The 72,089-nt window shown below is 37.9% G+C and overlaps 1 protein-coding gene across 1 annotated transcript; it reads right to left on the bottom strand.

The window, feature by feature from the left end:
- Window positions 1–11,598: 11,598 nt before the first annotated feature.
- Window positions 11,599–62,739, bottom strand: GALM (galactose mutarotase). The gene is made up of 7 exons (XM_003758339.4): window positions 62,261–62,739; window positions 55,889–56,043; window positions 50,563–50,769; window positions 45,615–45,696; window positions 13,928–14,069; window positions 12,820–12,994; window positions 11,599–12,589 (listed from the first exon to the last, which is right to left on the bottom strand). The coding sequence occupies exons 1-7, from the start codon at window positions 62,448–62,450 to the stop codon at window positions 12,512–12,514; spliced, it is 1,029 nt and encodes a 342-aa protein (XP_003758387.1). The 5' UTR covers window positions 62,451–62,739; the 3' UTR covers window positions 11,599–12,511.
- Between the last annotated feature and the right edge of the window lie 9,350 nt (window positions 62,740–72,089).

Below are 72,089 nucleotides of genomic sequence, written 5' to 3'. Positions count from 1 at the left end.
TCAAGGAGCTGTTGCATGCTCAGCAGCTAAAGTCCAATAAAACCAACTCGGGAGATGATCTAAACAGATTGAGAATGACCGATAGGCTTCAAATCTTCAGTGAGTTAAGGGGATGTCTACCCCAACTTCCCCTCACAGAATGAGAAGATGAGAACAATTTGTTGCCATGACCATGAAGGCCACACTGTGAAGCACTGGAGCTCAGTCAGACATGGAGGATGCCAGGGGTCATCCACTGTATCTTAGGCCATTGCTAGCCCTCTTGACTTTTGTCTTATCATTGAACTTCAATGATTCTGGAAGACAAGAGTGAAGCTTGATGACTTTGTGCAACTCTGTGCCTACTATATTCCAGACCCTGTGCTAGATGTTAGGGACATAAGTACAAAGAATGAAACAATCTCCACTCAAAAGGAGCTTACATTTTAATGGATGAGACAAGTACCTATAGAAATGCATAAAGCAGAAATACAAATAAATACACATTTTCGTTTTTTAAAATTAAATACAAAAAAGAAATAGAAAACAAAAAAAAATTGTGATGTGCACAGCAGAACATAAGAGGATTCAGAATGACATAAATTTCCATTTCAAGAAAGCCTTTATAATATTACATTGTATTTACAACTGTCCATCTTTTTTTTTGCTTCCTCCTTTGTGAAATATGTGTTCTCTGATGTGTACTTTTTATTCTTTTTCCCCTTTCCTCCCCCTAAGAAGGCTATAAATAAGCATGAATATATTCACATATATATATATACACACACATACCTATGTACACATGCATATGCATAAGTACTTATAATCATATACATATATGTCCCATACATTCATATACATCTAATTAACACCGCACTATGCTTGTTGTCTGTTTCTCTGAAGGTAGTTAATATCATTCTTTATATATTATATATTAAATGCTAAATTTAAAAAAACTGCAAAATGAAAAAAATGGCTATTAGAAAAACTATAAAATTGACATAGTATTCTAACATGTTCAATTAATACTTTAAAAATCTTTTCTATAAAAGTTCATTGTAAGGTTGGACTCAAAGTACTAGTAATTAAAATTAATTTATTTAATGAAAAAAATCCTCCTTAAATCCGTCTTTCCATATTTTTCTAAATTTACCAACACATTTCCTACACTACAGCAATATTCCAAGCTCATATTCTCTAGTTATTTTAAATAGTCTAAAACAATATTAATATAGCTGACATATGGGATGGTTCCCTATTTTTCTCTTTTGATTAATCAAATCTCTTTTTTAAAAAGCCTTTGCTTTTAATTGGCAGCTATTGCTGCCAAGAGATTACATCTCTTGTGCTCTTCAGGTCTTATGTTTCTTGCCCAAGACTTCTTAATCCTTAGTAAAGTATTGTAGCCTCTTTCTAGGGGCATCGTTTATCTTCAGGTGAATTACCAATATTAAGAGTTGACAAGTCTTGGGGCCTCTTTTTATGTGGGTTACATTATCTAGGAAGACAACAAACATCTCTTAAATGTCAGGTGGACAAATTACTGCCTCCATAATCCTTGACTGGGAATCAAATACTATTCCTCTTTTCTGAACTTGACTGGATGATCTCTCACCTGATGAGCCATGCTTTTCTCCTACTAATTAGAGAAGATGGAATGAGATCATCCATGAGCTCCTCCTAATCTTCTATCATTTAAAGAGGTCAATCAGGGCATTCACCTCACCATTTGCCACCCAGCTGCACTACTGTACTTCATGATCTCCAAATATTTATCATTCTGTGAGAAAAAATCAACTTATAACCTCACATCTCATCACCCCTACCCCTGAGACACTCTCTTCTAATTGGAGAAGGTAGAGCTCAGATATCTGGGAGTTTTCCCCCAGACCTTCTGTTTCAAAAAGGTATCCAAGAACATTCACTCACTTCATCATCTCCCACTTGGTTGCTCTCCTGGACTTCATGATCTCCAGAAAAATCATCATCCTGAAAGATGAAATCAATTCTACAAGCCATATTTATTCAGTTCATTGTTAACCCTGGCTATAGGACTTCATCATATACCTTTTATCCTCTTTAAGCTTTTTTTTTTAAAAAAAAATGTGTTGTCTTTCTTCATTAAATTGTAAGCTTCTTGAGGATAGGGATTGTCATGTCTGCCTTTGTATTCCCAATATAAGCCAGTACCTGGCTTATAATAGGCACCCTTAACTCTGATGGCATCAATAGGTCCCTATGATCATTTGTATAAGGATGAACATCTTTTTCTTCCTCAGAAGATCTATTGCCATCCTCCTTGAAAAAGAGTCTCATGTTGTTTAATAAGCTTTAAAAATTTTATTTTTATTCCAGTTTTGAATTCTTTCCCTAATCCCCTCCCTCACCCATTGACAAGGCATAAAACACACTACTACTCATTCATATACAGTCATGCAAAACATTTATTTTAATGTTAGCCATAATGGAGGGAAACAAGAAAAATAAGTTGAAAGTAACTGTGTTTCAATTAGCACTCTAAGTTCATCAATTCTTTCTCTGGAGGTAGAAAGCATTTTCTTTTATGAATTCTTTGGTGTTGCTGTGGATAATTGTACTGATCAGAGTAGCTAAGTCTTTCCAAGTTTCGTTGTTTTTTTAATTTTTAAATTTATTTTTTTTATTATAGCTTTTTAGTTACAAAACATATGCAGGGGTAATTTTTTAACATTGCAAAACCTTCTGTTCCAATTTTTCCCTTCACCCCCTCCCCTAGATGGCAGGTAGTCCAATACATGTTAAATATGTTAAAGTATATGTTAAATACAATAAATGTATACATATTTATACAGTTATCTTGCTGCACAAGAAAAATCGGATCTAGAAAGAATGTAAAAGTAACCTGAGAAGAAAAACAAAAATGCAAGTAAACAGTAACAGAAAGAGTGGAAGTGCTATGTTGTGGTCCACGCTCATTTCCCAGTGTTCTCTTTTGGGGTGTAGCTGATTCTCTTCTTTATTGAACAATTGGATCCCAATTCATTGTCATTGTAATATTGCTGTCACTATGTCTAATGTTCCAGGTCTACTCACTTCACTTTGCTTCAGTTCATGCAGTCCTACCAAGTTCTTCTGAAACCATTTTCATCCTTTCTTGCAGCCCAACTGTATTCCATCACATTCATAAGTCATAATTTGTTCAGCCATATTGCTGGGTATCCTCTCAGTTTCCAGTTCTTTGCACCATAAAAAAATGACTATAAATACTGTTATACATTAGGTCCTTCCTATTTTTCTTTGTCCTCTTTGGGACAAAATAAAGCGATATTGCTAAGTCAACAGATATGCACATTTTTATAGCCCTTTGGGCACAGTTCCAAATTATTCTTCAGAATAGTTGGACTACTTCACCACTGCATGAACAGCATATTAAGTGTCTATTTCTCTATATCCCCTCAGCATTTGTCATTTTCCTTTTCTTCAGGCTTAGCCAATCTGAGAGGAGTGAAGTGGTACTTAAGAGTTGTTTTAATTTGCATTTCCCTGATTATTAGTAATTTAGAATCCTTTTTCAAATAACTATTGATAGATTTAATTTCTTCTGAAAACTGCTTGTTTCTCTCCTTTGACCATTTATCAATCGGGAATGAAACTCCTGCTGCTTAGCTCTAAGTGCTTAATGGTACTTCTTTCCTTTCTCTCTTTCACTGCCTCTTCAGATCTTTTTCCTTCTTTGTTGAAACCCTTTTTTTCATTTTCTTAAAGGACACTTCACTGTCCCTTATGACCTTTAAGAGGGGACACAATCTTTTCTTCCAGAACGAAGACCGTCTAGCAGTTTGACAATGACAATTATCAGTCTGTCAGGCAGAAGGGACAAACATTCTATAAGTTACCTTGCCCCTCCAAAGGGGGTGCCCACTGTTTCTTGTGCTGAGTCAGTCCACTTCTAAATAGCTATAAGAATTGGGGAAGTTTTCCCTTCTATTGAGACAAAATATGCTTCTTTTCTGCAACTTCAATCCACTGCTCCTAATTTTATCCTCTGGGACTCAGCAGAACAAGTCAGTCCTTTGCCACATAAAATCTCTTCAAATATTTAAAGTCAGATACCACATTCCTCTTAAGCCTTCTTTTCTTCAGACTAAATATTCCCATTTTCTTCAACTAATTTTAATGGAGGGAGAAAGTAAATTTTCATGTCCAGGGGATACTACTAAAGCAAATCAAATCAAGAAGCATTTATTAAAGACCTAGTATATGCTGGACACTGTGCTAAGCACTGAAGATGCAAGAAAGGCAGAAACAAAAACCAGTCCCTTCTTTCAAAGAGCTCACAGTCTAATGGGAGAGACAATATATAAACAACTATGTAAAAATGAAATATAGACAGGATAAACTTGAGGTAAGCAAAAGAGAGAAGGTACAAAAAAAGTAAAATGGGGAGGGGGGTGGATTTTAGCTAAGATTTGAAGGAGTTCAGAGTAGCCAAGAGATAGAGATGAGGGAAGAGTTTTTCAGGAAGGGGGACAGTTAGTGAAAATGTAGTGTTGATCCTGTGTATAGGAAGCCAGTGCTCCTGGATCCAGAATGCTTCAGAGGGAATACCAAGGTAGAAGAAGACTAGAAAGGTAGTGATGAAAATCTATCCCCAGCTCTTTGATATTCAGCAAGTTACTTGGGAGGCTTTCTCTGGAGAAAGCCTTAGTTTTGCAACCTAGGGTCCTCCCAGAACCAGGTAGGAAGGAGCACTGATTATCTTGACTTTAATTGGGTAAGTGGATTTTTATCACAGTTCTGCATCCTGGATTGGGTCTCTGGCAGGATTGTTAGCTGAATTCTTTACATTGACAAAATCATCATGACTTCACAATTACTGTATCCAATCAAAAAGTCAAGATATGATACCAACCCCTCCCCCCCAGATTATTTTTCCCTTATAAAAAGAAAATTTTTTCCTTATAAAAGAGAAATATTTTTCTCTATCTATGCTCCTTTTCCTTACTAAAAATCTAAATTTAATTCACTATTAGTAGTGTAATAGAATTTTTGTTTCTTGATTTGGAGATATCTCACCACATTGGCTCATAACCCTAATATACTTTTCTACCCCCAAGGTAGAATAAGGCAGGTTGTAAAAGGCTTTGAATATTAAATGAGGGATTTTATATTTCAATGGCCAGACAATAACAATTTTTCTGTTAACACATAAATTCATGAATAGGAAATAGATGAGTGAATTTCTTTGCTTAGCTTTTGACACAAAATTGTGTAAGAAGCCAGGATTTTGGGGAGAGGCAGTCACCAATCAAGAAGGGGAGCTCCAGGGTGAAAGTTTCTCCAGAAAAGAGTTATAGTTAAAAAAAAATACTTTGAAGTCAGATGACTTGTCATTTATTATGTAACTCTGTAACCTTGGCCAAATTGTTTAATCTCTGTGTCTGTCTTTTTTTGTCAAATTTATGGACTAATTGTCTAGTTCTAAATCTATTATTCTATTTTAATCTGGAACAAAGAGCTAAAATTTAGCCTCAGACACAGAGAGGACGTTTTGTTTTTTAAGGGCAATCTTTATCTACTGGTATTCTACTTAATTTTTGTTAAGTGAGGCATTAGCTCATAGCTCATAGCTATGATTAAAAGAGCTTTCAAGCTGCCCTTAGCCAGGAGAGGCTTGCTAGTTACTACACCTCGGCAGGCTGGCCAGCAGGTGGCCCTGAAGAGATGAAACCTAGAAGTTTGTAGGTGGGATAAATACCTAGCAGCAAACTGAGATCAGAAAAGTGCTACATCCAGTAGTGAGCAGAGACATCAATAAGGACTCAACACTCAGTCAATCAACAAACATTAAGACCTAATTTGAGTCAGGATCCAGCAAGTACATCTTTATTTGAAAGGAACTTAACAGTCTAACCAAAAGACAAACGGTACCTTTCTAAGTATGTACAGAATACATAATAAGAGAATAGATGTATATACAAATATAAAATTGTTTTGGAGAGAAGACAGTAGCAGTTGGGGGTGAGAGATAATAAAGAAAGACTTCATGTATATGGTGGTACTTAAGCTACAGCTTGAAGAAAAGGATTCTGTGAGGTAGCAATAAGGAAGGACTTTCAAGAAAAGGGGAAGAGGGGATTTAAATGCACGGTGGTGATTGTCCTTTGTTCTCAAGGGGGACCAAAATGACATCACTATGTTGAGTCCAGCTATAGGGTGTCCAGTTCTGCCATAGGTCAGGCACAAATGGTCCATATGAAAACTTCTCATATTTGTTCTGGGCTAATTCAATTCTGCTTTGCTCACGGAGCACAGCACCTTCTCTGATGAGGGCACACCATGTTGGGTGATCTTGTGCCAGAGTCTCCCACGTCAGTTCCAAAGAGAGAACTTGAGGGTGTTGTTATATTGCTTTTTTTCTGACCACCATATGTGAGCACCTGCCTAGTGTAAGTTCCCCATAAAATAGTATTTTTGGCATGGGTATCTCTGGCATTCAGAGTTGCAGTCCCTTGGATTTGCGGCAGTAGAGTCTGAATGCTTGGCACTTTAGTTCATGAAAGGAAGTCAATGTCTGGTATCTTATCCTGCCATGTGATCTTCAGACAATTCAAATGGAAACAATTCAGTTTCCTGGCATGGCACATTAATATACTGTCCAGGTTTCTGGGTACTTTGGGTCAGGAATAGCAGATAAACCAGTTTGTCTGGATCTCAGACTGTAAGAATGGGGGACTAGTGTTCAATGTGGCTAAAAAACTAGGTTGGGATTATGTTGTATAGGACTTTGAAAGGTAAATAAGCAAATTTAGATTTAATCTTACAGGCGAAAAGGAATCACCGAAGTTGATTGAGCAGGCAAATGACAGTAATCTGCATTTAAGGAAAGTAACTTTGGTAATAGTGTGTAGAATGATCTGGACGAGTGAGATACCTGAAGTGGGGAGACCAACCCAGAGGAGATTGCAAAGGAGAGGTGGAAATCAAGTAGAAAGAAGACATGAGAGATTGGGTAGAAATGGTAAGTTTTGACAACTAATTAGATATGTGTGTGTGTGTGTGTGAAAATCTAGTCATTAAACCTTAAACACAAATCGCTCAAGCTCTCACTGATTGGCCAACAATAATTCCCAGATTAAGTCCCACTTGATCACCTCAGAAGGAATGTGGATAGCATTTGTTTCAGTTTGGGGCAGACACCCTGAGAATTCTTCTCCTCCCAGATAGATAGGGTTCTTGTTTTTTTGGTTTTTCATTAGGTAAAAGAGGCCATTCTCTGCCTCATCAGTCCAAACTGAGAGGCTTAAAAAGGCCAAGGTCTCCCACTGCATCCAGGACCATCTCCAGTCATCCTGATCTATATTTTTAGCACTGGATCCAGGTGATTTGGGAGGAGAAAGTGAGCCCTCCCTCATTTAAATCCAATTCACTGGCATGTGATGGTATCATCTCCCTAATCTCAGGGTGGTCTTTGAGAACAAAAGACAAAATTACAATAACAGATACATGGAATGAGGAAGAGAGAGATATCAAGGAAAATGATGTTATTATGAACCTGGAACTCAGCATAGATAGTGGTGTTCTTAACTGAATCTAGAAGAAGAGGTTGAAAACAAAGAATGAATTTAATTTTGGGTATTTTGAATTTGAGGACACCCAGTTTAAAAGTTTAATAGGAAATTTGAAATGCAGAAACAAAGCTCAGGAAAGAAAGTGGGACTGGATATGTACATATATGAATCAGGTGTATAGAATTAATAGTTAAGTATCTGAGAGCCGATGAGACAGAAAAGAGGGAGTAAAAGAGGAGGAGGAAATGTGATGTAGATGATGATATAGCAAAGAAGAAAGAGTAAGATAGGTAGGAAGAAATTCAAGAAATAGAAGTCACAAAAACCTAGAAAAGAGTATCAACAAGAAGGGTACATTCGATAGTACCAAATGCAGCAGTCAGGTAAAAAAGGCTGAGTATTCAGGTTCAGCAATTAAAGAGATCACCAGTGCTTTGGAGACAGCAATTTCAATTGTGTGATGAGGACAGAAGCCAGATAGCAAAGAGCTGAGCAGTGAATGATAGGAAAATGAAGGAAAGGAGCCCAGTTCTTCCTTACATTTGATTAACAAAAAGAGGCGAGAGGAAGAAAAGTTGAGAAAAGAGTAGGATGTAGGAAAGTCAATAGGTCTAAAAGCTGAGAGAATGAATGGTCAGTAGGTCTAGGGTCATCCCATAAAGCATGTCTAGAGCTGAGCTTACCTGCCCAGTTACATCCAATGACATGTGTGACTGAGTGGGAAAGACTCTTGCCTTTGACAGACAAAGCAATCCCTTGATTGATTCCTTTGTCCTCCTGATGGAGATAGTGGTAGTAAAGTGTATAGATAGCTAGCTGGCGACAGAATGCCAGGTCTTAAAGTGACTCAGGAAGAGTTACTTATGTGAGTTCAAATCCAGCCTCACCTGCTTACTATGTGACCCTGGGCAGGTTACTTAACCCTATTTGTCTCAGTTTCCTCCTCTGTAAAATGAGCTGTGAAAGGAAATGGCAAAGCACTCTAGTGTTTCATTCCAAACTGGGTCACGTAGAGTCAGACAAGACTGAAGCAACAGAACAAAATACATAATTTACTTAATACATACTTAATATATAAATTACTGAAAACCTTTCTAAAAAGAACTCTTATCCTTTTCAGAAAGACTCTAGACATAAGCTGTACTTTAGCTTTAGGGGATTTTACCCATGGGTTTAGAGTAAGGAGGTAAAAAAGTAAACAAGAAAAGCTTGATTTCTCTCTTTAGATATGATACTAAAAAAAATATTCATGATGCTGAAGTTTTGCTTCACTAAAACCATTTGTGTATGTGCCTTAATGTTCTGTTCAACAGGCAATATGGTAAGATATCACTTCCTTAAAAAGAACACCTACATGGCTCTACAATGTCATCAATTCAAGCTTGTGCAACTCCTGACTTTCTCCTTCCAAAAGTTTACTTCGGATGTCCACTCAAATGCTGGAGGCTTTTCTCCCTTTCTGCTGCAATCACAAGAGTACCAGTAGAGCACTGTGGCTGTTCATCCATCATCTCTTGCTATCATCATAAGACCAGCCCATCTTCTTTCTGGAATATAATCTTTGATGACATCTTTTTTAAAAAATTATTCCTTATTGATTGTAGTCTACTCACTCACACCCACCATATGCCTTTCCATTGCCCTCTGAGGGATAGTCACGTTTAGTTTTTCAGAGGCAATGGTGTCCTAGGTCTCACACAACAACAAAGGCAAATTGAAAAGATGGACCTTTGCTGTTCCATATAACTTGGACTAGAAGTGAGAGAAGTTGGTCAGTAAGTGTTTTGCAGTTTCCCCAAAGCATTCCAGCTTGTTCTCCTTTTCAATCCTGGGCCCAGCTTATTGTCCATCTGTATTGTCTGTCCCAGATACACATACAGACAAACTCTGCAGGATGTCTCCTCTAATGCATGTTGAAATATGGACAATGGAAATTCTTTATCCATTTGATCTTTTCTGTGTGGATGGACAGGTCAACTCTCAAACTTTGAATGATCACAGATCTTTTTCTGGAGGCTTAGGAAGATCTTGGGGATTGATGCACAATACAATGTCATCCACAAACAGGAGTATCTGAAGGACCTTACCAACTGGGAATCCCTCCTCAACATGGACTCTAGATTTGCAGTTTGGAGTGTTTTTTTTTTTTTTCCAAAAAAATCATGCAACGTGGTTATATTTGAATATTACTAAATTAAAACCTTTCTTCTATTAGTAGCTACTTTAGCTACCTGAATTCTGGACAGTTAAAACTAATTCATGTTTCAGCAAATTATATAGATATGCTCAACTCGAGCATTCTATACTGATGGAAGAATTGAGAAAATACTCAGGGACAAGTGAGCCAAAGATTGAATTTGCATTGTGATAAATATTCACATATTTTTAGAGGAAAAGCTAATTTGTTCTAGGGTCCATACTAACTCCACTGCATCAGCCTCAAACTCATGGAAGAGCAAGTTGGGGCTAAAATCTGGGCTTAGCTCAATAGTCAACCTATCACCTGTTTGAGTGGTAACTGGACATGATGTTGTAATATTCAGTAGCTAAAAGCATTTTGTGTGGGTGGGAATGTTCTTCTAAGAGAGTTAAAATCCCACCATGCTACAGAGAAACCCCTATCCTGCCCAGTTTGGGCAGAGGGTGAGTATCCTGACTTCTAGTGGTGGGGTGCTGGTATTTATGTCACAACAGCTATTTGGTGGCAGCTGGGTTTTGAAAGCCGAGTCCTGAGTTGCACCTGTTCCTTATAGGTTCCTTATTTGGGTCAGAAGACAAAGTGTTTTTTCCCAGTGCTATTTGAGAATATTCCCTTTTGCTTGATTTCTATTTTGAGGTTCCAGTACATAAGAAATCTTCACTCAACATATGCTCCCAGTGGTCAGCTTTCTAGCATTTCATCAGTTGACATAAAAGTTTAAGTGGTCTTAAAACATTGGTAGGGAAAATCACCGTAGCCAAAACTTCTGTCTTTGTGGAAAGTATTGGTGAAGTCCCTAAATACTAAGTATTATCTTATTGGAATATTATCTACTTGAAAGACTATCTACTATTCCACTTAATAATTCCCAAATTTCTTCCCTTTAAGAACTCTTGTGTACTCCTGCAAATATTCATGATAGTAGTTTCTTAGAGAAAAGGAAAAATCATAACTGAATTTGCAAGTCTCCAAATGAGCAATGAAGTGAGTAGATTGTCACTTAGATTAGGGTCTGATAATTTTTATAATATTGGAACTCGGGGATCATAGATGGTAGTGTAATAAAAAGCAGGAGGTGAGAATTAATTGATAACAGGCAGGATATTGAAGTAAGGTGAAAATGGGTGAGAATCTCTTCTGCCACCATCTGGGAGCAAGGTTTGGGGAGACAATACACAACTCTTGTGTCTGGTTTGTTTTCTATAAAGAGGAATGGCATTTTTTTTTTTTTTTAATCTTTTGCCAAGACCCTAGAATAGAGAACAAAACGGGGTTATACCCTGAGCCTTAGGCACATTGTTTGCATTTCATAGTTTGGTTCTTAATCATATGCTGTCTTACAATTATATATTTTTAGACAAGGACAATATAGGAATTTGTTTTTCTCTACTATGCATATATATTAAGAAGCTTTTTTTTTTTTTTCCCTTTTCTTTATTCAATGTAGGAGGCTGGGAGGGAAAGAAAAAAAAATGCCTGTTAAAAAAAAATAGATGAAAAAATTTCTCATTTCTTTAAGTGTGTTAGTCTAGCCTCCCCCAAAAGATAATATCTCCTTTAAGGCAGACTCTACATCTTCTAGATCATCTCATCATCCAGTTTCTAGTCCAGTTACTGAAAACATTATACACAGAACTGAATTTTAAGAGAGGACTATTTTCTAATTTCAACAGAACAGGTGATAGAAAGTGAATATAGGGAGACTGTGATTCACTGAAGCATATTCTAATAGGATTTCTTTTCTTTAGAAAAACACTGGCACTTGGACAGGGATGGGAGGACCGAAACCAACCACATGCTTTTGACTTGGCTAATTCTTCCTAGGACAATGATCCACTGACTGAAAAAAATGAATCCGTTCCTTTTCAATGTGCAGAATTTTATTTTATTCAGAATGAGCAAGAGTGTATAATAAAATCATTTGATATTTCTATCATACTAAAGATCATTAACACAATGCAAATACTGGCAATTCTGTTGTTTTAGAAAATAAGGTTTCTGGCAGCCAGACTTATAAGAAGTAACTAAAATCTTAGTCTACTTCCAACAGGTCATCTCTATTAAGTTGTTAGTTTAGTGTAATTCCCTCATGCTGAAGTAGCCTACAGAGGACTACAATTTCAACTTTTGCTGGAGTTTAGTGGTTGATGGTAAACCAATTACTTCTACCATATTAAAGGTAAATAATAAAAAGTACATGTATATGTCCTTTGCTCAGATCTCTCTGCTAGTTTTTACAAAGGGCAAGTAAAAAAAAAAGGAAACCATAGCCAGAAAAGGAGTCAGAAACTTTTCACTTAGAATTCCACAATAGGCTTTGGGAGAGAAGGAAAAAAGAGAGGGAAAAGACAGGGAGAACAAAGACATATAAAGACAAGATTTAAAGCTTGATGGGCTACCAACAATAATAGCCTTAGCTCTCTTTGGCCCTCAGAGTACTAATATCCCTACTTACTTATTCCTAATGTAGGGGAAGAGATTTGGATTACAGTGAATGGTGTTCCTTATTTCTTGCTACTTTCATTAGCACAGGGAACAGAGCTGACTTTTAAGCATAGCCTGAAGTTAGTCATTTTAGAAGATCACCAGTATTTAAGAATTTGACTCATTAATCTAGCAACGAGCACTTTGATTACTTCAATCCAGCTGATTACTTTTATATCCTTGAAATATACACTTCCCATTTTATGAAGGGGAAGCCTAGGGCCTTGGTCACCAAAGAGGCATTAGATGGATTTCCACTGTTCATGGTCTTCATCCAGTAGGGTTGATGTGAACTTCCTTAAGCCACAGAAAAACTGAACCATGTAGTGTGGTTGTATTCTTCCCCTGGAGAGAGGAGTATCCGAGGAAAGTGGGACTGTGTAAAAAAAAGAGACCAGTTAGACACCCAGACCCATGGGGTACAGCAGTAATGATAATACTCTCTTGGATCAGAATGGCAATTTCATTAGTATAGAGTAAATTCCCTATACTAACGCAGGTCAGTAGTTGCTCTGCAACTTAATAATTGTATAAAGCAAAATAAAAAAAAGTTATAAAATCAAAATGACAGAGCTGTAAAGGAGCCAACTATGGACTTGACTGTACCTTATTGACTGCATCTGGCCAGTTCTGAGTCTCAAGGCAAAAAGCTGAATGTTTGGGGTACACAGCACCCCCCTTTCCCTTCAGTGTTCCATCTAGGAAATTGGCTGTATAAAACTGAACCCCAGGCTGGGTTGTGTATAATTCTAGCTTCCGTCCACTGGGGGGATGATAGACCCTGGAGAGGAAAAAAATTAAAAAAAAAAAAAATACATATATTAAAAAAATACATTAATACACACACACACATATATAAATATCATGTTTTAGATTAGTAAAAGGGGGGGAAGTCAATTTACTGGGAAGCATGGGTCTGGAAAGGATAGGAGGAATAGGGGAGACAAGGAATTGGGCAGTGAACAAAGTTAAGAGTTAATGGAGACATACAGGCAACAAGCAGAAAAATGAAAAAAGTTTTCACATATTGGTAGAATTATTAATTGTTCAGTAAATAAACATTTATGTTCCTATGATATGTTAGGCACATTGGGGACACAAAAGTGAAAACCTAACCTCAAAGAGCTTACAATTTAAGTCAGAAGAAACAATGTGTACATATATAGATACAAATAGAATGGATGAAAAATAAAAAGTAATTTGGGGCATCTTTCTTCCTACCCCCCAGTCTCTTGGAGGAGGACAGAACAGCCCCTAAATGAAGGTAGTTTTGAGGAGTGGCTCTAGGTCATTCACCCAGGATTGTAGAATCATCCTAATCACATACAGTAAACTTGGAGGAATGAGATGGAGCATTGGCTGGGTTGAAAACACTTCTCAGAAAGATTCAAGGACTTGGAGAAACAATAGAAAGCTAGAGATTTCTGAGTTAAAAATGCTACCTTCTGTAAGTGTTGGGAAACCAGAGAGCATAAAACTGATTGAGATTCAAATTCTAGATTTTAAATCCTGAGATCATAAGTATCAATTCAGGATACTGAAGCCCAATAAAGTATAGTGATTTGTTCAATCCAAATCCTACATGATTTCCAAAGGGAGAGATGGTTCCCTTTAGTCTCCTGTAGACTAGTGCCTTGTGTCTAGAATGGTGGGGAGATAATTCAGTAAAATAGGAAGTAACGATCTTTCCCAGAGCAAATAAAAGATGTCTGACCTTGCACAAAAACGCTTCTCTTTTGTGTCTTTCAGACAGAAGTTGTGGTCAAAACCATTAATCTGGAACTTCTCAATGTGCTTTCCAAGTTCCACTGGCTTCCTCAGGTCAAAAGCAGTTCCTTGCACAGATTCCACTATTCCTAATGAGAGGTAACCCAAAAAAAGAAAAAAAATTGTTACCAAGTGCCAATATCACACACACACACACACACACACACACACAGAACAGAACACATTCTCCATTTCTCTCTCCAAATATTGATATGTAACAGGAAAAAGGAAGAGGAGAGGCTGACTGAACAGCTGTGCCAAATGACACCAGTCTCTCTTTAATGTAGTTATAACTAACTATATAAGGTTTTAAAGACTAGAAAACCAATTTAACATCTTGAACAGGGTCTCAACAGCTACCCCAAGCTGCTCATAAAGAGAGTCATAAGACCAAATTTTGTAATACTAGTTCCAGATAGTTGGATTTGGCCAATTGTAGCAAGGCTAAAAATGAGAAATGACTTGACACTTCAAAGAGACAAGGAAAAATTAGGAACTTCTATCTGACAATATGGGGAAGAAAGAAATGACGGGTATCTTGCTCCATCCACTTCTGCTTTTTGTAGGTTCCTAAATAAGAAGACAAAATGAGACAGACGCTCCCTCCTATATCTGTTACTCTGAGTCAAAGAATAAGCCTCCCCCTTTTCTACACAGCAATCCGCTCTTCCTTTAGGAATTTTAGAAATATTGTAATGTTAGTTTGTGATGACCAGCACCTTCAAAGTTGCAAGTAGTAATTTGATTTCTTACTGTAAATCTTACAGTAATGGTGACATAGTCCTCTTGCTAATATTATTAAGGAGACTGGGTGCTCCCTATTAAAAGATATGGGTATCTTGGGTAGTGGGGGCTACTCAATAGGTCCTTTATTTCTTCCCTAGCCTCTAGGATTTCCATCTTCTGGACCTTGCCAATTTACTCATCCCACCTTATAGCCTTTACTCTTATCAAAGATTTGTCCCATCTAATATATGTCCCTTTCCTTTAAGACCTACAATTCCCTCCATTCAAGAACAATAGACAACAAATAATCTTTTAAGAAAAACTAGCTGGAACCTGTGTGTGTGTGTGTGTGTGTGTGTGTGTGTGTGTGTGTGAATTTCCAGTGTGGAAATTTCCTTCATCTGTGCATTTTCAATTTATCTTTAACTTTAAATTAAAATGGGATTCCTATAGGAACTGAGAAGTCAAGTGGGTTGCCCATCGTCATAGAATTAATATATCTAATAGGCAGGAGCTGAGCCTGGGTATTCCCAATCCCAAGGCAAGCCCTTGGCCATTCTCCTAGGTTCCTCTCATCATTCAATAAATTCATCAATGCTAATATTATTAATATATATTAATGTCCTAACTGTTACCTTTCCCAGAAATATAATTCTCAGAAATATGGGTAATATACTTTTATAGCTAGGACCTGAAGAGATCATCTTATCCAATCTTTTCAGAAGAGAAGGAACAGGAGATATGAGAAGGGAGTGATCTGCCCAAGATAACACATTAACTCATGACAGGTCAGGACTAGCACTCAGGCTCCGGAATCTCTGGAATCTCAAGCACGGCGCTCTTTCTATTACAACATGCTATGTTCTTTCCATTACACCACAGGCTACAGTGGAAATTTCAGATGCCTGAGGTTAGATATTAAGTAGGAGGCACGTGTCTTTTTAGAGGCACTTAAAATTACATAACGAAACTACTCTGTGACATTGCCTCTTTCAATGTTAGTTAAATTGGCAAAAGTTATGAAACACAACTCACTGCACTTCAAAAATGGATTCCATGTGTTTCCATTGATTAAAGAAGGGCGAGAGGGAGGAAAGGAGAGAGAAAGTAAGAGAAAAATGAGAGAGGGGGGAGGAAAATAAGACAAAACAAAGAAAGAAGCAGGATTCTAGCAGTTAAATGTGGACTGAATCTTCAGTCTGACTGCAAAAGGTTTTTGAATGCAGAAGTCTAGTCTGTGAAAATAATGAATTCCTTTCCCCTAATGTGAACACATTCATCTGGTTCTGCCTTAATGTAGATTATAATAAACATATTTTGGCGCTCATGATTGAATTCATTCATGAAGATTACAGCCCCTCAGAACAAGGGTTGCCAAACCCTTTCGGTCAAGCGGGCTGGGGTTCTGGCCCAGTTCAAGTTGTTTATGCAGCTCCATTCCCACAGGATTTTTTCACTGACTACCCCAAATGGTCTTCAGGATGGTTAAGCTGAGGTGTACTGCCTACTTGGCTGCTTCCATGTGAACTGTTTTAGGAAGATTCTGAAGATCACTCTCCATGTTATGATATCAGAACTGAGGTCCATTCTTGAACTTAGCTGCTAAACAAACATTGCAGCTCTACTGCAGAGACCACAACTCCATTGGGTTGGCACAACTGTACGAATGTCAAATATAACCTCACACAGGGCAGGAGCCCGCAAGGTGGTCAGAAAAAATGACCCCCAAAACGACCTTCTCAAGGTCTCTCAAGAACTTTAGAATCAATTATGTAACAAGGGAGACACTGGCACAGGACTGCCCAGCATGTGTGTCCTCATCAGAGAAGGGGCTGCGCTCTGTGAACAAAGCAGGATTGAATTAGCCCAAAAGAAACGTGAGATGCAAAAGATTAGAGGAGCCCCCAAATGTTCACAGGGACTACTTGTATCTAGCCTGGGGCAGAGCACTCTGAGCTCATATTGGTCTGATCAGCCATAGTCGGACACACTGCAATTCAACTCTAACATAAAGATGTCCTTTTGGTCCTCTTTGAGAACCAAGGACAACAACCAACCACCTTGGCTGCCTCATACAGGAGAATGATCAGTGCCTTAGGAGAAGAAAAGGACTATGGGAGCACTCTTTCTAGATCCTAACTTAGGACTAGGCAAGGAATACTCCCGTCTGGTAGATCTACTTCTTGCCAATTCCACATCATGCTACAGGGTGAAGTCCCCTTCCCTCCTGTTCCTTTCTTTCTAGCTCTCATTAGAAAACAAGTTTCTTGAGAGCAGGGATTTTGCTTGCTTGTATTTATAACCTTAGTATTTAGTGCAGTGCCTGATGCATAGAAAATCCATTTCTCATCCTTCATCCTTTTCTTCCTATTCTCCTCCCTCTTTCTCTTTCTTTTTATCATCTTTGAGTTTTGGAGGGAGCTTAGTTCCACTCCTTTTCAATCTAGGAAGATGTAGCTATTGATCACTCAGAAGTTGTCAAGGGGCATCCATGGATCAAGATCTGCCTTTGCTTATGGCCAGAATATGTCATCTCCTCCAGCACTCTCCCAGCTCTGCCCTAGGGAATGAAGAGTTTGACAAGGTACAAAGTGACAATTAGCCCACCTTTACCACTTGATCCCAGAAGCCAGAAGCCACTCAAACTACCCTGCATGTCATCATGCCCAAGGGGCATGATCACCATTTTTGATCATCATCCAGCCTTGAAACCCACAGTTCCCCAATTCATCTTTGATTCCCCTTGAGCTGTCTGAGAATTGTCAGTCACAGATGTGCTGGACTCAAGAGTCTCTGCAGATTTTATGGACCCAGTGCTGGTCCCAAAAATACAAGCACCCTGAGATCTCATATTGCTTCAATGGCAGTAGAGGCAAGAGACAATCAGCCTGAACTAATGACCCAGAAGTCCAATCTCTTAGAGATTATGAGATCACCAAGGAGAAAGTGTACATAGAGCAGAGAAAAGCCTCATGACAGTCTTGGGAGCCACTCAAACTAATGAAGATGGAGCATCAAAGAGATTGACAAAGAGGGGTCAGGCAAATAGAAAAAGGACATGGAGAAAAGGTCATGAAGCCAGTAAAAGATATCTAAAAAAAAAGGGGTGAACCACAGCATTAAAAACAGCAGAGGGATCAAGGAGGATGAGGATTCAGCAGAAGAAATCACAAAGCAGATGACAAGGACTGAGCAATGAGTTGAGTTGAGAAGAGGAGACAGAAGAGAAAAAATGAGCACATTTCAGATGTGATATGATCATGCCGGAGGGAAAGAGTAAGATCTACACAGAAAAGCAGACAAGATTGGCTGGGAAATTCTCCTCAAAATTAGAAGCTGAAATAGTTTATGCTTTTGTTGAACAAGAGAAAAGAGAGTAGAAAAGGAAAAGGGGAAAGCAGCTAGGAGGCCCAAGCACAGGGAATGTCCCACCTAGAATCAGGAAAACTTGAGTTGGTGTTAAGGACCATGCCTGGGGACAGGTCAATTCTCCAAGAGCCTCTGTAGCTGTGGATTGTGACACCTGAAGGAGCTGTGGGGCAACCTTTGCTAACACAGGTATTACAGACTGGGAATGAGATAAATTGGAGGCAGAGGGAAGAGGAGAGAGGTCAGAGAACAGCAATGGCCTTTCAGTCTCCTTGTATCATCCTCATCTGCTCACAAGAAGAGATAACAATTCCAGGTACTGATGTCTGGATTCTGGAAACCACAGGAGCAGCAGATGACAAGTTGGAATCTTCTTGCTTCACAAAAATACTAGTTGTTATGACTTTTAACATCACTGAGTTTCAGAAACTCAGGATAATAATAGCTAGAGGTTGTTGAAGATTAAAGAAATAGCTTATGTAAAGCAGTTTGTAAACTTTAAAGAGCTATATAAATAAATATCAGCTACTATTATTGCCCTAAAGCTTTGGTGGGGTTGGGGTGCCAAAAAGGTTTTGATATTTTTTGATTGTTGGGGTTTTTTTTTTTTATTTATTTTTGTCACTCGCCAAAGATCAGGAGAATGAACTTTGGTTGTCTGCAAAAAATAAGACTGCCTCTGATGTTAAGAACAGAACTAGGTGTCAAAGTTGTTCTCTTAGCCTCAGAACACAGGAAACTAAGAGATAGACTGGTACCCTCAAACAGTTGACTCATTGGGTTATTCACATATCAGAAAGCTTTGAGTTATTTGGAAATAAACTGTTTTCTGAGGAGCATTTCCTGCCTTCTTAGTGCTTCATCAGGCATTTTGGCCCAGGTAGTGAGATGCCAACTGATTAAGACTTCATTCTAAAGAAACAAGATGGCAATTCCAGTACAAAGAAGCTACTTTAAGTTCAATCCCTGTTCTTCAATTTCTGTGATTTTTCTCAGGAAAAAAAAAAAGACAAAGTTTTAGCTATGGTTTTCTAAGTAAAACTTCTAAGTAAAACTCTTGCTGGCAGATAGATACACTTAGATTTTTAAAAGAACAAACATCTCAAAGATGAACACAGAAGTCTGGCATGGAATTGGAATAGAATGATAAAAATGGTAATACTTCAAAGTTCTAAAGAGAGTCTAAAGATTGAGGCTCTTGAAAACTGCAATAGGCAATAAAAAAGAGGCTTAAAAAAAAGTTATGTTTAGAATAAGAAAAATTACTGGCATATAAAGATGATATGGCATGGTATTAAAGAACTGGTCTTAGAATTAGGAAAATCTGTGTTCAAATCCTGCTTTTCACATACTATTTTGGCTGTAAGGCACAGGGCAAATCACTTAACTTTTCAGGATCCTGGGCAACTCTGCATGACTAACTTGAGGAATAGATGCCTATTTGTTTTGGCAGAGGAAATTCTCACTAGAAATTCCAATGATAATAGGGGTTTGGACCAGAAAAGGAAAAAAAAAAGTTATCTAGTAGTTTTAAATTTACAAAGCACTTTACATGTATTATCTCAGTTGATTCTCATTATAACCTCATAAGGAAGGTATTACGATCTACTTTTTGTAGTTAGAGAAACTGAGGCTCAGAAAAATCAAATAATTTGAAATGAAGACAATTAATGAATGTCAGAAGCGATGGTTTGAAGAAGTTACACCTTTCCCAATCTCTTCTACCAAGACATTTGGCCTCTTTCATATATATATATATGCAGAAGATATTATGTATATTTGTTATTACTTTTTAAAAGATTTTATTTTTTACAATTACATGCGAAACCTATTTTTTTTTTTAAATTCTGAGTTCCAAATTCTCTCCCTCCCCACTTCTTGAGAAGGCAAAGACTTTGATATATGTTGTATAAATGTAGTATAAATAAATGCAAAACCTAAAATATAAATTAAGATCCCCATTTTATAGATGAGGAGACAGACTTAGGTGAGTGAGGTAAGATTACAAGAGTAGTAAGACCTTAAATTTTCACCCAGGTTTAATTGTTCTTTTATTACATCCTAGCTGTCTCCTTAAATGGCTGACTCATACCCACTTTGGAATCTATTAAAAACCTCAGACCTTTTTCATGTGCGTTGCTGTTAAGTGGAACCTCTTCCCTCCAGTAGCTTTCTCCCTTCCAGGCCTTCATACAATGGAAGCACTCCCCACCTCTGCAGTCTCTCCATCTCATAGTTCGGAATCTCCTATAAGGAGATTCCTGGGTCAGCAGTGTTCTTAACTCTCCAGGGCTCACTATAGACTCTGCTGAACTTCCTCTATAATGCCTCTAGCCCTGGACCTTCACCTCCCAATAATACCTTTCAGCCTCCTTTTATAAATTGTCATCCACCATTAGAGTGGAAGCATCTTATGGGCAGGGATTGTCTTTGTTTTTGCTTATGTTTATATTCCCTGTGTTTGGCACATTGTAAGCACTTAATAAATTATTATTCCCTATAAACCCTATTCTGTATTTATATAGTTGACAATATTGCAATTCAAGAATCTTGGATATGAATATATAGCTGATAATGAATCTTGGAACTCATGGGTTGGTCTTTATCATATGATTATTTTGAAAACTCTATGGTTTTTTCCATTGTGGGTATTTCCCTTTATTCAGGTAGATTACAATCCTTCTCTACTTCATACTATGTGAAGTTTTTCTCCTTATTAAGTATGGATCCATGCTCTACTGCATAGCTATAAGCATGCCATTTATATCTGTCTTTAGATCAGTCTAGGTCAAAATATTAAATAGAACAGGGATAACATTTGCTAGGGCTTTCCTCCCCAGACTGATATTAATATACTTATCACTATATTTTGACTCTGATTATTCAAGCAGTTCCAAATTTATCTAACTTTTACTGTCAGCTAATCCACATTTCTCCATCTAGTGCATAAATTCTTATGAATTCTTAAAATTCTTATGAAAGAATTGGTCAAAGGTTAGACACACTAAGTCTATAGCATTCTCCTAGCCAATCTCCTTAGCTTCTGTCAAAAAGAAAGGAGCAATTTCTAACGCTGAGTGCCCTAAAAAAAGGAATAGAAAAATGAACAGGTGGCTATCATGAGAACAGGTGTTAGAAATTATAAAGCCAGCTTTCTGAGCATAGCCAGACTTCTTAATTACCCATGGGCCACTGGCATGGCAATGCCAGTTCAACACAAAGACAATAGTCTCCTGCCAAACACTGCATAATTAAACAAATAACAAATAGGAAAGAAAGGGAACTAAAAGGAAAAAAAATGAGAGAAAAAAAGAAAAAAAAAAACTAGGCACAAAATTTTTTCAAGGGCATTGCTCCCTAAAGAGAAAAATCTGGAAAATGTTGGATTATAATTTTATTAGAATAATGAATAAAATGTTTCTCATCTGCTTGTTCATAGTACAAGGCCTGGCACATAGTGGAGGTGCTTAATAATGCTTATTGACTGACAGGTTAATATATTGCTACTTAGTTCTTACTTCCACAAAACTGTTTCTAACGAATAATGCAAATAGAAGATTTTATGTGCCATTATCTATTCTTCTTCAGTTCAATGAAGACAGGAACTGGCTCAGTTGTCTTTGTATCACCAGAGCCTAGCACAGGGCTTTTGATATTTGAATTTGATGGACCAGGCACCTCTTCATTGCTCTTATAAATATGGAATTACAAAGAGAAATCAGCATAAAGTACACTATCAAACAAATTTATGAGTGAAAAAGAATTGCTTACCTGAAGAGAGAGAGAGCGTGAGGTAAAGAGATAACCACCACATGACAGTCCATATGCTCCACTGGTATTCTTATAATGTTAAGAAAATAGGAGAAAGACTTCGACTATAATGGGGAAGGGAGAAGTCCCTCAATGGCAAACTTAAAAGATACAGACAAGAATTGCAAGGGTAGGACCTATGTGAATGGGTTAAGATAAACATCACTGGAAGAAATACTGTCCAATAATGAAACCATCTGTGTATTTCTTTTCCTTTTTAATTAATTAATTACAGCACATATTGCTTTATGAATCATGTTGGGAGAGAAAAATCAGAACAAAAGGGAAAAACCATGGGAGAGAAAACAAAAACAGAAAAAAAGTGAACATAGCATGTGTTGATTTACATTCCATTTTCCATAGTTCTTTTCTGGATGCAGATGGCATTTTCTATCTTAAGTCTATTGGGATTGCCTTGGACCATCTGTGTATTTCAATGTTAGATCAATATAGTTTCTATACATGGAAGACAGATAGGAGGGTATAGGGGAAGGGGAGGACTAGATCTTAACTTAGAGGACCCAGTCCAAATACTAGATCTGCTACTTGTCACCCATGTCACCTTGGACAAAGTCACTTAATGTTTTTAGGCTAGCTTCCTTTTCTGTACAACAAGGGGGATTTAAGTAGCTGACCTTCAAGGTCATGCATTTTCATGGTTCAGTCATTTCAGTCATATCCGACTTTTCATCACCCAATATGGAGATCCTTTGCCATTTCCTTCTCTAACTCATTTTACAGATGAAGAACTGGGGCAAACAGGCTGTGCTTAGAGTCACACAGCAAATAAAAGACCGATTCCACTTTGGGACTCACAAGGATGAGTCTTCTTGATTCCAAATCCAGTGTTCTCTCCAATGTGCTACCTAGCTACCCTTCACTTAGTTTACTAGTAACAGTAAATGCTTAATAAGTATAGTATCCATTTATCAGTATCTTTTAAACTTTTCTTTCCCTAGATCCTTTTTCCAAAAATGTGTTTTCTGCAGTTGTTTATACTGTTAGAGACACTAAATATAGGGTCATGGATCATTGATTAGGAGCTGAATGAAATTGTGGGGTCACCATGATTAATTCCCTCCATTTACAGATGAGGAAACAAGCCAGACAGGCTGAGTGACTCATCCACAATCAAATACATGTGCCGGAGGTGGAGGGAAGGAATCAAACTCAGGCCTTCCTGACCCCAGATGCAGAGCTCCCTCTATCCATTTACACCTCAAAGAAATTACTTTGCTTTTCAAGGTTTCATTTGTTTGAATGATGCCAAGGTATTCCACAAAACAACAAAAAAGTCTTTGGAACATACTAATATTCCAGCAATAGATAGTATGACCTCAGAGTCAGCTTCTGAGTCAGAATGATGGGTCAAATCCCAATTCTGACAGTAGCTGTGTGATCTTGGCGAACATATAAACTCAATATTCCAAGCCCATCGTCTATTTGTGAAGCTGATTTTTTGAAACCAAATATATGATTTCACAGGTAGCTTAGGTGGCAGTGGACAGAGTGCTGGGCCTGGAGTCAGGAAAACCTGAGTTCAAATCTGGTCTCAGATACTGAAATGTATTTTTGTCCCTGATGATTTTCATCTTATTTGATTTTCTGATTTATTTGTCAATGTTTTAAACTAGGTTTGTGTCACCTGTAAATTTGACAAGCATGATATTTATGTCTTTAAGTCACTAGTTCAGCAATTTAAAAAAAAATTCTGTATAATATAGAACCAAGTACAGATTTCCAAGTTACTGCTCTGGAGACAAATGACATTGACCTTTTATCATTTACTCTTTGAACTGTTTTCTGTGTCCATCTCATCAACCAGCCTGGTAACTTTGTGTAAAAAAAAAAAAAAAATTCAAGTTAGTTTGACATGTTAGGCTGGCTTACTGTAAGAACTATTAGGTTTTCTAGATGTTCATCAATCCTTTCTTTAATGATCTGTTTTTTAATTTGCTCAGGAATGAAAATCAAGCTTGTTGGTCTATTGTATGTATTCTTCAAAAATTGGGAAATCCTTCTCTGTAGTACCTCTAAATACTGGGTTTGGATTTGACCAACTTTCAGGAGCTAAGCTTAGTTCTTCTGGAGAGCTAGGTACCTCATACACTGGTCCAGGCTTTCTCTAATAGAAAGGGGATGGAGTCTTATGCTCCAGATTTTAGTCTGCCTTTTAAACTTTATTTCCTCCTCCTAGAAGCATCTAAGTCTTTGCCCCGAGGTTGGGTATTTCCCCTTTTCTGACTATCAGTTCCTGAATACCGACTCACATCCACCTTCAAACTATCTACCACCATCAAACACAAAACTCTCTGGGGTCATGAAGCCTAGTGATTTCAATATTGCAAAAAGATTCTTTGAGTTTTACTATGCAAATGAATGGGCTGAGAAGAGTAATAACAAAAGATGCCAGATATGCTCCAGAAAGGGCTATTCCTCTATTCCCCGAATCCCTGCTTCTAAACTCCAGCCCTTCACCTGTGACAAATGCACCTGATGGAACTTAGGATGCTTAGCTCGGTGGGGGAATGAGCAGCTGTCATATAAAAGGACTACATTTGTTTTGATTGACTCCAGGGCAGGATCAGGTGCCATGGGTGGAAGGTACCAAGAAGTAGATTCAAGTTTGATGGAAGGAAAAAATTTCTTACAATTCAAGAGGTCCAAAAAGAATGGCTGCCTCAGAAGTTCCCCTTCTAGAGGTCTTCAGGTACAGGATGGGTGACTAATCTCCCTCCTACATCCAAACCATTGCACAGACTATCTACCCCCCACCCCCATGCCTACTCTACCCATGTCCTTGTGCCTAGATATTATCTCTACTTCTACCTCACAGAATTCCCTCACCTCAAGTCAAGCATAGCTCAGGAACCATCTTTTTCTGATCCCCTTAGGTATTCACGCCCTCACCCTCACCTTCCAATAACTTTGTATTTATACTGTGCAAAATAATAACAACTGTCTCAATAAATGCTTCTTGAATTAAATTGGTGGTTTCTGAGATCCCCTTTAACTCTATGTCCCAACCAAGCTAGGCTACTTGCTTAGTTGATGCCATTTCCAATCTCTACATTGCTGCAGAATTCCCTTGAACAGATTCTTCCTGGTTTCGTCAAGCCCCAGCCCCAGAACCACTTCCTCTAATATCTTCTCCCCTAAAAGTAATTCCTGCTATCTATATCACTCAGGTTTTTCTCATTTGACCTCTTTTCTACACCCAATCTTTTTATAATCCAGGGCTTTTTAAACTTTTTTCCACTCCCTTTTTACCTGAGAAATTTTTGTGACCCTGGGTATATAGATGTATAAAATAGGCATACAAATCAAAATGTTTACCGATAATAAAGCATCACTTTGTGACCCTCACATTCAGTTATGAGATACACATGGGATCACAATCCACAGTTTAAAAAGTTGAATTTTAATCTATTATAATTATTTATGTGCACATTTCTTTTTAAATTCCTTGAAGAGAAGAACAATGTTGTTTTTTCATCTTTTTCTACCCAACGCCTACCACAGTGACTTTTATTTGGTAGGTGCTTAATAAGGGTTTGTCAAATCAAGTCTTCCCACCAAATTACAGAAAGTCCCTCTTTTGATGAGACACATTCCTGGAAACTATGCCAAAAAGCAGACTGTCTTACATTTGACTGACAATGCTGCCGCATTCATCAGAGCTTGCTTAACTTAATTGGAAGAAACTGTAAATGAGTGGGCAGAGGCTGCTGAGACGGAAAATACAGGGGTTTATTTCTAGGCAATGTCAAATGAGAGGAGAAGTTAAATGCAATATGGTGGAAAGTGGGATTTCAGTGTTAGTAACCACATAGCAATCCCTGCAAGTTAGCAGCTCGCTTTTAGAAGAACCGGCATTTCTAAATATAATGCTACTGAGATCAGACAACTCTTTGAATATATAGTTTTGCCTCTCCTGGATCACTTTCAAACAAGGTTACTGAGACTACAATGCCACGTGTCTATTTTGCAAATATTCTCTCTTCCGTCTTATGCCCGGCAAACACTTTGACTTTTCTGCATTTATGGCATTTAATTTATATGTGTGTCTGTTGCTATCTGAGTCTATGAACAGCTGAGGAGCAGTGGACAGAGTGCTGGGTCTGGAATCTCCCCAAGTTCAAATCTAGATTCAGACACTTCCCAGCTGTGAGATTCTGGACAAGTCACTAACTCTTTTTGTCTCAAATTTCCTCTTCTGAAAAATGATCTAAAGAGGGAAATAACTAACCCATCCAGTATCTTTGCCCAGAAAGGCCCCAAATGGGGTCACAAAGAGTCAGCTACAACTAAATGATTACAAGAACAAAAAACCTGACTCTCTCTGGGCTTTTAGGTTAAAAGCACTTAGAACTGGAAGAAATCTTAGACATTCTTTATTCTAGTCCCTTCAGCTGACGGATGAGGGAAGTGACCATAGGGATCATGCTTGGGAGCATACACACACACACACACACACACACACACACACACAATTTTCAGTCAGCGATGTGCGCTGAAAATCTCCAGCAGCTTGCCAGAGGATACTAGTGGATGTGTGTGTGTGTGTGTGTGTGTGAAATAGCTTTACAACTAAGCAATCAGAGTCTTATGTGACAGGATTTGAGGATCAGCAAGAAGGGCTCCTTTTGTCTAAGTTATTTCATCCAAAGATGCCTGAAATACCACTATTAGGCTCACAAAATATTCAGCATGGGAACAGCTGAAAGCTCCCTAGCTCTGCAGCCAGAGGCTCCAAGTTCCTTAACTATAAAATGAAGGTTTGTGTGTGTATGTGTATCATTGTATCTATGATCCTATCAGAACCAAAAAGGACCTTAGGAATCATCCAATCCAACCTCTTCATTTTACAAATGACAAAACCAAGGCACAGGAGGCTTAATTGATGTGGCAAATGCCAAAACTAGAAGCCAGGTGTTCAATTTAGTATTCTTCCTACTCCTCTGTTTTAAAGTATGTTAAAATTGCAAACTTCCTTGGGAAAGAAACCATATTAAGAAATTACACTTTGGTTTTAATAACTGACTAGGGAAGTTCTCTCAAAATAACATAAAATTCTGGCTGTGGACAGGGTGGATAATTAGGCTCAGAGCTTCAAGCACAGGATTAAATAGAAAGCATCAATAGTTGGTCCTCCAGTAGCCAAGAGGCAACATGAAGGAGGTGGACACTTGTATGAGGGCTGAGAAGGGAAGCAAAAGGGGGCTGGAAAAATAGAAGGGCCTGAAGGCAAACTTTCAAACTCTCAATTTCTCCCCAGGCTAGTCAAAGGACAGGAGTATCAGTGGGAAAAATTCAAGGCAGTAAAAAAAGGTTTTGAATTAGAACTATCCAGGACAAAGTTCAAATTTCCATTCCGCAACACTTGGCAAATTTTGTCAGCAAAGCCAGCTCACCATCCTGTAAATCCCCTTTCTTCAGTTGGAAAGTGGGGATAATACCTTACAAGGCTACGGTGAGGAAAGTGGTTTGTAACCACAATTTCCTATGCAAATATGTGCTATTTTTACACAGATCTGAACTACATGTAAAGGCCCCTTCAGATGTGGCACTGCTGCATACCCAGAATTACAGAATTTTAGAGGTGAAAGAGACTCACAAAATCACCCAGCATGACATCCTCATTTTAGAGATGACAATGGAAGCAGAATTTCTAGGACAAATGGGCATACTTTTCCTGGGCTGGGAGTCTTATCTCCATGGGGACGGCACAGCTGTGCTCCCAGTCACATCTGTTCCCATTATGTCTAACCTTTTTTTTCTGTTTCAACCAAAAGCAGCCAAAAGCATCTATACAAGGATGTCGGGAATTATAATCACACTCTTGGGCACAGGTACCAATCTGCTACCTAATTAAACCATCTCAGTAAATAATCTCTAAAATGCCTATCATTATTTTAGGGTAAATAACATAAACAGAATGCTAATTCAAAATGACATTCTCTAGGACATATCTGGGGAGGGATTTTGATATCATTTAATGGTTGGCAGAATAAGCATCTCTGATTTCTTTTATAGGCAACATCATATTTCACAAATTCCACCCATCCCATATGCATTATCTTTGTTAAAATTTCTTCCCTGATTTTACATATTCTTCTGGCTTGCAGTTTTATTCCCTAAACTATCTTTATTTGTTTCCTCACTAAATAGCTGCTGATTTCATTCAACCTGTACTGAGAGAGGAAATATATTTCTTGATATTACACATAATTACCTACTGGTACCTCGTAATACCTACTGGTATATTAGGAGGAAGCTGTGATCAATGGTTGGTCCTGTTTAGCACTTAGAATTGGAGTTCTGTGGGAAATCAATCTCAAGTGTTATGGGTACCACCTACCCAAGACAAAGGGGAGATCTGGAGTAGCCACAAGATACTTCTACTCTCTGGCTCTCAGAAGGCTTGGCTGTCATTCCTGCTTTGCTACATGTCTTTCTAGTTAATGTCTCTTTTTTTTTTCTCATAAGCTTAGTGACTGCTGTTAAGTATCCAGGGCGATCAAAAGCTCATTGCCTCTGGGTCTCTGGTCCTTTTCACACAGGACCTATCTGGAAGAAGGGAAGAAGATGGTATTTCCTCCAATGGGAATAAATTATCTACATATCACACTCATGTTCATGCAAGAAAATAGGGAGAATGTAAAGGCTCAACTAATAGGGTACCATTTTCTGAATTTCTCTTCTCCTATTGCCTTCCTTTAAAATTCCTTCCAGTAGTCCCATGTACTAAAGAAAGAGTTGTGCCCAATGGAGCAAGCTCTCCATTCAGTGCATCACCAATCAATATTGATTAAGGGCCTAATGCACACCAGGCAGTATGCTGAGAGCTTGAGATGAATGTCTCCTCTGCTGCGCTCCCTTCCAGAGCTCTGTATGGTCAAGGGACAGACTGGCACTATCTCGGGTCAGTTACCCTACAGAGAGAAGGGAACTACAACCTTTCCACACGGCTCAAGCACAAGTAGAATGTGTTACAGAAAAAGTATTTGCTTAAATTCCCCAGAAAATGGTGCTGGTTCAGAGCCGGACAGCCTCTGCCACTTTGGTCCCAACCGTGGGTCATTTGAGAATCACCAAAAAGGCTTCATAGATAATCTAGGATATTCCATAGTCTGAGGTCCTGAAAGGCATTCTTGGTTTTTCCAAGGTCCTTCTTAAATATCTTTCTATTTCATGGATCTCTTGTGCAGTCTGGTGTAGCCTACGGATCCCATCTCACAATAATGCTTTTAAATTAATCAAATAAAAGAGGACTATGAAGGAAATCAGTTGTATTAAAATATATAAACCATTTCCCAACAAAGTTCATGGACCTCCAAGAAACCTAAAAGATCCAATTCTGTCTCTGAACACAGCAGATACTTGTTATGTGAGTTTATTTAATTGGCTCACCTGAAGGAGAGAAAGATTTCTTACTATTACCCTGGGCAGGGTTGACCTTGATATCTTATTTTCAAGTCAACCCTTGTTTAAATTTGAGCTAAGTCTTGAACCAGAGGAAAGGAAGATGGTAAAGGAATGAGAGAACATAGAGGGTTAAGATGTTAGATTTAAAAAATGCTCATTAAAAATCTACTTATCTTTGGACTGCAGTTGTCATAAGGATAGTATTATCTTGCTTAAACTTATATTTATATATTTTCCTCCCAATCTATATTTTTAGTCATCTCTGCTTTAGTTGTCTTCCAGCAATGATACACCTAGTGGGTAGTATCAGTTATCTTTAGAAAGTATTCTGGAGAATCATTATAAAACCATCTTCAAGGTTCATGCTGTGAAACTGTTTTATAATTAATAGTTCTGTAGCTAAACTCCCTTGGAGACATTTCATTCTTAAAAGATTGGCCTGGAGTACTTTAATAACTAGTAAATGGCCATGTTTCTATAGTGTTTTGAGACTTTCAAAACATTCACCTCAAAACAATCCTGTGCAAATATTATTACTGCCACTTTACAGATGAATAATCACAGTAGACTGCATTATGGGTCTACAAAGCTCTTTACCCTACGATTTCACCATGTGAAGACAATAAAAACTCAAGGTGACTTCTCCATAGTTGTGCAAGTAGCAAGTGTCTAAGCTAGGATCTTCCAATTCTGAATTTCTTACTCTTCTCGTTCTACTTTTAACAGAACACCTATGAATATAGACCAAGGTGGGTTCATTTTATACTAGCTCCTACTCTCCACCAAATGGTATTATGGCAAGGTCTCAAGGTCATGGGTTGAATTGTGCATTTCTCTAAAGCACTTCTCTTTTGGCAATATCCTTGTTTATTTTAGGACATTTATATATGTGGCTGTATCTTGAAAACAAGAATGGGAAAAAACCTGGAACAATTAGGAGTAGGGGCAGGAAGGGAACTTGATGGAGAGGAGAGAAGATGGAATGATTTTACAGTGGCTTATTTCAGTCCTTCTAGAGATAGGGCAGATGGATGGCAGTTAGCTGAATGCTAGGCTAGGTTTGAGAGAAGGGCCTAGAGGTGATATCCTGCTCAATGACATCTTCCTTCTCCCTGGCTGACCTGAAAGCTTGTAAAGACAATTCAGCTTAATTGGGCTGGCAGAGACAAAAAGATTCAGAGACATAACACTCTAGAGTCTTAGTCCTCAATCTCAATCTCCAATCAATGGGGATAATAGTAATATCTTTGTCACAGGGTTGTTGTGAGCCTTAAATAAGAAATGCTAAATGACCTCAAGCATGGGCAGAACTTGCTCTCATTTAAATTTCCTTAGCACGGGGGTCAGGGCAGAAAAGACCATATTGCAAATTCCTTGCATGAGGATAAATGATATTTAAAAAAAAAATCTTTTTAGCTACTGAAGGTAGCAATATCTGTTTTCTAGTTAGTGTTTCTAAGCAAAGGGCTAAACTCCATTTCTAAGTCTGAGAAAATTAAGAAGAGAAGGTAAAGGTGAATTGGTTATATAAACTAATGGGATCAAAAAACAAAGCTCTCCAATCAAATTTCTCGAAAGAAAGCATTAAAAATATACCATCCACTCCCTTGAGTTTAGAACAAATTCTGTGGTTTCTCCTTTAGGTCCTTGCCAAGATTTAGCTTGATATAATATTATATAAGATGTATAACTCAATTCTCCATGCTGCAAGGACAAGCTCCTTTGTGCCATTTCTACCATGGGCTGCCTGCACCTTGACCATCATTCCTGCCCCTCAGCCCCAGGACCTTAGATTGTTATCACTGAGGTACTAAACTCTGAGTCTTCCTCTTATCTCACCCAGAAGCTGGTCTCTACTCCTCCAAAATTTTATACCCTGACCAGGTATTCTTTATTTTATTCATTCATTAAAACTCCACTTATTAGAATGGAAGCTCTTGTTTTTGTTGTTTTTTGGCTGAGGCAATTGGGGTTAAGTGACTTGCCCAGGATCACACGGCTAGGAAGTGTTAAGTGTCTGAGACCAGATCTGAATGTAGGTCCTCCTGACTTCAGGGTTGGTGCTCTATCCATTACACCACCTAACTGTCCCTGTTGTTGTTTTTTTAATATACATACATACATACATGACGTGGTACAAAATAAGCACATAATGAATGCTCCCATGTATGTACTCCTTCCTCTGTCTCTGTCTCTCTCAAACACATTGTATCCATTTATGTCAAAAATCTACAGTTTTTCTATCAAGAAAACTTTAAGCCTTTTTGCTTTAGAATGAATCCCTTCGAAACAATAAACTGGAAAAACATTTTTACAGTCAAAGGTTCTGATAAAGGACTCATTTCCAAAATATAGAGAGAATTGACTCTAATTTATAAGAAATCAAGCCATTCTCCAATTGATAAATAGTCAAAGGATATGAACAGACAATTTTCAGATGATGAAATTAAAACTATTACTACTCATATGAAAGAGTGTTCCAAATCACTATTGATTAGAGAAATGCAAATTAAGACAACTCTGAGATACCACTATACACCTGTCAGATTGGCCAGAATGACAGGGAAAGATAATGCAGAATGTTGGAGGGGATGTGGGAAAACAGGGACACTGATACATTGTTGGTGGAATTGTGAATACATCCAGCCATTCTGGAGAGCAATTTGGAACGATGCTCAAAAAGTTATCAAGCTGTGCATACCCTTTGATCCAGCAGTGTCTCTACTGGGCTTATACCCCAAAGAGATACTAAAAAAGGGAAAGGGACCTGTATGTGCCAAAATGTTTGTGGCAGCCCTGTTTGTAGTGGCTAAAAACTGGAAACTGAATGGATGCCCATCAATTGGAGAATGGTTGAGTAAATTGTGGTATATGAATGTTATGGAATATTATTGTTCTGTAAGAAATGACCAACAGGACGAATACAGAGAAGATCAGCGAGACTTGCATGAACTGATGCTGAGCGAAATGAGCAGAACCAGGAAATCATTATATACCTCAACAGCGATACTGTATGAGGATGTATTCTGATGGAAGTGGATTTCTTCAACAAAGACAAGATCCAACTGAGTTTCAATTGATCAAGGATGGACAGAAGCAGCTACACCCAAAGAAAGAACACTAGTAAATGAATGTAAACTGCTTGCATTTTTGTTCTTCTTCCCAGGTTATTTATACCTTCTAAATCCAATTCTCCCTGAGCAACAAGAAAACTGTTCGGTTCTGCACACATATATTATATCCAAGATCCACTGCAATCTAACATGTATAGGACTGCTTGCCATCTTTGGGGAGAGGGTGGAGGGTGGGAGGGAAAAATCGGAACAGAAGTGAGTGCAAGGAATAATGTTGTAAAAAACTACCCTGGCATAGGTTCTGTCAATAAAAAGTTATTAAAAAAAAAAAAAGAATGAATCCCTTCATAATATGCTATCACCTTTCTCAATTTATTTCATATTATTCCTTGATATGAACTCTTTGCTCAAGATCAAGGTAGTGGGTTGTTGTAATTCAGTCATTTGAGTTATATCTGATTCTTGATGATCTTGTTTAGAGTTTTCTTGGCAAAGATACTAAAGTGGTTTGCCTTTTCCTTCTCCACTCATTTTAAAAATGAGGAAACTGAGGTAATCCAGGATTAAGGGACTTGCCCAGGGTCACATAACTACTAAGTGACCAAGGCTGAATTTGAATTCATGAAGTGATTTTTCCTGATTTCAGGCTTGGAACTCTATCCACCATGCCTCTTGGGGTAGTATATTTTTAATACCTTCTTTGAAGAAATTCGATTGGAGGCCTTTATTGATTTTTTTATCTTCTTCCTACTTTTTAAAAAGGGACTATTCTGGGGCAGGTAGTGATTGGACAATGGACGAACTCATCCAGCTTGACTTGACACTTCTAGCTGTGTGATCCTGGGTAAACCACATAACCCCAAATTTCACCCTTCCTCCCCCCCAAAAATTAGGGAATAAAAGGAACTATTCTTAGCCCCTGAAACACTCTGAACTTTAATGCCTCCAATCAGGAAGAACATGCCAGGAAAATTAGAAAATCTTCAAGAGTAAATGTGTTCTAAGTCTCTAACATAGTTAACAAAGTTTATCCCATATCCCACTTTAGCCCCCATAATAAGGGTAGGGAATTCCCATCTCATTTTAACTTTTAATTTCTCCACAATTTAGCTATTCCCTGTTTTTGGGATGTCTTCTGATACCTTCTTTACCATCTGAAGCCTTTAAAATCTAGTAGGAATGTTCCCTCCTTGAATCAAAAGCATCTGATGCCCTTCTTCCAGCCTCCCTAGATAAGGACCTAACTTATTCTCAGAGTATTCTCACAATATAAGCAAGGAGAAAGAGAAAACGAGGGCAGGGGTGGAGAGAAGAAAAACTCTGAGGGTTTTTCTTCTTTAGCTCCAAGGATCAAGTATCAAAAGACTGGAGCCCACTAGAGACTGGCTGATATCATCACCTGAGAAACTGGCACAGTGTGCTAAGAAGCAACGAGGGGAGCAGAAGAGAAAAGAAGGTAGATGGGCACAGGTGTCCCTCTGATCCAGAAAATCAGCTACAGGATTAGGAGGGACATAAGGAATAAATATTTATATTTATGTGCCTTCTATGTGCCACAGAACAATCCTGTCCAGTTATTAGCTCCATTTTAGGACAGAAGAAACCAAGGAAGGCAGAGATAAAGTCACCTACCTTGGGGTAAGGGGGGAGACTGTTTCCATGTATTTATTAGCTAAGGTTTCCTGGAGGGGGTCTCAGAGCCAAAAGAATGAACACAGATAGTCTCAAACATCTGAGTTTGGTGGTTTATTAGTGAAGGCAGAGCCCATCTTATTTTAATTTCACTCCCACAGTATTAGCTTCAGCTGCCCAATAAATGTGAATGGAACTCAGGATGTAGCCTCAGTCAGAGAGGGTCTCTCCAAAAAGAATCACAGCAAACCAATAGTTAACATCCAAGAGAGGGTGAGGGGCAGTTTGAAGGGAGGGAAAGGGGTGATAGTTGGGGATAGGAAGGGTCCATTTAGTATTATTTTATGTGACTGAATTTGGGAAGAGGGTGAAGGAGGAAGTGGACAGCAAACTCCTGATACTTGATTCTAAAGTTTTGCTGGATATTTCAGACATAAAACACTACAGAAGCCTCCAAACAGATTAAAAATGGACAAATAGTACAACTCCGTGGAGAGATTAAATACCATATTGATTAAAACACCAATTAATGCATATTGACAAGAATAGTCTAAACTGCTCTGAGGTTGGAGACTTTGGAGGTATCTGTTTTGACTCTAGAACAGAGAGAAAAGCATGTGCCAGCCTGGGGAGACAATTATAAGAACAAGTGAACTGCAAACTGGGATAAACTACAGATGCTATCTCTTTGTCCCTCTCTGCAATGACATTCTGCTCTCAACCAGAATACTAATTGGTCTAAAACCAGTTTGCCTAAATATCACTTTAGAATGAGCTTACTGCATGAGTAAAACAGAATCTAGAGAATCACAGATTCTCTGAAGAGAAAGATTACTACCATGTGATTTGTGAATAATAATAATAATAATAAACGGGAGCCAGCATTTGTTTGTTGTCTTATGGTCTGCAAACACTTGACATATATTATTTAATCCTTACAACAATTCTGGAGAGATGTGTTATTATTATCACTATTTTACAGGTGACTTGTCCAAAATTCATAGAGCATGTGAGTTTCTGAGGCTGGGTTCAGTGCGCTATCCAAAGCATTACCTTGCTACTCCTTAACGGGAGGTAAGGGAACAGAGACAACTTCCTGAGTATCCTTGGTCAAAACACCTCTTTAGACCTTAGTTTCTTCCCCTGTAAAAGGAGATGGGAGTTGGATTACAGCTCCTAATTAAGGATCCCATAATCCTCTAGGTCTCTTTTATATTACTGGTGGGAGGGTAAAAAGATCCTAGATCTAGAATTGGAATAGACCTGAGGGTATAACTCACTTATTTTATAGATGAGGGAGCCAAACTTCAGAGCAGAAGCCATTCCTTAATGGATCTTCAGAACAGGAAAGGAAAATTTCATTTTTCTAGATGCCATCATCTAACTTGTGGGCAGAAGTATCTGAGAACTGATTTTTCTTAAAAGGAAGTCTCTTCTACACTCCTGGTGGGAGGGTAGTATTTATATTAAGATCCTAGATCTAGAATTGGAAAAGACCTGCCAATTAGGAGAGATGTATAGTAGCATCTAGTCCAATCCCCTCACTTTACAAATGAGAAAACTGAGGCCTCGGGAGGCTGAGTAAGTTCTATAAGATCCCACAGGTAGTCTCATTAGGAGTGAGCGGTCTATCTCAGTCTGTCAGACCCGAGCCATTGTGATACGGCTGCCTCATTCCTACTGGACATGAATCTTTGATGTCCTCAGTATCTAACTTCACAGGAAGAAAGGCTAGCCTTCCCTCATGTGTACTTTGGCCTGATTCTTCCTTGGTCAGCCTGGTACGTCCCTGCCACAACTAACAAGACAGTCAGGAATAGCCTGTATCAGATCCAGTGACATGAAGCCCACCTGAATTGCGCTTTGGAGGGTTTACTTTGCAGCTTCCCCACTGAGCTGTGAGGAAGGGACATTACCTATATAGATTTAGCTTTTAAAAGAACAGAGAGTGAAAATAATCACATCCACATAGCAACCTTCTAGTCCGGTTTGGCTGGAGGGAAAAGGGCACGTTAGCTATATCTGGTGCCTGCCAGCTGGCCAGGAAAGCAGGGAGCTCCATAGAAGCTAAGGTTGCCAGGAAGCTTTACTGCTTTAGAAATTGGATCCCACCAGACCTTTGCTGGTGACTCAGAAAAAGACAATCAAAGAGACTCCCTGGAAAGGGAGAGAAAAATGTCACACAGCCTTTCAGGGCTTTCCAAATATGTCTGGCAAGCTTCGATCCTATGAATAACTTCCCTAGAATTATAAAAGCACCACAAGCATTGAAGCACTTATCAGATGCACTTAAGAGGAAGCAGCCAATAGGACAGAAAGTAGGTCCTTAGAACACTGACTCTTATCAAGCCTGAAAAGACACGGAAAATTTTATTTTGTTTTCTTTTTGTTGTTCAGTTGCTTCTCACTTGTTTCTGACTCTGTGACTCCATTTAGGTTTTCTTTCTTTCTTTTTTTTTGGTTTAAGCAATTGGGTTAAGTGACTTGCCAAGGTCACACAACTAGTAAGTATTAAATGTCTAAGGCTAGATTTGAACTTGGGTTCTTCAGACTCCAGGGTGTAGCCACCATGCCATCTAGCTGCCCTTGTTTAGGGTTTTCTTGGCAAAGATACCCAAATGATTTGCCATGTCCTTTTCCTGCTCATTTTACAAATGAGGAAATTGAGGCAAAGAGGATAAAGTGGCTTGCTCAGGGTGACACAGCTAGTAAATGTCTAAGACTGGATTTCTGTCAAATCTTCCTGACTCTAGTCCCAGTGTTCTGTTCACTACACCACACAACAGTTCTTATTTTCTGTTAACTCTGGCTCAGTGGTAGGACAAAGGATAAAACCGTTTTAGCTTTACATGTCTTCTCTGAGACAAAATAATATAATAGGAAAGAGTGTTAAATCTGGTGTCAAAGGACCAGGGTTCAAATCTCACCCCTGACACTAATAGTTGTGTCAATTTCCTCATCTATAAAGTAATGGGAGGTTTGGGTCAAACAGTGGAGGGGCTAACTTTAAGGGACTAGCCTAAGACAATTAAATAGCTGTGAGATCCTGGGCCAGTCACTTCTCACTTCAGTTTCCTTATCTGTAAAATGAAGGGAGAGGTTAACTAGGTGAACTCTGAGGTCTCTTGGAGAAAGGTTAAGGCTCTATAGTTAGAGGAAATGAGTTCAAGTCATTGAAGACACTTCATTTTTTAATCACATTTGCCTTGGTTTTCTAAAATGAAACAAAACAAAACAAAAAAAGAAAGAGGATGCTGAACAAGGTGGCCCCTGAGGTCTCTCTTTCAGCTCTACATATATGATTCTATGATCTTTTCAGTTCCAAATTTAAGCTTATGTTCCTATTATAAAGGACCAAAGCTTTACTTTAACCAAATGCCTGAGTTACTGAGACTTGTACATCACCAACGGATGGAAAAAAAGACTATATACAGTCAATGCAAGAAAGGATCCACTATGTTCTCACTGTAACTGTTTTTTCCCCCATATTACCTTACAGAACTACTGACTACTTACAGTGATGGTGGAAACCACCCCAACGTTTAGTTCCACATCAGCATTTTCCCTTAAGAATGGCTCATCTGATGGGCTTTTTGAGAAGAGCAATGGATAGGAATGGCATTTAGAGAACGAATACAAGCATCCAGTGACAGATATACTATTAAAATAAATATGGGAGAGGGATGTCAGATTAGAAGGTACATGATGTGGTTTGGTCAAAAATAGAAGGGCTGTTGAGGAACCTGAAGTCAATCATTAAGAAAGGACACTGTAGAAATGTGCTTTTTTGGTCAAGGCAATTCCCAAATCTAAAATAACCACATGAAAATAACCAATAGGGTCTTGATGGTCTTGATGCTGGGAAAAGGCACAAGAATTCATTAAAATGTTGCACCTTGGAAACTTGAAAGAGCCTCATTTTATGAGCACCCACACATACTCAAAGTACTTTTTATTTCTCGGTGCAATGTGGCTTCAGGTTAAGCTTAGCCACACTTTTCAGAATCCCCAGCACTCTGGTGCATTCATTTATATGAAAATAATGTTCTCCCTTTAGAGGTATGAGATGAATAAGGAACTTCAATTCTCCAGACAGGTAGGTCCTAAATTATGAAGTGGTAGGGGACAGGTTGCCATGAGCTATGAAAGCTTTTTGTGAGAAAAAAAGTAAATCTTATTAACTGATGAAGTAAGGGCATCCAGGTGGTGCAGTGGATAGAGTACAAGGTCTGGACTCAGCAAGGCTCAAATTCCTGAGTTCAAATCCAGGTTCAGACACCAGTGTGATTGTAGGAAAGTTACTAATCTTGTCTACCTCAGTTTCCTTAATCGTAAAATGAGCTGAAGAAAGGAAGGACAAATCATCCAGGATTACTCTTAAGCACAAAGAGCCAGACATAACAGAAAACAATGAAATTCTTGAATTTTTAGAGCAATTCTTATTAGAAGAGACCAAGGACTTATCAAGTTGTGTGCACCATGTTGTTGTATGGTTCCACTAATATACTATCCCATACAAGGTCATGTTTTATCCAGCTCAATTAAACAGCCATCTAAGAATAAGCCCCTAAATATGACCATACCATCAATCAGCTCATTGAATAGAAGCTTAGAATGGAGTCATAACTAAGTGGGACCTCGTCATCTTGTTTGATTTCTGACCAGCATAAAATGCCTAGCCAAGACGTCATATTCTACCATACAGCGCAAATATTATTTACACCTGAACAAAATATGACTTCATTTAGGATGAGAGTAGGGATTTAGATGAAGCTAATGACTTTCCATATGATACCAAGGGATATTACAAAATGTTGACACTTTAGTTTCTGAAAACTTTGTTCAACGATTATAATGTTCTTCAATCTCTCCTCCTCCTTTTCCTTTGATTCAGTCAGAAAATGTAGGTTTGAATTTGGGCTGATTTAAATCTGCCACTTTTATGGATGTCTCTCAGTTGGGGAATGGCTAAAGAAATTATGGTATATGTAAGCCTCAATAATAAGAAATGATGAGCAGACCTATTTTGGAAAAGCCTGAAAGACTTAACATGAATTGAAGCTGAAGGAAGCAAGCAGAACCAAAAGATCATTGTACACAATGATAATAAGATTATGTGATAATCAACTGTGATGGATTTGGCTCTTTTGACCAGTAAGGTGATTCAAAGCAATTCCAGTAATGGAAAGTTCTGTCCACATCCAGAGAGAAAACTATGGAGATTGAATATGGATCGAAGCATAATGTTTTCACCTTTTATTGTTGTTGTTTGTTCATTTGTTTTTTCTTTCTCATGATTTTTCCCTTTTGGTCTGATTTTTCTTGCAAAACATGAAAAATAGGGAAATATGTTTAAAAGAATTACATATATTTAACCTTTTTCAGATTGCTTGTTGTCTTGGAGAGGGGGAAGGTAAGGAAAGGAGGAAGAAAAATTTGAAACTCAAAATCTTACAAAAATGAATGTTGAAAATTATCTTTATATGCATTTGGGAAAATACTATTGGAAATTTTTTTAAAAATCTGCCATTCTAAGCAAGTCAACTTCACTTAATTTCCTCATCTGCTATGATGATGAAATTAATCTTGCCCTGCATCACCATAAAACTAAGATGCTATAAAAAATGTGAGTTACATAGTTCAGCAATGAAGTACTAGATTAAGAGACAGATATACACATGGGTGTGTATGTGTATGCATATGTCATAAACATATTTGGTTCATTTTTATTCTTATCCATTAGTCACAAAATGGGTGATAATCTTCTACTTCTGTTTTTTTCTGATATGTCACTAATAATGTGATAACTTCTTTGGCAAGGGAAGGTTGCTCCAGTTAATACTTAATCATCACAAAAAGGAATCATCAAAGGAAGACATACATCACTGAGACAAACAGAAAAGCCCCTAAATCAGTTCTTGAAAACTGGGAGAACTTCCAGTTCCACTAAGCTGCCAAACAAAGTCCATTCATCTCTGTTTCTCACAATTATCCTATCAGCTTTGACAAACACCATGTTGACAATGACTGAAATGGTAGTATATGCTCTCTTCACCATCTCAGTTGTTGGGCCAAGTAGACAATGTTCAAATTCTGAGTGTTGTTGGGTACATAAATTCTAGGCTTTCTCCTTTAATATCTTTTAGAGCTCAAAAAACTAAAAGATAATGGTTCTAATGTGACTAACAGAAAATTTATTCATTGTATATGATACTGGGCAGAAATGAGAATAGCAGCGAGAGATTGTATATAAGTTGTGAAATATGACTGTGAAGAAATACTATTGCTCTCTAAAAAATGATAAAGGGGACAGTTTCATAAAAACTTGGGAAGACCTACTTGAACTGATACAAAGTCAAGAAAGTAGAACCAGGAGAACATTATAGACAGTAACCGCAACATTGTAAAATGATAATCTACCATGAAAGACTTCACTATTCCAATCTACAAAATGATACACAACAATTCCAAAGAGATCATGATAGAAAAAAAAAAAAAGAAGCTACCTTCTGGACTGAGTGTAGAGTGAAGCATTTTTTTTTCACTTTATTTTTCTTTCTTTTTTTTTTCAACAACGCTAAGGTAGAAATGTTTTGTATGACTTCATAAATATAAAATGGTTATTTTATTTCTTGACTTTTCAATGGATGGAGAGGGATTGGAGAAAGGGAGAGAGAATTTTAAGCTGAAAATTTTAAAAAGAAAAATATGATTCCCAATTACTCTTCTGGATTTCCAGTTATGACAGCCTTATGAAAAACTAGCAAATATTTCTATACAGCTTCAAAAAAAATCAATGACAGAAAAATCTGAAAAATATAGAAGCTATTTCATCCACTCTGGAGCTGTGCTGGAAAAGGGTGGAAGCTGATAGAGGGGGAGAATTGAGGAAGTCAGTGTCAGCTCAGCTAAACTAGCAATAGAGAAAGAAAAGACCACAAGGGGAAATTATGCACACTCCAGAAAGCAAGCTGGAAGTGAATAAAGGCAGAAAAGAGGGAAGTCATTCCAAACTCCTTCAAACAGAAAAGCCCTTTGAGCAAGGGTGATTTGAACCACTGCCATTAAACAAGGGGCTGAAGCCAGATCCCATATCACAGGGGTGGAGAATTTTTTTTCTGCCAAAAGCCAGTTGGATGTTTATAACATCATTCGCAGGCCATACAAAATTGTCAATTTACAGAACTCAAGTAGCAGGAGGCTGTTCTATTCAGCTTTCAGCTCATCATCCTGTAGTTGATTATGCAAATGATTTTGCAGGCTTAATACAGGTTCCCCAACTCCTGCCATATCAGAAGCAGGGGAGAGAATCAGACTCCTTGGGTCACTGTGCAGGGATGTGTCATAACTCATCAGTGCATTCATCAAAACACTGGAAGCAATGGTAGGAAGCCGGACCCACTCAATACCGGAGCTCCAGGGGAGGAATGACTATATAAGACGCCTAAGAGCTGTCATTTCCAACATCCCATTGGGGCCTGTTGAGTCAAAGGAGGGCAGAAACAATTCTCAAATGAGGAGTATGTGAGAAGAAGGGAAGAAGGGAGCCAAATATGGAAATCATGGTGGGGTAATAGGAGATGGAGAGGAGTCAGGAATTTAAGCAGACAATAGAGTTAGATGTGACCATTACATTATAAACTCTTTAAGGACAGGAAATGTCTTCTGCCTTTCTTTGTATCTTCAGGCACAGCTCTTGACACACAGTAGCCACTTTATAAATGTTTATCCCCAGTCACAGTTCCTGACACACAGTAGGCACTTTATGTTTATCCCCAGGGACAGTATCTGACACACAGGAAACACTCCCTAAATGTTTATTGACTGGCAGAAAGCTGCTTTATCTAGACTGGCAGAGGTAATGGCCTTCTTACAAAAGGGATGAAACCAAAGCTTACCCTACTTACCCACGTTGTACAGGGGATTTTCCTGAACACAAAATCCCAAACCAAAACCAAAAAGCTGAATATAAGTTAACATAATTAAGAAATATTGTGGCTTAAGGGAAGCCCAAAAGATAACCTCACCAACAGTAGACTCAGAGGAAAAAAATGGCTACAAGAAGTACCAGGATGTATGGATGAAACAGAAGAATGATTTTTTTAAAATGACATATTAACTTAGAAGGAAAAAGTAAAAGGGAAATAGTTTAGAAAATAGATTAGAAATTGGGGCAATTAGATGGTACAGTAGATAGAAGTCAGGAGGACCTGAGTTCAAATTTGACCTCAACCACTTATTAGCTGTGTGATCCTGGACAAGTAACCTAATCTCTATTTGATTTAGTTTCCTCAATTAAGTTTTCTAAGCACCTTTCTCTGAGGGTTATTGTGAGGATCAAACAGGAAGATGATTATAAAGCACTTGCTTACATATAACAAGTGCTACATGTCAGCTCTTAATATTATTATCCAAGTAGCAAACTAAAAATAAATGAAGCAAATATAACACAATGTCTCCAGAAAACAACAGGAAGAATTAGAACAAAATCAAAAGTCTGAATATTTTTTTTAAAATTACCATATCTTTTATCAAAAACTTAGAAACTAGGTCAGGCAATAACTTGAGAATCGTAGAATTCCAAGAAAATTCCAATAGACTTGAAATGGAAAATGCCATCCACATTCAGAGAAAGAATTATGGAGACTAAACATGGATTGAAGCATACTATTTTCACTTTTTGTTTTGTTTTCTTCTTTCTTTTAAGTTTTCCCCTTTTGTTCTGATTCTTGTTTCCCAACATAACTAATATGGAAATATGTTTTAAAAGATTATACATGTATAACTTGTATCTGATTGCTTGCTGTCGTAGGGGAAAGGGGTAAGTGAGGGAGGCAGAAAAAAAAAATCTTGGAACTCAAAATCTTATAAAAATGAAATGTTGAAAATCATCTTTACATGTAATTGGAAAAATAAAATAGTATTTTAAAAAGAATCATAGAATTTCCTGAAAACCATGAGCAAACATAAAGGTTGTACGTCACAGTTCAAGAAATCACCAAAAAAAAAAAAAAAAAAAAAAAAACCCAAAAACCACACCCCCCCCCCCCACACACACACACAAAAAAAACACAACTGCCTACATTTTAGAATCTCCACACTTCTCATTTGTGAGACAACAGTCTGGTCCCTTACAGCTCCAATCTATGACCTTATTTCAATGAAATTAAAAAAAAAAAAAAAAAAAAACAAAAAAAAAAAACATTTACTCTCCTGCTTTGATGGGAGCATTTAAAGCTTTAAAGTGACATCAATTAGGAGCTAGAGCTTACACCCTAATGCCTGCCAACCATCTTACTAGACAGATCACTTGATAGTGGGGGCAAGATGGAAGTGTGAATGGTTCTGTCTGAGCCACTTCAGTGGGACTGTCTGAATCAAGTCTGGCTGATCAGAGGAAAAGCCTCAACATTGGCTGGAGCAATATCAACAGCATCCCTTGTGAACACATGGGCTGACATAATCATCCTGGCTCATATAAAGAGAATTTTGTGATTTACACAGAAATTTCCTGAAGACAACGATCCTGTGAGGTAAGTACTATTATTCTATTTTACAGGAAAAGAAATTGAGACTCAGAAAAAACATGTCAATTATGTGAACATAACCCCCACATCTTAGCTGCCATCTCTCTTTGCTCTTTGTATTTCATCTCCCATTGTTAAGTTCTTCCCAGGAACACCATTTAGAGGAAGAGTACAGATCAGCCATCCTATTATCTCCTTCCCCCTGCTTTCTAGATCTCCTTTTAGGAGCTAGTATGGTGCCAGTAAGTGCATAATAAATGTTTGTCAAATAATTCATCTGCACAGAATCACATAGCTATAATGTGATCAACTGAGCCCAAGTCATCTTATTATTCTAAGTCCAATGCCAATTCTACCACATCATGTATACTGCCTCTTGCCTCTATTATCTTAGAAAATTAACTCTTTTCACCAAAAAGGTACCCGAGTCATCTGCTTTTAAAGCATTAACACTATCTTATTATCTAAGTGCCTCTGATGTCTATCAGACCAAAGGTGTCAAAACCCACATTCCACAAAATTCCCAAAATGCAATACGATCCAGGTTAATTGTAATTAGAAAATGTTTAACAAAATAGGTAAAAATATAATACAACATAATACTGACTTGTGGTTTTCTTGTGGCCCCCTGAAGGGAGCTTTTTCCATTTTGGTTTGACATTACTATAGTAGACCAGTGGTTCTCAAAGTGTGGTCCAGAGACTCTTGAGGGGTCTCTGAAAGCCTTTTAGCATTTATTTTTAATATGGTAAATATCTATAAACAGAACTCATATTAAAAAAACCTCTTCGAACAGAGATACTCAATAATTTTTAATGGACACTGAGAAGTATAATAGAACAATCATAAGCAAAATTCTAAGGCTGGTGAAGTATGACTTTCACTATTTATCTACTTCACCGTTTATATTATTATTCAGTAATAAAAGGGGCCTGCTGGCTCTTGCCTAAGTAAAGTCTCTAAGTAAAGCCCAACCTCAAGAGCTTTCCTTTTTGTCTATCAATACTTACTTGTCCTATATCCTGTTCATTTACAAATCATGTCCTTTATCAGGTTGTAATACTGAACAAATCTCTGCTAAAAAGGATAACTGAGTACCTACCTCACAGAATGGTTGTCAGGATAAATGAGATAATATTTGTAAAAACTCTAACTTAGCACAATGTCTGGCACAGAGTAGGAGCTAAATAAATGAGTTTTCCTTTCTGTTTTCCCCCATACCAAATTTGATCAGTGCTAAAAAGGAGAATGGGCTATACCTCTCTAATAAAGGATCATAGAATCATGACTTTAACCTGGTAAAGGCCTCAAAGGACTTCCAACACCCTTTGAGAAACCCGAGGCCCTCAGAGTCCAAGTCACTTATTCAGAGTCCTATACATGACAGGGCTGCGGTTCCTCTGATTTCAAATTTAGCATTTTTTCCACTATACTTTTTTTAGGGGTCTTATGAAAGTAAAACTTTCTAGTATAATGAAAAGAGCAAAGGATTTTTTTAAAACAGTATTTAATGTTTCTAAATACATGTAAAGATAATTTTCAACATTCATTTTTGTAAGAATTTTTTGCTCCAAATTTTTCTCCTTCCTTCTCTACCTCCCCCCTCCTCAAGACAACAAGTAATTTGATATTAGTTAAATATGGAACATAGGATTTGAAACAGGAAAGATTTCTTGCCACCTGGTTTGACTGGGTAATTAATTAATGAACAATTATTAGATGCCTACTACGTGCCGGGCATTGTGCTAGGTACTGAGGATAAAAGGACAAAGAATAAAAACAGTCCCTCCTTATAATAAGCATATTTATCCCATTTTAACACCCTGGATTGTTTTTCTCATCTAGATGATGAGGCAGATGGATCTGATGACTTCCAAGATTCTACAATCCTATCACGATGCAAAGTTTAGGTGCTCTACTAGGGGACTAGGCAAAATACTTTGAAACAGGGAGAGATTTTTGTTTATCTTTACATCATACTATCATCAGGCGCAGAAGCATGTATGTGCATACACACACTCATTTACTTTCTTCCCCCTCCCAAAAAACTACCTTGGAATTTACTAACCAGTAGGGATCAGGTTATCATCAACAGGCAAAAAAGCTTCAGCATCTATACAGATTTCATGATCATATATATTCGGAGAACCCTAGAAGAAGAAAGAGAAAACTGAGGAAAGGTCGTAGAGAAAGGGATGATTTAACATTTTATCTGGCTTTATATTTGCCTTTATATTTATAAACTTGAAAGAGGAAATGTGACAGCAACCATGGATTCACAATGTATGAAGCAATGATTATCTTAACATTCTTTAAGTGCTACATAAAGCCCATCTTACAATGTGGTCATCCCATAAATAGAGTAACCAACCAGATTAGAAAATGCTTTTAGATACCATCAGCCACAGAACGAACTTTCCTGTCTACATAAAACTATGCTACCAAGAGGTCAGAAAACAGAGTGGTTTTAAAGTATTTCTGACTTCTGGTTGGGTAAATATATAGCTGACTTTGTTCCCTTTTCTCAGAGGCCACCCATGAACTAAAGAGCAGGGGTCAGAACCTATGATGAAATACCCCAAATGGCCTCATTTCTCATCAGCACCCTGCAGGCTAGAATGGAATCAATTTTAAAGCATATTTTAAAGACTTATAATATCCCAGACAAAACGGACAAAATTAAAACAGATCTTTTGCAGGAAACATACACATATACACACACGAATATGTAAACAAATTCAAAATATATTCACAGCAACCAAAAAATAATTAGGAGGAGGAGGGTGGGAAGACTCGGTCTCAATGGTGAAAGAGCTGGGAAGTTAGGGAGTAGAATATGTCACTTGAGTTGAGCCCTGAAAGGGGTAGAAATTGCAAAAGTTGGAGATGAGAAGAAGTCTAAGGATGGGGGAAATTATGGAGGCAGGAGATGAATGTCGTATATGTGGACACTGAAGCACATCTCAGTTTCACTGAAAGGTAGGAAAGAATAAAGAGGGATGGTAGGCGATGAACCTGGAAAGGAAGGATGGAGACAGACAAGCTTTGAATGCCAGAGGAGTTTATATTTTGTCCTAAAGAGAAAAGAAAACCATTGAAGCTTCTTGAGCACCGGGTACTATGGTCAGACATTTTTGTGTGAAGAATTAAAGGAGAGAAAAGACTTGAGAGAAGGAGTCCAGTTAGGAAGTTCTTGCAATAGTTTGGATGGAAGGTGATGAGACTTTAAGTAGGATTAGGGCCAAGTGGGTAAAAACAAGGCAAGGGATACACGAGAAGCACCTTGCTCGATGCTCTGTTCAATAACACAAAGTAAGCAGTTTTAAATGCTCTTTCATTCACTCACTCATTCATTCCTAAATGGCTGGTGAACCAAGTTGCATTGCCTTTGGTGAGAGCAGACAGATCCGGCTGTCAACACAACTGAAGCAATCATGTTTGTGATTTTATACAGCGTCCTATGACCTGAATGTGTTTATTCCTTTTTTAAAGGATGATCATAAAACACTTGGCAAGAGGAGTGACTGCATAAACAGACTCTGACAGTCTGTTATCTCTGGGTTTATGAGTATTTGATTTGGCTAGCTATCGTTCCATGGTACTAAACTTTTACTCCTCATATAGATTCAAAAGTGGAGGAAAGGAGAGAGGAGAAATGAACAGAGCATCAGGAGACCTAAGTTCAAATTCCAATCACTGCTATGTGATTTCAAGACAAGTCATGTCAGCTCACGGAGCCTCAGTTTTTTCTTCTAGAAAATGGATTTGTGTCCCTTCCAGCTCCAACATTCTATGCAACTAACTTTTGCAAGGGAAGTTAGTACCTCATTTGACAATTTACAAAAATTCAAATAGCTTCTCTAAGACAATTTTAATCCAGTCCTTGAGATAAGGATGGAAGTAGGGTGCCCATATTTGGTGTTTGAATCAACTTAGTGCTACCTGTGGAAATTACTTCCACACTATGGAAATTATGAAGAAGCATCTAAGTAAGTTTTCTTAGTTTTCTGCCTTAGTTTCCTTATCAGTAAAATGGGGACAATAATAGCAACTACTTGTCAGGGTTGTTGTGAACATCAAATGAGATAATATTTGTAAAGCATTTCGTGAATTTTAAAGTGATATATATATATATAATTATAACCATTACTATAGGGATACTTTTTAGGCAGAAGGAACATTGAAGAGTATGTTTCAGGTATAAGGAATCCATTTTAGCTAAAGCATAAGCCCCCTAAAGGAGGAACTAGATAGAAGGACTGGCTTCGGCTCAATTATAGAGGGCCTTGTATACCAAGTAAATACTACTCATCAGTATATAAGCCAGAATCAATTGTGAAGCTGGGGGAGGGAGGTGGGGAAGGGGCTAGGTGGAAAGTGAAGTCTGAATAAATTTGCAAAAGGTGGAGAAGGTGCTGCAGCGGATGGAGTGGGAGACAACCATGAACATAAAAGACCTGCAGAGATCTGTGAGATTTGCAGAGTATTTCTTTCCCTTATGTCTGACTTGGCTTGACCTGAACCTCTCAAAGGTCTTCTCCAGCATTCAAAAGGTCTTTTGAGGGACCTCAGCTGCAGAGAAAGCTTTGAAGAAACTGAAAACCCAGCTCAATATGGCCTGGCTATTACACTGCGGCCTAGCTATTAATAAACTCAGGCCCACAAAAACCAGTTGTAAGCGCCTTATGTCTTGAAAAGGAAAAAGAAAAAGAATGAAAAGTTTTTCAAAGACTCTTAAAAGATGTGTATGGTTCCCACCTGGGTATTATACAAAAGTGGGAGAACATGTTTTATTGAAATCTAACCCAAAGAGCTGGGAAAGCACAGCTAGAAACCTTAGAAAGGAAAATCCAGGACTTAAGTTACAGCATGGGGAATCTACAACAGAAAGACAATTGTGTTGGCCATTTTTATGAAGCCCTCCTAGCTGGAGATATGAAAGTGCAGATGAAAGAGGAAACAAATTGGGGGCTGAGAGGGACACCTGCCTTTTAGCCTTCACAATTCATGATGCAATGATCTCAGGACTATTAACATTGGGGGAGTTTTAACAAACGATTATTTTTGGTTTGACATTAAGAATGATAATAGCTTGTACTTATATTTACAATACTTTAAAATATCACTTTGTTTTGTCCTCAAAACAACCCTAGGTGATAGGTGCCATTATTATAGCCATTTTACACTGAAAAAACTGAAGTGAACAGGAAAAGTGACTTACATCTGAGGCCCGATTTGAACTCACACTAGACAAAAAGATCCTAGAGCACTGAGAGGCCATCGAGACTCATGGAGAATTATTTTTCAGTAGATGCAATTTAATAGTCCCCTCTGCCCTACTGATTCTGAAGACTTAGTAAATTGAAATTGCTAGCATCTAGATAAGGTACAACTGAGATATGTAGAAGGGATTATAAAAACTCCTCAAAGAGCACAAGATAAGAAATGAGTAGGAAAATGCAAGCACAGCAGAAAGAGAGCTCAGAAGTCATGGAAAACCACTGAAATTATAGAAGTTGCTACTTGTCCAGTTTAAAGCTGATTCTGATATTCCTTATATTCTAGCTATACACTTTATGTTAATGGTAACAATAACAAATGGCATTTTATAAAGGGTTTGCAAAGCATTTTACACATATTATTTCACTGATCCTCATAACAACTCTGAGGAAGGTACTATTATTATCCCCCTTTTATGGAGGAGAAAACTGAGATTGTATAAAGAGGTTAAATGACTTGCCTAGGAACCATGAAGTGTGTATGAGATAGAATTTTAACCTGGGTTTTCCTAGTCAAATTCCAGTAATCTATGCCCTGTACTATCTGGCTGCCTGTTAGCATGTCAATAGGATGCTGAAAGAGGATGGAAGGAGAAAGAGAGACAAAGAGAGACAGACACACAGAGAGAAACACTGATCTATAAGAAAAATTAACAGAGAGCAAAGATGCTCAAGTCCTGACTCCCGACCCTCTTTCAGACTTCGGGTAAAGCTCTTCTTTTGGGAATCTAAATTCTATGACATCTAAATGTCTCATTCATTCATTCATTCATTTATTCTTTTTTTTTCAAAGACAGAACTGTTCCCATGCAAAACCAGTCTACTCTCAAATGTCTATTTTAGACAATATCTAACATACTATAGGTGCTCAGTAAATATTAACAACATGAGATTAATTTTTTTTTAAAAAAAGAAAGAAACCAGGATTCTCTTTGGTAAATTACTGGAGCATTAAATGACCATATCCCCAGATAATTTGCAAAGAGTTAAAGCATACCATGTAGTGAGAGACTACAAAGATGGGTAAGATAACTAAGATAAAATCAAGGAGGGGTAAGTAACTGACCTGGGCATAGCCCTTAAAAGGAAACAGAGGGTGCCTCCCAACTTAGAAATAGTGTCTGATCAATCTCCTGTAGCAAAAAGTCTAAGAGATGGGGAAGATAAGTATACAAAGATCAGAGCAGAAATTAGAATGGATGCAGAGTATAATAAAAGTTGACATTTAAAGAGTGATTTAAGATTTACCAAGTCTAGGTATGTATGTATACATACATAAATATATATATATATAGGTATATGTATATGTATACATACATATATTTTTTATTTGATTTCCACAACAGCCTTGTAAACTAGGTGACACATATATTATTATATCCATTTTACAAGTGAGAAAAAATAGCCTCAAAGAGATTACATGTTTATCCCGTAGTCCTACAAGTAGTCTCTAAGACACTCTTTACTCCATCATGTTGTTTACATAAATGGATACTTGTAGGTCAGCCCCAAGAGGGAGATGGAGAAAGAGAGCTGGAATTTAGCCAAGATACAGAAATAGTTAGTGACTAACACGTGGGAAAGAGCATTAATATGTCAGTCCGATATCCTTCCCCAACACGTATCATTCTCACCAGGATTATCATTATCCAACCATTTCCAAGTTGGTGCTTCTATTCTTCAGGGAGCTACCCCACAAAGCACGCATGTAGTTCAGAAGAATGGGTTAATACTTACGTGGCCTGCCAGGTTGAAATATGAGTGGTTGGTCAGACTGATTGGCGTGGTACTGCTGGTTTGGGCTTTGTAATTCACTATTAATTGCCCCCCATCGAGCGTGTATGTGACCCAAACTTTCAACTCGCCAGGATAGCCTTCCTCACCATCTGGACTGATTCGGAAGAACTGAACGCCATTTGGCAGCACTTGAGGGGTCCAAAGGACCTAGAGGAAGATATTATTAAAATAAACCAAAACACAAAGTAAATATCCCATGCAAAATATTCAAGGAAATCTAAACTCAGAAATATAAAAATGATTACACCAATTCTCCATTTTTTGGAAAACAGTATTTATTCTTTAATCTTTCTGTTGTTTATTTAATATGGGAAAAATTGTGCAAAACATTGTCTTTACTTCTTTTATTTTTTCCTTGCAAAAAGGCATATAATGTATTATTTTTTTTCTCTTCTGAATTCTTAATTTAAATTTTTTTTTTCATTTTCCTTTATTTCTCCTAGAGCCTTACTCACATTCTGTTCCAATACTGAAATAATTGCTTTAACATATGGTGACTGGAAACTGGCATGACTATCTTAGACTTTGGTTTAAAAAAATTAATTCTTCTCTGGGCTCCTCTACCAATGGGAGCAGAACAGTTTGGACTTGGAATCTCTCTGGGTCTCAGTTTTCTTATCTATAAAAAGAGGGAGCCGAGCCAGACTAGATAACCTCTGGTCTAAGTGTTAATCAGATTCTGTGGAAACTGTCTTTCTGCATCTTCCAACACTTGCTCCGAATTCTGCCTTCTGGGACTAAGAACCAGAAATTAAGTTCCTTTGCCTCATAGCAACCCCTTTAAATACTGGAAGACAATGATCACATTTGCCCTAAGTCCCAATTTCCTGTTTTTTAGGTTAAAGCATAGACTCTGAAGTCAGAGGATCTAGGTTCAAATCCCCTCTCTGGCACTTATTAATAGAATGGGGAACGCTGGACAAGGGAGTTTTATTTATAAGTGGGTATGGTGGTAAATGTTTAACAACCAGTTCCCCATTTTCTTAAAAAAAAACCTTTAAAGTTTGACCCCTATGATTAGCATTTTCTCTATCACTTAAGTCTAGTTAATCAACAAAACAATAAATCAAGGCCTGATTTGTAGTATTTACAGATTCTGGAGGTGCAAATGCTCAGAATAAAAATTTAACAATTTGCAGAGCTGGTTAGAGCTGGCTCCAGCACACCCTTGCTTCAGAATATTTTTAGTTCATTAATCAATCCTCCTAGAACATGAATTACAAAGCCCTTCACTCTCCTAGCTGCCCTCCTCTAGGTACTCTCCAATTTATCAATGTCCTTCCAAAAACAGAGCATTCAGAAGTGAATTTACAATTCCTTCTGTAACTCAAAAGGCGGCTAGACAGGTCTGTGGATAGAATGCTGGACACTGAGTCTCAGGAAGATCTGAATTTAAATCCAGTCTCAGAGACTTATCAGTTGTGTGTTGTTGGTTTGAATCTTGTTTACCTCAGTTTTCTCAACTGTAAAAGGGGATAATAGGAGGGTCGTTATGGGGATAAAATGAGATAATAATTGTAAAGCACTTAGCTCAATTCCTGGTCCAGGATAAGTGCTATATAATGCTCCATTATCATTATAGTATAATAGGACTACTGTTACTGTTGTCCAGAATGCTCTGCCTCTCTCTCTCTCTCTCTCTATTTTTTTTTCTTGACTCTCTTAATTTAGTTTTGGATCTCAAATGTCTTGACTGTCAAAAAAAAAAATTGTGTTTCTCCCGTCACACTGCTGACTCAGGTTGAGGTTGCAGTTTACAAAACTGTCTTATATTTTTTTTCAGATCAGCTGCTGTCTCTGACCACAGCTTCTCCATCTTATACTTGTGGGATTTGATCAATTGGTGCTAAGACCCGAGTTGTTCTGTCACAAGATTTTAGAACACACAATTTGGGGAAAGATTTACATCCTCAACTACAGGAAAAACAATTGAAATTTCAAATTATAACAGACTTTAGTGAAATCAGTCTCATAATCAAATCATTAACTAGAAACTTTGAACTTTAAATAAATTAAAAATCTGAATTCTAAATTAAAAATGTGAAAGCAAAGGAAAATATCATCAACACAGAATAACATCATAACAATAAATCACATCACAAAATTAAAATAATTACATATAACATATAATTATTTAATTTAAAATATGTGTATTGTTATTAGTTAAATGCTTCTATATTTTCCCCAAATAATCTTTTCTATGCCTGTATATGTTTTTCATAAACTTTAGATTATGAAACCATTTTTAAAATATGGTAAATAGAATATTTAAAGTAAGATATTCAAATATGGATACTCAACCTTAATTCCCTACACCAAACAATTTCTAAAAACAAAGAAGCGAAAGAGTTTTGTTTTTTCTGGGAAAAATATGTCAGCACATCTCTATATCACAAAACCACTACAATTGCTATATTGTTGATTTTGTTTTCTCCATCTTGGCAACAAAAACTTCCAGGACATTTCTATGCCCTGGTCTACATTGAGCATTTCTGCTTCTGAGAGGCTTCTAAGAAGAACTAGGTTTTAAAAAATATATATATCAATATCACAAATTTAAAAATACTCCCAGAAATGAAAAATTCATGAATAGATAGATAATGGTGTTGCTTGAGCCACAAATTATGAAAAGTGAGAATACATGAACAGAGCTCAGTGCAGAAATCCAGCATGCATTTTTTGTAAAAGCTGAACTGACCATAATTAATGGGTTACATAATCATCACTGTGGTACATGGCAATGAAGTATAAATGATAAGCAGGTCCCACCAATGAATGTAATTATTACTTTTCCACTGATCAATTAAGCATTTGGGAGAGTCAGCCAAAGGAGCTGGATGGCTGAGAATCTTGTTGATAGTTCCATCATCCCTCAAGAGTTAGGAACAGCCAGAAGCTAGACACTGAAGTACCCAGGATCACTATTTAAGGTGGGGCAGCCTTCTCCTCTCTGCAGCTGGACTCTGCACCAGACCTTGCCCAGTGAGTAAGGAAGGAAGGAAGGGAGGTCAGACAGAGCAAATTTGAGTCCTTCAAAGCAAAGGAAGAAGTTGTAGGAGTGACAAAGCAAAGTAATTATTCTTCTTTCCAGGATTGTTAAGGGTTAAGGAAAGGAAAGTTCACCATTCCTAGAATTTTCAAATTCTTCTTTCCTTTTCTATTTTCTATTTCCTAGGTCAGGCTTTATGTGTGGGAGTAAATGGAATGCTTTGATTATAATTAAGCCTATTCATTCCTTCCCATCACACTATCTGAAATTTTTACCAATTAGGGATTAATTTGCTTCACAGGATTATAGAACTGGGATTATCTTTGGTTCATAGATAATATAATGTAATAATATTGTATATATTATTAAATATAATATTATATTTGGCTCACAGATTATATATAATGTGATAATATTGTTACATATATCATTAAATATAATATTTTTGGTTCATAAATTATATAATAATCAAACACTATATTTGGCTCATAAATATAGAAAATGAAGGAATCTTAGTAATTACTTAAGCCCAACCCCTTCATTTTACAGATGAGGAAATGAAATTTAGATCAGTAAAGTGATGTGTCCAAGAGCATGTGGGTAGTAAGTGGTAATGAAATTCATACTCAAGTTCTCTGCTTTTAAATCCAGCAGCTTTTGACTTATGGGAAGGATATGATCAGACTATCAGCCATAGTTTAACAGGAATTCATTTAATCAGATTCCTTTTCAAATGCTTGGCTGAAATCCCCTGAGAAAATAGCAAAATTTCAGAAAAGTTACAGTTACTTTTGAATATAGGATAGTTGGCGGCAGACAGGCCTATAAAGTTAGGGTAAGATTTTCATATATGGATACCCAACTTCTATTCCCTCCACCAAATAATTTGTAAAAACAAAGGAAATTGTTTTGTTTTGTTTTTGAAAAAAGAAAAAAAGTCAGCTTCTCTCTATCACTAAACCATTACAACCTCTATGTATTATTGATTTTTCTCTCTCTATCACAGGTCCAAAAATTTCACAACATTTAAGTTAGAGGGAAGAATAAGGGCTTGCTCAAAGATTTCATTTACTTTGCAATTTTGACTATGACTATTAGCCCTCCCTTCTCTCCTCTTTAAAGAGACATAGTACCTGGGTAGTATAAGGTTAATCTAGGTCCAGAAGTTTATTACTGCTGAGAACCTTGGTTCAAACAAGACATAGGGGAAGAGGAAAGATAACAAAAGTAATACACAATCAACAAATGCTGTGATCACTATAACAATTAAGACAATATAAGAAGCAAACAAACACAGCATCACCACACTAGCGAAGCACCAATACCTGAGTTTCTTGGCTGGGGAATCCTGTTCATACCCAAAGCGAGAATCCCTTCCTGGATAAGATTCCCAAAGTGTCTACCCCACTACAGGGTTTCAATAGGCTAAGAACAAAAAAGGCACTCTGCTAGGTATTCTCATTTGAAATATGACTTTTGAGACAAAGCAGCCTCCCATTTTGGGATACTCTGTTTCAAAGAATCCACCAAGGAAAACATTTGTTCATTCCTTTAGGATGATTGAGTTTACTCAGGGAACTGGCCAGGTTTCCAGAGCAAATACAGGTCAGCAATAAAGGAAGCTTATTAATTAATGCACAGGGAGGGTCATCTTCCTTTCCTATACTTCCTGGCATTCTATCAAATAACTGCAAGCACATTCTCATGAAAAAAGTTACACAAAGGACATAGCCAAGACGCACTAGGATTCCTTACAGGTGTTACAGTGAATAGAGATTTGACCGTCCAGATCACAGAGCTAGAACCTGTCTGAGGCTGGCTTTAAACCCAAGTCTTCTTGACTTTAGTCCAATCCAGGAAGTCAAGGGACTCTACTTGTCATTCTATCTGCCTTAGGCTCCTCATCCAGAAAATGGAGATAATAATAGCACTTTTCGCTGAAAGTTATGTTGAGGGTCAAATAAGATAATATTTGTAAAGTATTTTGCAAATCTTAAGACACTATAAAAATGCTAGCTATTATTACATCTAATCTTTTTCTATGAATAGCAAATAAATCCTATCTTTGCACCCTTGTAACTGAGAATAATTTTCTTCCTCCTCCTTCCCTGACACTGTTCATCTTATGCAGTGAGTTGGCTTTTGCGAAGATGTATGAGTCTTGGATTGTGTGGCGTGAACAGAAGGTATGGGAGAGGGTAGGAAGACCATTCTATGATGAGTAGAGTGAGCCACAAACATGATTTAGTGAGAACTCTACCAAGCATCCTCATTTACCTTGTCAAAGCCTTTAAGTCCTCCATGTAAACTATTAGGTCCGTTGTTAATGGCCAACTTGTATTCTTTCCCATCTACGGCGAATGTCCCTTTGGCAATTCTGTTAGCCACTCTTCCAACTACTGCTCCAAAGTAGGGATGCTTCTTGAGATACCCTATAAGACAAACAATCATTCTTTTAATTTGCTAATAAACAAGAATAAGGATAACAAGTCCTGTCTATGACTGATTTTTGAAGGATTGTAAGGATTACATGGTATATTGACAAAGAATCTACTCTTCACATAAACACTGGTTAGAAGTATTTTTCATGATATCAATAACAACAATGAATTATTTTACAACTCTGCAAAGTAACCTTGAAGCTTAAATATTTCTCCTCCTTGTAGCATAATCCAAGAAGAAGCAACCAATTCCTGTGAGCAAATTGATTAAATGCCTACTCTATGCAAGCATGTACTTTGGGGTACAAAGATAAGACTAAACTATCCTATGTTCTTCTAATTTTTTTATAATCTCATTCTTTATGCCTAGGTCATGAACCCATTTTGACTTTATCTTGGTGTACAGTGTTAAGTGTGAGTCAATGCCTAGTTTCTGCCATACTAATTTCCAATTTTAACAATGTATTTTTTTTAAAAATGATGAAATAAAGGTTAGAACAGCTGATTTTGGAGGGTTTCTTCTGAGATGGGAAAACAGGAGAGCTGACTTCCATCCACCATTAGCAATCAATCACTTATCAACAAACCTACAAGCATTTTTTAATCTTCTACTATGTGTCAGGTCCCAGAAATGCTAACACAAAAATTAAAGTTCCTGCCCTGGAGCGCTTAAAATGAGATAGGTGGTGCAATGGATAGAGCTCTAGCATTGAAGTCAGGAGGACCTGAGTTCAAATTTGATCTCAGACGCTTAACACTCCCTAACTGTGTAACCCTGGGCAAGTCATTTAATCCCAATTGCCTCAGAAAAAAAAAAAAATCATTCAATCAGCCACAGAAAAAAGATAACTGAGTGAAGGTAGTTGGCATATGGTTTAATCCAATACCTAAGATAGGCTAAAGGCTGCAAAAAGGGATCAATCCAGAGGGGTGGGATGGGAAGCAGGCAGAAGAGTGTGAACTGACTCCCCCAATACAAAAAAAAAGCAGAGAAGATAAGGGTCTGGAAAGCTGGCTAAATTTCCTTTAAAAACCTGGAGGGGATGTGAAACACAGCTATTGTCTCATGCCAATAATCAATGGGAGAGAGTACCCTTTTCCCAACAGGTGCTGGCTACCCTTGCTCTACTGATTACTAGATCACCCAATTTGGGCAATCCAACTTTACATGCAGCTCAGTTCCTGAGAGGACTGCCATACAGTACAGGGACTATATCTGGTACTAAGAGAATGGTATTTGATCTGTGATTCCAATCTTTACTAGTTCTAGTGCAAGGCTTCTTATACTTTTTTCCACTCATGACCCCTTTCACTTGAGAAATTTCTAAGTTACCCTGAGCATAAAAAATAGGTATGCAAATCAAACATTTACTGATAATAAACCATAATTTCACAACTCCCACATTCAGTTCTTCCACCCACAGTTTAAGAAGCTTTGTTCTAGTGTGCCTCTAGGCAATGATTTCATTTTTCTAGGCCTTGCTATTTACTCTTCTATAAGATGAGAATAAATGAGGATAATATGAACCCTACTACTGGAACCATAAATCTCTATATTTTATTCATCTGTGACACCCTTCCCCCCCAAGCAGCTGAAAGTTCTGATGGTCTATATGGCCATGTTTCACATATAAATCAGCTGCCATTCCCTTCATCTGCATGAGCCGTACAAAATTCAGTCTGGTCATTAAAGACTGACTGCTCCCACTTTCTTTTGTGAAAATACTTTCACAGATCAGTCTGAACAAAGGGGATTTGTACCACAATGGGAAAAAAAATGGCTAAAATAGCCATGTTAAGAAAGAAACCCAAGTATAGTGAGTATCTGGGACTTGCTTACATGATCTCTCATGGTGATGGAGAGGGGCCAATTTTCAAAAGGTAAAAAACAGAAAAATTATTTTTTTACTCAAGACTGCTGACATTTTTCTGTAACTAAAAGAACATTTAGATTATCTCCTCAGCATGCTATAGAGGACAGATCTTATCTTCCTGGAGACATCTGAATCACTCTGACCTCATCTGTCACCTCAAGACATCTGAGCAGCTTATTTCATCTCCCTGTGAAATTGGGAGATAGCTAACATTCATTCTAAAGGGGCTGTGGGGATTAGACATTCTCAGCTGTTCCCTACGGTGCACGAAGACAATCTTGAGGATTTTATTAACTCAAAATAACCATTTCCTCCTCTGTCAATCTTCACTACTGAAACTTGCTTACTAAAGGTTATTAATAAACGAGAATTCAGCAATATAATAGAGTTTGTTAATGCAATTCCTGTTAACAGCTGGCCACAGTGGCTGTTCCTAAGAATTAGAGGCCCCTTCTATTTCAGGCAAGACTCTGAATAGAAAGACTGCATCATAAAAGGAAACAGGAGTCCACTTATAATCCATGAAGAGTATTGAAAGTGTCTGTTAGAGGCTTGGTATTCAGAGCTTGTTTTTCAAATTCCACTCCTTTAAAAGTAGTTTTCCTCCTCCTCCTACCTATCAGCCTTTAAGTAAAAAGGAAAAGGAAATCAAATTATTATAGTATATTAAATTATGCAAGTTAGTATTTTTAAAGTCATGTCAATATCAATCCAGCATCTAGATAAATATTTTAAATATCATGACTCAATACTGAGCAATTCTCCCAGGAGGAAAAGTTTTATCATTGACTTTCCTTATGAACTCTCAGAATGGAAAATTCCACAGACTGTATGATCTGTTACAATGCAGCCTGGTTTTATTTCTTTTTCCTTCTGATATTCTTTCCCATAATCTTTTCTTCAACTGAGGACCCTAAGGATCAGCAGGATAATAAGGGATGTTTGCCATGGAATGTTAAGAGATCAACTGATTTCTACTTTGGTCCTGACAGAGAAGGAAGCCCAGTCCAAGAAATTGGCTCCTTTCCGGCAGCCACATTGTGACAATGTAAGCCCATCAAGCATGTCTAAGACATTTATAGATTTTTAAGTTACACATGGCTCAAATTACACAAATGCAGGACAACTGTCACAGTGCATAAAACGCTCAATTTGGAGCAAGACCTAAGTTCAAATTCAGCTCATAACAGTCATTTCTGCTTCGGACAGAAACCCTGAGGGTCTTTCCCTCCCACATGCATTTATTCATTTATTTAGATTTCTTTGTTTTAGGTGAAAGAGGAGATTCTTTGTCTCAATGGCAATCCACCCTTAATCACTCACTGAAAGAGTGCAGTCCCGAGTTAAGTTTAAAAAGGCCCAGGTCAAGGACTGCATCCAGGGTCATCTCCAATCGTCCAGATCTTGCCACTGGACCCAGATGGCTCTGGGGGGGAAAGTGAGGCAAGGGACCTTGCTGTAGCCCTCCTTCACCTAAATCCAATTCACTTGCATGTGACGGCATCACCTTCCTGATGTCATGATTCTTTTCCACAATGAAGGACAACACTAACACTTACTGATTGTTCAAACCTAAGCAACTCGATTGATTTTTTTTCTGTCTCAGTTTTCCTTTTTATGTAATAGGGATTATACTAGCCTCCATCTTTCTGAGGTCATTGAGAGGAACAAATGAAACATTTTTTGTAAACCACTTAGAAAACCCAAAGTGCTAAAATAATCAAGTAAATGCCAGATATTATCATTTTCTTACCTAGACATAACTTCTGGAAATTAGGTAGTGATGGGGTTGGCCAGATAAACCATAAGATGCAACCTTATTCAAATCAGTTAAGGTTGAAGAAGAGAAATACTAATAGAGGAAATCACCTCTCTTTGTATCACTGGAGTCTGGAGAAGTCTTCTGACTCCACTGGATGTTTTTTGTACTAATCACTTAACCTTTCTGTGGTTTAAGAAGAAAACTCAGTTTGTAAACATTTGGTCATACCAAGGATTGTGGATGGAGTGAGAGAAGAATGGGGAGGGCATAGAAAGGATAGAAGGGAGAAAGAAAAAAGAAGAAAAAGAGAGGGGGAGGGAGAAAGAAGGAAGAGAAAGTGACCAAAAGACACACACACAGAGACAAATAGAATTAAGGACAGACACACACACAGAGATAAAGACAGAGATAGAGATTTGGAAGATGTCTTCAAGTCCCTGGGTAAAGATTATTTTAAAAATCCTTATTCTTACTTTCTGATTCAGTTGGAAGCAAAACTCAATCAACTAACAGCTCTTCCCTTAACCCAACCCCACCACTCACTAGAACCCAGGGGGGGAAACCCAGATATGGTAGGGGTGGGGATAAGGAGTAACGAATTGGTACATGTACTTGGATACATTTTCCTACCAGGGAAATTAGACAAAAAGACTAAATATAATAATTCATGGTAAAGGAATTTACCTTTTTCAAAATAAACCTGCACAATAGCAAACCATGGAACATAAGAGGAGATAGGAGAAAGCCACAGAGTATAATAAAAGGTTTCACAAGAGATTTTTCAATATTTTTGGCTAATTAAACTGAATTTAATTAAGAAGGGGCTGGGAAGTATGTGTAGGACTCAGGGGTCCTCAAACTTTTTAAATAGGGAGCCAGTTTACTGTCCCTCAGACTGCTGGAGGACCAGACTATAGTAAAAACAAAAACTTTGTTTTGTGGACTTTTAAATAAACTTCATAGCCCTGGGTGAGGCGGATAAACCTCAGCTGCTGCATCTGGCCCGCGGGGCTGTAGTTTTCCACTCTCTTTTCCCAAATTACCATCAATATAATCTTATTGGTCTTTCCTCCGCTCCATTTTATACCATTTCTCCTACTTGCCAGCCCTCAAGCGGGGGTCTTCAAACTACGCCCACGGGCCAGATGTAGCAGCGGAGGACATTTATCCCCCTCACCCAGGGCTATGAAGTTTATTTTAAAAGTTTGAGGACCCCTGATATTCTAGAGAGTCTGTAGGCTACTTCTCCCATTACCACTAGGGAATTGAGGCCTGGAGAAATTAGATACCTTTTCCAACCAAGGTTACACAAGTAATAAGCACCAGAGGAAATCCCAAATAAGGTCACTACTAATGACCTAACAACAATTTAATATTCCAGAGCATCTTTTCACTGGACCATTAAGAACTTGCTCCATCAGAGAAGTCCTTTTGAACACTCTTTATTATAACAGTAATAGTAATAATTGCTAACATTTATGTAGCACTTACTACCTGCAAAGTGCTTTACAATTATTAACTTCTTTGATCCACAAACCTGGAAGGAAAGTAGATGTTATTATTATTCCCATTTTATAAATGAGGAATCTACGGCATACATAATTTGAGTGACTTGCACAAGGTCACAGAATAAAGTATCTGAGGTCGTTATTATTTTTTTTTTTTGACCTCTGATCATCAGGTCTTTAGGGGTGGAGGTGGAGGAAAGTGGGTGGGATGGGTGGGGTGGGTGGGAGACCAAGCTCTTAAGTAAAAAAAAAAAAAAAAAAAAAAAATCCACAGGAGTACTTCGCAGGCATTTAATCTCAAATAGTAGTGGATAGCTCCTGTCCAAATCCCCACAGAGAAGGCTGACTTCATTCAATCTCAAAGGTTTCTTCCCTCCCCCATCCATTGTTATTCCCCCTTCCCCCACCAATTCCACAGCTGAATTACAATACAGTGGGAAAGAGATATTTCCAGAGGGGAAAAAAAAGGCGTCTGTCTAGCTCCTGTGCCAGAGAATCCCAGCCAAAACGATATTTTGGATTCATAGGCCCAGTTCTTACAGAAAATTTTTCCCTTGTGCAGGAGAGAACCACAGTCCCGCTAAGCCAGTTTCTCCTCGCCTGTCTTCCTTCCAGAATGCAACTTTCCCAGTGTTAAACAGTTCAAAGACCACTTTCAGGTTCTGTGTATGTTTTAAATCTCCAGCTCACCTTCAATGGACTCTGGACCAGTGAGGGGAGCGGAATGGGTAACCAGAAGCCTATATTCATGTGGTCCTCAAGGCCAGGGCAATCTGTGTGTGAGCCAAACGTATCTTAAATTAGCTCGGGTCACCAGACCCAGCGCAAAGAGATGGAACCCACCCTGACTCTTCCCCATAAGTGTGGCCAAAATTGGGACTTGAGTCAAGAAACCTCGGCTTCCTTCCCACTTCCAACACTTACTCTCCTGGCGCCCCTGACCCTGCGCTTTGGACGCTCTAGCCCAGTTTCCCCGTCTGTAAAATAAAGGACCAGGGGAGGAGGGAAAGGCGCACTTGAGGGACACCGGGGTCCCTTCCAGCTCTCTCCACTCTCTGACCCACCTTCCAGCTCGGCAAAGCCCAGCACCACATCTGAGAACTTGCCATCTCTGTCTTTCACCTCCAAAGCTGTGATGGTGCAGCCCAGGGAGATAATCTCCACTCTCAGCTGGTCTGACTGGAGATGGAGCTTTTCTACAATCCCCGCTCCGTCCGGGAGCTCCCCGAACACACTCCGGGTCACCGTAGCCATGGCCGGAGGGAACAATCCCAAACTCCACAGCCCGGGCTGAGGGACAGGTAACGAGGACACCTAGGAACAGAAACCCCACACGGGAAAGAGCAGAGGTTCCTTTATAAAAGAGGCTAAACCCCTCCTCCCGGCTGCCTTTCCTATCTCCTGGATTGGAGGGAAAGCCCTCAAATCGCCTAATCTGCCGGCTCCTGGATTTAGGATTACTTTGTAGAAAAAGGAGCGGCGCGGCCCGTGCTTTCCTTCTTTTCTGCAAGTTTTCTTGCGTTGCATTTCGGGAGTGGTAGTCTTCTAACGGCGAGGCTGCTTTTGGGGAGTACGCCAAGAAATGGGGATTTTCCCACCCCGTTATAATTTCCCCATCGCTCAGAACTAACTAGGGAGGGTGGAGAGTGAGCCTTGTACTTTGGACGCTCCACGCCTAGGTTGTTTCTTGAGTGATTGAAAAACACTGGCAACGTAGCAGGAGTAGAGAGAAAGAATTTAGTAAAAGTCCCAAATCCGAGCAATCCTAGTGAAAAAATGAAAACACGGGCCCGGAGCAGGGCGTTCATCTCCATCAATAAGGAGAGAGTCCCGTAGCAGGGGGCTTTGAGGGGTTACACAGATTTTATGTGGGGAGTTTTAACCTGGTGTTCTTAAACTTTTTTTTTATTATAACTAATAGTTATTTCCATAAAATTGGTTTTCTTTGTTAGCTCATTGATTTGATTTTAGATATTTAAAAACTATAAAAATGACTAGCTTATTATGTGTCCGGAGATGTGCTGTGGTTTACAGCTAATATCTTTTTTTAAATTAAAGTTTTTTTATTTTCAAAAATATGTAGTAAATGCTACATAAATGTTAGCGATTATTACTATTACTATTATAATAAAGAATGTTCAAAAGAATTTCTCTGATGGAGCAAGTTCTTAATGGTTCAGTGAAAAGATACTCTGGAATATTAAGTTGTTGTTAGGTCATTAGTAGTGACCTTATTTGGTTTTGAAATATAATTTCAAAATAATTTGAAAAAAATTTCAAATTTCAAAAATAAATCCATATGTGTGGATAATTTTTAACATCCACTCTTGCGTTCCAATTTTTTCCCCTTTCTTTCCCTCACCTCCTCCCCTAGATGGAAAGTAATTCAATATATATTAAACATGTGAAATTCTTCTATACATGTTTCCACAATAATTGCTACAGCTAATATGGGATCTTCTCTACATCCGGAGGAAATGCAATCTTATTCAATCTGGGAGGTGCTAAGCACTTTACAAGCATCAATTATTTAAATTTGGAGAGATGCTAAGCAATTTACAATTATTATTTCATTCAGTCAGAGTTGGTGCTAAGTACCTGATGGTGATCTCTTAGAATCCTTTTCTACTAGGAGATCCTATTATTATCTACATTTTACAATTGAGGAAACTGAGGCAAACAGAGGTTGAGACTTGCCCAGAGTTACCAGGCTAGTAGTAGGTGTCTTTTGCCATCCAGCTGCCCCTGTCATGATCCATAGACTTTACCAGATTGTTGGAGAGGTGCATAGCACATGAAAAAAATGTTGAAAGATCTTCATTAGGGAATACTGTTGTTCTATAAGAAATGATGAGCAACAAAAAGTTATCAAACTGTGCATACCCTTTGATCCAGCAGTGTTACTACAGGGCTCATACCCCAAAGAGATACTAAAGAAGGGAAAGGGACCAGTATGTGCCAAAATGTTTGTGGCAGCCCTCTTTGTAGTGGCCAGAAACTGGAAACTGAGTGTATGTCCATCAGTTGGAGAATGGCTGACTAAATTGTGGTATGTGAATATTATGGAATATTATTGTTCTGTAAGAAATGACCAGCAGGAGGATTTCTGAAAGGCCTGGAGAGACTTACACAAACTGATGCTGAGTGAAATGAGCAGGACCAGGAGATCATTATATTCTTCAACAACAATACTATATGATGACCAGTTCTGATGGACCTGGCCATCCTTAGCAATGAGATCAACCAAATCATTTCCAATGGAGCAGTAATGAACTGAACCAGCTACGCCCAGAGAAAGAACTCTGGGAGATGATTAAAAACCATTACATGGAATTCCCAAACCCTATATTTATGCCCACCTGCATTTTTTATTTCCTTCACAAGCTAATTGTACAATATTTCAGAGTCTGATTCTTTTTGTACAGCAAAATAATGATTTGGTCATGTATACTTATTGTGTATCTAATTTATATTTTAATATATTTAACATCTACTGGTCATCCTGCCATCTGGGGGAGGGAGTGGGGGGCAAGAGGTGAAAAATTGGAACAAGAGGTTTGGCAATTGTCAATGCTGTAAAGTTACCCATACATATAACCTGTAAATAAAAGGCTATTAAATTTAAAAAAAAAAAAAAGAAAGAAATGATGAGCAAGCTGATTTCAGAAAAGCCTAGAAAGACTTGTATGAACTGATGCTGAGTAAAGAGAGCAGAACCAAGAAAACATTATATACAGTAGCAAGAAGATTATTATTTGATCAACTATATTGGACTTGACTTTTTTCAACAATGAGGTGATCCCAATAGACTTGGGATGGAAAATGTCATCCACATACAGAAAGAGAACCATGGAGACTAAATGTGGATTGAAGCATAGTATTTTCACCTTGTTGTTATTGTTTGTTTGTTTGCTTGTTTTTTCTTTCTTGTGTTTTTTTCCCTTTTCTTGCACAGCATGACAAATATGGAAATATGTTTAAAAGAATTGCATATACTTAATCTATATCAGATTGCCTGTATAACAGAGAGGGAAGGGAAGGAAAGAGAAAAATTTGGAACACAAAGTTTTGCAAAGGTGAATGTTGAAAACTAGCTTTACGTGTATTTGGAAAAATAAAATATTATTGAAAATAAAAGAAAATGAGAAAAAAAAAAAGCTTCCAATAGGTGCTGGAGGAATTTAGTGAAAAGAGCATTCCCAATGGGGTAGGTAGTAGTGGGGATAGTTTCTAAAGTCCATGAGCATCAGAAAAGCTTTTGTTAAGGAGACAGCATATACAAATGATAGAAGTTAATGATATTTCTTCCTAAGAACTTTTTTTAAACAACAGTAAAAATGGAGTAGTTGAAGCAAGAGCTGCTGCAGCAACCTTCTTAAAAGAACAACTCTGATTATATTCTTCCCTTGCTCAGAAAACTTCAGAGGCCCTTATTATTCTGAGGATCACACAGAATCTCCTATCTTTAGCATTTAAAGCCCTTCCCAATTTGTCTCCAACCTGCCCTTCCATGCCTATTTACATGCTCCATATTCCAGACAAATTGATCCACTTGCCCATTGTTGGGATTTGATCAGGCTGATTTTTTTTTTTTTTTTTTAATGTCTGAAATACGCTAAATGTTGCGTTAGGTGGATGGACAATGTACTTGGAGTCAGGAAGATCTGTTCAAATCCACCCTCAGAGACATACATACTAGCTAGATGACTCTAGGCAAATTGTTTAACTTCTGTTTGCCTCTGTTTGCTCCTTTGTAAATGGGGAAAAAAAACAATAATACTTATATTCCAGGGTTGTTGTAAGGATAGAATAAGATAATATTTGTGAAGCAAATCTTAAGGTGCTATGTAAATGCTAACTATTATTATTATTATATGTTCTCTTTCCACATTTATAAATCTTGCTTGCTTTTAATGCTCAGTTTAGGTATCAGCTCTTTTGAGAAACTTTTCCTCATATCCCCTTTCTACTTCCCAGTTGTTAATTCCCTCGCTCTCTCCTTCAAGGATCATGTATATCTGGAGGAAGATGACCTATGTTTGAATCTTGCCTTGGATACTTAGTAGATATCTGAGTGAACATGGAAAAGGCAACCTTATTAACCTTTGGTACCCCCAAGGCTGTTTTGGGTCCTATTCTCTGCTCTGATTATATTATCCTGTCTCTTGGAGTCAATTATCATAACTATAAAATGATTCTCGGATCTATACATCACTAATCCCTTTCCAGACCTCCAGTCTCATATTTGGGCTACTTAGATATCCCAAAAGCATCTTCCAATCAACATATCCAAAACTGAGTTTACTGTTGTTCCCTCTCACCAAAGCCTCCCCTCTTAATTTCTATCCCTTCTTGACAGGGATACTACCATCCTCCCAAATCATTCAAGTTCAAAGTCATCGTCAACACCTTCCTCTCTTACCTTGCACATTCAATCTGTTGCTAAAGTTCCCCCTTATGTAAGAATAGGCTGTAAACTGCCTACCCTTTGATCCAGCAATACTACTATTAGATCTATATCCCAAAGAGATCAAAGGGAAAAAGATCTATTTATACAAAAATGTTTATAATTTTAGTAGCAAAGAAGTGGAAATTGAGGGAATCTCCATGTTGTGCCACAATTTCCTTTTAGTGTCCTGCCTCAGTTTCCCTAAATTGTTCTGCCTCAGTTCCTTGAATTGTTCTGCTTCAATCCCCTTGGTTGCAACCCCTTTTCCTGTTCATTAGGTCTGAGATAATTAGGGCTGCAGAGATCTGGCCACTCTGGCATTCCAAAAGATAAAACTCCAGATGTCCTATCTCAGATATCTAGTTGGCATCCTCTATCTCCAAGTTCCAGACTTTCTGTCTCTAGTGACTATCCCCTTTACTCCCAGTTTATCAGAATTTATGGTTCTTACCCTCCCTCGTCAGAACCAGACTGATGGTCCATTTCTGGAAATTCCTGCTGTTTACCAATGCTCGGACTCCACCCCTGCCTTTTTCTCCCCAATCTTGGGGTCACATATAAAAATCATTGGAATCTCACATTTGATGCTGTTGCTACTGCTGAATGCTGTAAGACATCAGCCCTGGGACCAAAATGGATCCTTTAGTCCCAGAAAATCTCTCCCTCTCAGAAATCCAAATAAAATATTAAAAATTCTCTAATCTCTATCTTGCCTCAGTTTCTCTGGGATTACACTATCAGTTGGAGAATGGCTGAACAACTTATAGTATTTGATTGCAATGGAATATTACTGTGCTATAAGAAAGGATGTGTGTGATTTTAAAATCAGCAGGAGTCAGGAATTCAGGTTAGGGGAAAATCGTCAGTCTTTATTCTCAGTGAAGAAAGATCGGAGGTGGAAGAGAATGGGCAATAGCAATGTGTGCAGCTGAGTCAAGAAGCTAGCTAGACCAGCAGCCACACGACCAGCAGCTAGGAGTATGGAACCCAGGCCCAATCTCTCCCAGCTTCTCTTCCTGTCTCTCTGCGTCCACTCACCAAAATCGTCATTTCCTATACAACACATCAGGACTTGCACGGAGAGTGGGCAGGGACCATTCTTTATCCAATCATGTATATTAATAGAGTATAGCCCAATTACTATTTAGCCTCACGTACTTGGGACCTCAGTGCACCAACTCAAACCTCAGCCCATTACAGATGTGCACGATGATTTCAGAAAAACCTGGAAACATTTATATGAACTGATGCAGAGTGAAGTGAACAGAACCAGGAGAACATTCTGTGGGGCATAATGATTAACTATGAATGACTTAGCTATTTTTTAGCAATACAATGATCCACAACAATCCAAAGGACTCATGCTGAAAAATGCTATCCACTCCCAGGGAAAAAAGTGATGGAGTCTGAATGCAGATCAAATACTACTATTATTCACTTTGTGTATTCTTTTTGTGTTTTTCTTTTTTTTTGGGGGGGGGGGTGAATCTATGCATTTTTAAACAACATGATTAATATGATAATATGTTTTTCATGACTGAATATGCATAGTCTATATCAAATTGCTTCTCTGGGAGGGGGCAGTAAGGGAAAAAGAGAGAACATTAAAAATGCAAAACTTAAAAAATGAATTTTTAAAAACTGCCTTTATATGTCATTGGGAAAAAATAAAATATTATTCAAAAGAAAAAAAAGTTGGTGCTGGAATTAAGCTTTGAATTCCAAAATATAGAAATGGGGACAATTCAAAAAAAGGCTGAGATATGGAGTATATAAAAAATAAGAAGATTAAGTAACTTACCCTTAGTCACATAGCTATTATGGATCAGAGGCAAAATGTGAACATAGGACTTCCAGTTCTAGTCCTCTCTCTGACTCTTAGGATCTCTCTCTTTTCTGTGCATTGTTAGCATGAAATAAATAGACAAAGTGTAAGACAGAGAACTAGGAAGAAAAATAATGGCCCTACAAAGCCTGAATATAAAGCAATAATGAAATGTGTGAAAGTTCATTTGAAAGAATTTTAAAAGATTCTCTTAAAGTCCCAAAAGAGTTTATTTATGCCATAGTTGACAGACTAGTCTCTAAAGGAAGTCTAGCAGTTAGAGAGCGTTTGAGGAGAATCTTATATACTGAAAATTTGGGACTCAGCCAGCAGGCTAACAACCTACAAGTTTGCAAATTATAAAAGAGAGGTAAGAAAGAAGCCAGGATATCTTTTCATCCAGGTAAGGAGACAGGATGTCTTTTAGCAGGATATTGTCAATCAGACAGGATGAGTTCCCCCCAACCCAGAGGATAAATAAGGAACAAAAGATAAGATGTTTTGTTCCTCCACATTCATTAGCTAGGTATTACAGTTTTGAGTAGACCCTTGGCTTTGACCCTTTAGTAAAGTCTCCCAAGGAGGTGCTAGATTCTCCACCTAGACAGATTTCACTTCCTTCCCAATTTTCTCAGGGGCTGATCAGAAGGGAGGGCATTCTGCAATGCCGCACCAAAATCACTAGGATTCTGAGGAGAAGCTAAGGTTGGCAACTTTGCACAGTTCTCCCTCACTTAAATTCAATTCACTTTCATATCATGGTTTCACCTCCCTAAAGTCATGGTCATCTTCCAGAGTGAAGGACAAACAACAATGACCAAAATCAATTAGTCTTTGTTTTCCAGTTAATCCTCTAGGTCAGTGGTTCTCAAAGTATTGTCTAGAGAATCTGGGGATTTCTGAAACCCTTTTAGAGGATCTATAAATTCAAAAATAGTTGTTATTTCCAATATGGTAAATGTCTATAAATATAACCCAGATAAACAAAAACTGCTTTGGAGAGATCCTCAATAATTTTTAATAGGATAAAGATACTGAAAACAAAAGTTTGAGAACTACTGCTCTAGGTATATGCAGAGAGCTGTCAAGAGTACTGAAATACATCTAGAACCTGTGAATTAGGACAAATACAACTGCATTTCCAGAATGGGATGCATCAATCTCCTCTGCCCTTTCCAAAGAATCTGAGCAGTTTCACAGTCTGTTTAGGATTTCAGCCATAAGCTCTGACTTTCCCTTTTGAAGCAAAGATCTGAAAGCAAAGGGAAAAGGGAGCTCCTAAGTGTCTCCAGTGAAATAAAAACACAGCAATTCTGGGATCAAAATACAACAAATGGCATTGCATATGTTACTCAGGCAGCACCAAGAGCCAACATTTGCTGTTTTCTATGAAAAACTCCCATAAACTGTGAAAAATGTCTGTCTTCCTCTTTTACACCCATAACTCTGATAGACAGAACCTTTTTCTGGAGGGGGTGGGATGGCAGCAATGCTTTGTTGACAAAGAAAGATGCCTCATATTCCAGTATCCTTCTTTGAAGAGGAAGATTATGCATTTTTTTTCCCCTTAGTGATCTGTTCTGGGAGCTCTGACATACTTCTGTCATCAAAGGAAGATGGGCATTTCCTTAGGGAGCCATGGATCCTTAGAGGATTATAAGTGAGTGTCCATGACTTATTCAACTGTGGTATGTCCCCTTTTTGGAGTGTCCCAGGCAGAATGCTTCAGTGTGCTCAGATGATGCAAGTTGTTGAAGAGGATGGAGAGCCTGCTTCAGGATGAATTGGGGTAACAGGTAATGGGGATGTGTTTGGAGAGGGACTGTGGTGCATAGGTAAGCATTCTAATATGTAGTAGATGGCAGAATCTTTGGCTGACTAAAATCATTAGCCTTGGATATTTATTTCTCTTTGGCTGCTTTTTCATGGTGAATTCGCTTGTTCACTGAGAGTAACAATGTAGAGGGAAAAGCCTTGGGTCCTTTGAGTGGGCCGCACACTGTGCCATGAAAATGGACCTAGGTTTTTGGTCATTATATTTATTTTTTGGCTTTAAGTAAAGGAGATTTATCTAGAAGTTCTGGTTTTGTGAGTTTCAAAACATCAGGAAAGTCCCAGGATTTAGGATTTTGAGAGTCTGAGTCTATGACAGATTTTCCAGCTAATTCTAAGGAGCTAGGAGATCTGTTCTCCCCATTTCCTCCTGGCTGCCACCTCCCTCTCCCCTCCCAGTAGCTGAAACAAGGACTAATCTGGTATTTGGATATGAACTTAGTGGTATCAATATTATGTTAAAACTGCTAAAGCTGAATCTACTTTTCTAGAGAACAGATGAAGATTAGGGAAGAAAAGAGACCTCTCAACAAATGATTTCAGTTTGTTTTTGTTTTTTCAATAAAAGATGGGCTAGCCTGAACTGAGAGAACTGAGAGAGGGAGAGCCATGGGAAGTTTGAGGAGGGATGAAAAATTTGGAAAAGGACTGCCATGAGTAGAGTAGTGCATTAATTAGGAAACTACAAAAAGATTGCTTTACAGCAGCAAGAGCCCAGGTGAAGTTATGTAACGTACATTTGTAGTTTTCTCTAGCTTGATTCAGTATGTAGAACAAAGGCAATGAGTAGTGGTAGAGACTTTGCAAACTGAATTGAATATATCTGCTTTCCTTCCATCTTTTTTATTTAATTATATTTATTTATTTTGTTAGATATTTTTAATGACATGTAAAAATTTTTTCAATAATTAAAAAAAATTTCTCTCTTTTCAATCCCTCTCCCTCCTTGGGAAGCCAAACAATTTGTTTTCAGTTATATATGTGAAGTCATAAAAGACATATTTCCATATTAGCCATGTATCAAAAGAAATCATAAGCAAAATAAAAAGAAAATAAAAAGAAAGTATGGTTCAATCTGCATTCAGAATTCATCAGTTCTCTCTCTGGAGGTGGATAATCATTTTTTAATCATGTTTCTTTGGAATTGTCTTGGATCATTGTCCTGATCAGCATAGCTAAGTTAATCATTATTACAATATTGTTGTTACTGTGTACAATTCTTCTGTTTCTACTTCGCTTTGCATCAGTTCATTATAAACATTTTTAATTCATTAGAAATCTTTCCAGGTTTTTCTGATAGCCCCGTGCTCATCATTTCTTATAGTACAATATTATTCCATCACAATCATATAATAAAACTTGTTAAGCCATTCATCAATTAATGGGTATCCCCTCAATTTCCAATTATTTGTCACCATAATAAACAGCTGCTATAAAGATTTTTGTACAAATAGATCCTTTTCCCCTTTTCTTTGATCTCTTTGGCATACACATTTATGAGTGAAATTGCTAGATCAAATAATATGCAGAGTTTTATAGTCAGTCCTTTAAACATAGGTCCAAATTGCTGTCCAGACTGGTTGGATCAACGTATAACTCTATCAGCAATGTATCAGTGCCCCAGTTTTCTTGCATCCCCTCTAGCATTTGTCTTTTCTCTCACATTAGTTAATCTAACAGATTTGAGGTGCTACTTTAGTTGTTTCAATTTGAATTTCTCTCATCAATGATGATTTAGAGCATGTTTTATATGATGATAGAATAGCTTTGGTTTTTTTCTTCATAT

Source organism: Sarcophilus harrisii, chromosome 2, assembly GCF_902635505.1.
Source record: "Sarcophilus harrisii chromosome 2, mSarHar1.11, whole genome shotgun sequence".
Lineage (NCBI taxonomy): Eukaryota > Metazoa > Chordata > Mammalia > Dasyuromorphia > Dasyuridae > Sarcophilus > Sarcophilus harrisii.
This window is presented reverse-complemented; position numbering and strand designations above follow the sequence as displayed.

What these genes read in the sequence shown, in the direction of transcription:
- GALM (XM_003758339.4), bottom strand. Translation starts at nt 62,450, where the DNA reads ATGGCTACGGTGACCCGGAGTGTGTTCGGGGAGCTCCCGGACGGAGCG. An exon ending in ATTTCAACCTGGCAGGCCAC is followed by an intron (nt 45,697 to 50,562) that starts GTAAGTATTAAC and finishes TTCTTCTTCTAG; the next exon opens with GGTTCTCCGAATATATATGA. An exon ending in GAGAAGCGTTTTTGTGCAAG is followed by an intron (nt 12,995 to 13,927) that starts GTCAGACATCTT and finishes TTTCCTCTCCAG; the next exon opens with GGTCTATCATCCCCCCAGTG.